The sequence below is a fragment of the Nelumbo lutea genome, chromosome 5, assembly GCF_056320005.1.
Source record: "Nelumbo lutea isolate HS-2025 chromosome 5, American lotus-T2T, whole genome shotgun sequence".
NCBI lineage: Eukaryota > Viridiplantae > Streptophyta > Magnoliopsida > Proteales > Nelumbonaceae > Nelumbo > Nelumbo lutea.
Window position 1 is genome coordinate 16238823 of NC_142688.1, and position 64486 is coordinate 16303308.

The window sequence follows — 64486 nt, forward strand, 5'->3', positions numbered from 1 at the left end:
GTTTACATGGGCGATAATAGCACATGCAAAATAGTGGGAGTTGGAGACATTAGAATTACTGTGTTTGATGGCATCATTCGTATAATCTCTAGTGTACGGTATGTTCTTGAACTACAAAAGAGTCTTTTGTCATTGGGAAAGTTTGATGAAGATGAGTACAAGTTTTCTGGAGAAAAAAGCCAATTGAAGATCAGTAAAGGAGCTATGGTAATTGCAAAAGGCAAATTACAAGGGAAGTTATACCACTTGATCGGGGATACCATGGTTGGCGATGCCATCGTTGCAAATGTTGTGACCGATTCCGTCATGATTTGGCACAGACGTTTGGGTCATATGAGCAGGCAAGGACTTAAGGTACTTCTTGATCAAAATTTACTTCCTGGTTTAAAATCTATTGATTTGAATTTATGTGAAGATTGTTTATTTGGGAAACACCACAGAGCTAGTTTTCCCAAGTCTAAAGCTAGGAGTAGAGAGTATTAGATCTAATACACTATGATACATGAGAAGCTACTACGGAATCTCTTGGAGGTTCATTGTACTTTGTCTCTTTTATTGATGATTTCTCTAGGAAAGTATGGGTATATATGCTCCAACGGAAGAGTGATACTTTTTCCTATTTCAAGAAGTTCAAAGCTCTAGTTGAAAATCAGAAGGGGGAAAGAATTAAATGTCTGAGAATCGATAATGGGAAAGAATATACCTTGAAAGAATTTGAAGATTTTTGTAGTGAGCATGACATTTCGAGACAGTATACAGCTCCTCGAACTCCACAACGAAACTGAGTTGTTGAATGAATGAACTATACACTTATGGATCGAGCTAGAGGCATGTTGAGTGTAGCTGGGCTGGAGCAGTGCTTTTGGGCAGAAGCAGTTAATACGACATGTTACCTAGTAAATCGTTCTCCCACTATGACACTTGATTGCAAGATGTATAGTCAAGAAACCTTGTTGATTATTCTTTCCTACGTACCTTTGGTTGCGATGCTTATGCTTGGATTCCTAAGGAGTAGATGACCAAGCTAGAGGCAATGTCCAAAATGTGTATTTTTCTTACCTATGTAGAAGGTACAAAGGGATACCGATTGTGGGTTCCTACTGCCCACAAGATAGTTGTTAGCCGAGATGTTTTATTCAATGAAGATTCGATGCAGAAAGAATCAAGCTCTAAGACGGTAGAGAAAGTTGAAGTGAAATATTTTTAAAAGATTTAAAAGCAACAAATTGATACAATTGTTGATTTACTTGAAGAGCACATTGAAAATTTTGAAGGAGAGACTCATAGTGATCAAGGTCGATCGAAGAGAGCTACAAGGCCTCTTGTTTGGCTTCAGGATTATTTAACAACTTATACTTGCTTTACAAAAGAGCACGGGCCTTATTCATACCAAGAAGCATGCAAATGTCCAAATGCTTATCATTGGCAAATGGCGATAGAGGAAAAAATTGAAGCTCTGAAGAAAAGTAAAACTTTGGACTTAGTCAAATTACTTAAGAATCAAAAGGTCATTGGTTGTAGATGGGTGCACAAACTCAAAAAGGACACTAGTGGAAATATTGAAAGGTACAAAGCTTGACTAGTTGTAAAAGGGTATGCTCAGAAATCAGGCATCGACTTCAACGAAATATTTTCTTCTGTTGTTCGATTAAGTACTATTCATATTCTTTTGAGTATGGCTGCAGTACTTGACTTGTTGCTGGAACAGTTAGATGTTAAAACAACATTTTTGCATGGTAATCTTGAAGAAGAGATTTATATGACTCAACTTGAAGGCTTTGTCGAGGACAACAAAAATGATATTGTTTGTCAGTTGACTAAATCACTTTACGGTCTAAAATAGGCACCAAGGTGTTGGTATAGGCGATTTGATTCCTTCATTGTGAGCTTGGGCTTTAGCAAATGCGAAGCAGATCATTGTGCCTACACATACTTTGGTAATGATCACTTCATCATTTTGCTGTTATATATTGATGACATGATAGTTGCAGGTACTGATAAAGGAAGTATCTCAACACTGAAAGCTCGTTTAGCTAGGGAGTTTGGCATGAAGGATCTAGGGCGGTTAATCAGATTCTTGGGATGACGGTATATAGGGACAAAAAGAACAGAAAAGTCTGGGTAACTCAAAAGAGTTATGTTCAAAGGGTCTTGCGATGCTTCAACATGCAAGATTCCAAACCAGTCAGTATCCCACTTTCTGTTGGTTGCAAGTTGTTTGCAGAATAATCGCTTAGCATTGAAGCTGAGAAGATAGAGATGTCCCACATACCATATTCATCAATAGTAGGGAGCCTTATGTTTGCTATGGTGTGCACTAGATCAGACATTGCACAAGCAGTGGGAGCAGTCAATAAGTTTATGGCAAATCTAGGAAGAGATCATTGGACTGCGGTAAAGAGAATTCTTTGTTATTTGAAGGGTACTTCTAAAATCTTCATTTGTTATAGTGGCCAAAGCTTAAAACTAGTTGGTTATGTGGATGTAGACTATGCAGGAGATCGCGATAATAGAAAAATAAATACTGGTTATGTGTTTTCTTTAGCTAATGGTGCAGTGAACTGGGCATCAAAATTGCAATCGTAGTGGCATTATCTACAACAAAAGCAGAATATATGTCAATTACACAAGCATGCAAAAAAAGTATTTGGTTAAAGAGGTTGCTTGAAAAATTCTACATTAAGCGAGAAGTGGTGACTATTCACTGTGACAGTCAAAGCGCATTACACTTAGCAAGAAATCTTGTCTTTCACAAACAGACTAAACACATTGGTGTATAGCACCACTTTGTTCGTGAGGTAGTTGAAGATGGGTAGATCTCGTTGTAGAAGATCTACACTTACAACAACGTTGCTGATATGCTGACAAAGCCGGCGATGAGAGAGAAGTTTATCTGGTGCAGAACTTCTCTAGGACTTGAAGCTACATAGTAAGAGATGATCGACAATTATTCTCGAGAGGGTTTTTCACTATGAAAATTGTCTTCAAGTGGAAGAATATTGAAAAGCAAAAACGGTGGGCCAGTTGGTGGCTCCGAATTTGCTATCGGTGGCCCATCGAGCTAAGCCCACCATTTATTCAGTGGCACACCAATTATTCGATGGCACACCATTTGCAAACCACCGGTTATGGTTAAAGAGGTTGCTTCCCCCTTCTCTCTCTCTCTCAATGCTTAATTCCAATCCAATGTACAATATACAAGAATAGGATCTCTTTGGATTGGAACAAGTAATGGGATTTTCTTTCTTATTAGACGTCATTGGTTGACACTAGATAGAGTCAAATATTAATATTCGGATGGCAAAGCCGCTTCAAGGCACCGGCCAGTTCTTACAATCTAAATTTTGGAGCTGGAGAGCATGGGCTTATATCACATCGAAGGTGACGCACCAAATTTTGGTCCTAATTAAAAAAATATGTATAGCTATCATTCACATTGTGAAGAGATTTGTTGTGTGTGAATAAATTATCAATTGTGCACGTTTATTTTGGTGGGGGGTGAGAATTTGAGGTAGGTTTCACTTTTTCTGGCACTATTCTATTGAACCAATTGCATACATAGAAGAACAAATTTGAAAAGTAAAGTATCACTGACCTTCTATTTTTTCAGTTTTAATGGTTGGAAGAACTTGGCCTCAAAAGCTCATATGTCTTATTGATAAAGCAAATTTCATCCCGGATTAATCCCTTTTCCATGTTTTTCTGAACAAGCCATTTTTCTACAATTTCAAAAATAACGCCACTGCAAGTCGGAGTATGTGTCTAGCTAATTAAAATGTGCTCCCATGTTTTGGGTCCATCTCTCTGTAACTCAGTCTCAGTGGTCATGATTCATGAATATGATTGTTGTCATCAGCCCAAGGTACATAGGTCTTGCAAGAAACAACATTCCTCTCTATTTAACCCAACGCGCTAGCTAGGAAACCTTCCTTGTTGGTTCTTATTAATTAATTTCTTTACCCAAAAAAGAGTTCTTATCAATTAGCAATTAATTTAGCTAGCTGAGTCACGATCTGCTGCATTTTTCCTATTCTTGTGGGGTCTAATATCATGGTTGTTTACGCACGTTTATCATGACCCACCCTGTTTAATTGTTTATTATGCATATATGCCTTCCAAAAGTTTTATTATTATTATTATTTTTTTTTTGTGATAGATTTGAAAGTCAGTAACCAGGAAAAAGAAAACGAAGACTCTAAATAAATAAAAGACAACCATCATGTATTCTATATAAATAAGATACACTCTACATAAAAGCATCAATCCATCTTCTACAGAAAATTAGCCCATTCTCCAACTTTTACACTCTTCACGCTTTACGGTTCACACACCAACATCCTCAACATGCCTCGTCGCCTCCAAAACTACTATTATTTTTCTCCACCACCGCCATCCCAGCCACCACCACCAACTAACAATTCTCCCCATCCTTCATGCCCTCCAAATGTGCTATCGCCGCCGTCGCCGCCACCACCACCACATCAAACCTTCGCATCCCCACCCCCACCCCCTCCACCTCCACCTCCACCACCACCCAAGGAGCAAATATCTCCTCCAGGACCATCATCACCACCTTCCCCACTACCTCCCAATGGCCCAACGTCTCCTCCAGGGCCAACACCGCCTTCTGGTCCACCTAATTTGCCTCCAAAGGCACCACCTCCCAATGAGCAAATATCTCCTCCAGGACCAGCATCACCACCTTCCCCATCACTAACTCCCAGTGGGCCAACACCTTCTCGTCCACCTCTTGTGCCTCCAAAGGCACCACCTCCCAATGAGCAAATATCTCCTCCAGGACCAGCATCACCACCTTCCCCATCACTACCTCCCAGTGGGCCAACACCTTCTCGTCCACCTCTTGTGCCTCCAAAGGCACCACCTCCCAATGAGCAAATATCTCCTCCAGGACCAGCATCACCACCTTCCCCATCACTACCTCCCAGTGGGCCAACACCTTCTCGTCCACCTCTTGTGCCTCCAAAGGCACCACCTCCCAATGAGCAAATATCTCCTCCAGGACCAGTATCACCACCTTCCCCATCACTACCTCCCAGTGGGCCAACACCTTCTCGTCCACCTCTTGTGCCTCCAAAGGCATCACCTCCTGTGACGCCACCTTCTCCTTCATATTATCCGCCGCCAACTGGCCCCTTGACACCAACACCCAACACGTCATATTATCCACCACCACCACCACCGCTGACGTCGCAGCAGCCCCCACTTCCAATTGCACCTTCTCCTTTTCTTCCACCTTCACCGCCCACGAACGATCATACGGTTATCATTGCTGTCTGCGTTTCACTTGGTGGCCTCTTTTTTCTCGCATTCCTTGCACTTGGTCTTTTCTGCGTTCATAAGAAGAAGAAAAAGATAGTTGCAGGAGCAGCGGCATGCCCACCTGCTGAGGGACATTCGGATGAGGCTCACGAGGCTGCTGCATCAGGAACTACTCACTATGGATAAACTCAGCTGGGATATGGTATTGCGTCAATTTTCATTTGTTCGTTTATGCCTTAGAGGCTAGAGTATAGGAGATTAGGACTGTTGTTTGTTCTACTATACATTGCTGTACCACCCCAAAGGATTCTGTACAGTGCGAAGTGTGAATGATGTGATGCAATTGGATTTCTTTTCTGATCAGATTTGATGAAATTGGAATTATTTGTAGATGAGGATTGCTTTGTAACGTTGATTAGTTTCAGTTCAAGTAGCAGAAAGTCTGGGAAGTTTGTAGCTAAATCCCCACTTGAATCCATCTTGGGCATACTTGGTAAATACGGACGATATAAATACAATAGGGGAAATGTTCATTATAATTGGAAATTAAGAATAAAATATTTACATATTTGTGTTTAACACGTCTTAATTTAGAAGGTACGAATCAAAAACAAATTTGATATATTTTATATGTAAATATGTGTATAATATATATATATATATATATACATGTAAAATGTAAATAGATTTTTAAATTTTTACAAATATATATATATAATAAAATTTTCCAAAATTTTTAATTGATCCCATATTTTTTAAAATCCAAATTATTCACTTAATATATGTTATTCTTTTCTAATTATTCACGTATTTTACAATGTCCTTCAAAGAAAAATTGTAGTTGAGGAATCTTTCTTTTGTTTTCTAAAATATGCCTATACATGAATAACAAAAAGGCATTTATGAGATTGTGGGCAAGTGAGTTGGTCCATGCTATAAGGCTATAGCTAAGTGGGCCTGTAATTCTTAGTGAATTAGTAAGTGGCAATCCTTGAACCATATATATAGAACAGTCAAAAAAGAGGGCTGAGAGCCTAACTAACCACTGATAAAGCTTTTCCATTTAAAATTAAAATTATAAAGCAATTCAATTGATAATTGGTCAAAGCCCTTCAGGTAGCATGTCTTACGGGCAGCATGGTTTCTTCCTACAAATGAGCAGGCTGACAGCCGGACACTGACCTCTCCCTTCTTGACTATATGGCACATTGGCAGTTTGGCAGTCTTTTTCTGTCCCATTCCCGACTGGATCACACGTATGGGCTTGTTGTGTGGTAAGGCCCGATTTTAATTTTATAATAAATCGAACGTGGCATATATATAATTCATGTATAACTTTATATATGCACTATTAATATACTATTCCAAAAGGCTTATCTATGATTTTGAGCCCGACTCTATACACATATTTGTGCATCTATCCTATTCCTATATATACTTAGTAATATAGTAATATTCCAGTCTCTCAAGAACATTTCTGGACAAATTTATGGACCACAAGTAATTCTGGTCCATAAATTTAGACAAACTTCTTCTTATTTTAAGAATTTATCAAAAATTCATTTTTTTATAAAAACATTTTAACTGAAAAAAAAGGAGATAAATCTTTAAAATAAATAATGTCAAATACATCCTTAAACTCGAAATGAGAGTATTTATTACACGTTAACAGTACACTTAACGATTTGGAAAATTGCATCTGTTTATAAAAAACAATAAAATACAGAGAGAGTTGCATTGTTTTCCTCAAAAAAAGAGTGAGTTACATCTCAAGGCAATGAATGAAGTGGGCCAATTCGTTTGCTGAATTTGCGATGAGTCCATATCAGGGAGACAACTTGAAGATGAGAGGTCAAAAACTTTGAAATATGAATATGATATCTTCCACCAGGGGGAGGGGGGCTAGCGGATGAAAACCAATTCCACGGAATGAAGAGGTTGGCCTTGCTGCCAAGCACTGAACGTATTCTGAAAGTGAAAGGGGCACCGCCAGGCGCCAGATGCAGCATTTAATAATAGATCTCCAGCTTCTTACTTCTTATAACCATCCACACCAGTCCTTAATAATTCAGCTAGCTACAAACTCTTATAATTTCTCTACCACGTATCTTGTCATCAGCCTCATTCAGCTTTGTCTACGGCTTCGTCTCTTCTTTTAACAAAAGGGCACGACTACACCTAGCATTACTAAATTAACCCTAATCTATAAATGGAAAAACTATTGCTTATTAGTTATACATGTATGATAATAACAATTTGATTTTGCAATTTAGACTTGCATGTGATGGACAAGATCCCTCTGCCCTTACACCTCCATACAGCGTATGCCCGAGCTGATCGTTTCAAAACATTATTAAACTCAAAAGTAGGGGTAGAAACGAATCGAGTTTTTATGAGTTATTTGAATTTGATTTATCAAAAGATCGATTCGGTTTGGTTTAAATCGGTCTTGAGTTCGATATATAGGCTTATTTGTTTATTAAGCCGAGCTTGAATTTAATAAAATTTAGCTCATCAGGCTTGCAAATTTAATGCATGCATATATATATATAGTAATTTTTATTATATGCATAATAATATTATATATATATATGCTAATAAATTATTTTTATTTCTCGTAAAAGGATTGATTTACAATCGAGTTTGAGTAGAACCAAGTTTGAACTTATAAGGTTTTGAGCCGAATCGAATTCAAATTCTCTAAATTGAATCAAGGTTAAGCTTAATCCACCCCTACTCAAAGACAGAGTACTTTAATTTCATGCCATCATTATCCCCTCCATTGCCAATTGCGATGTTCCTCTTTGAACTACATTAACGCTATGCAAGATAGCCGGCGGTGATGACCAAGTACCAAAACGCCAAATTAATGTTGATTGGTTGAACCGGTATCAAAAGTAATACCAATACCATATAACATGATATTTTACACAACTTTATAGTTAAGCTATGGAGTTGAGACGATCAATAACCAATATCATTCATAAAGGACAAGTTTCGTATGTTTTACAATCCATTACACAACTGGACTTCCCATTTTATTCTCCTTTTTTTTTTGTTTTATCCAATTTACAAAGTAGTTTTTTTTTTTTATTATTTTATTCTCCCTTTTGGGAATCTCTCCATGAGTTTAATTAATGTACAAGAACGATAGATATTCCTAATATGTGGCAGAATGATGTATCATTAGAATATTCACATGGTTTTTGCTTTGGAGAGATCCAGACTCATATCAAACAAGGCAAAACGTATCAGACCTTCCTGTTTCATTTCAAACAGGAATCACACATGCATTATATTAAGAGTCGATAATTGACCATGAATCTGTCAGGTTCTATTCTAAGCCATGGAGATAGAGACCAAATAGGGACGGCAACAAGGTGCGTTGGATTTTGATAATCTTAACGCTCTTCACACATGAAAATGGAAAACCCTCCTTGACCCTACCCTCCTCACATTCAAGGGTAGGGTGGGTTGGGTTTAGAATCTGAATTTAATTTCCTATTATTTTTTGACATATATAAACGATAAATAAGTAAAATAATACAAACAAATAGCAAAATTTTCAATTATTTGATTATAACGTGTAAAAAACACATACACTATCAATTATCCTACATATAAAATTTAACATTTTATTAAATTAAACACTTAGGGGGTGTTCTTTTTTTGGATTTTGAGAGGGGGGAAAGTTGGTCAATGGGATTTTGGTTCCCATTGACTAAGAATCCCATGTTCTTTTTTTAGATTAATGTGGGGATCAGGAAAAGTTTATTTTCTTGGGTACTCCTAGGTGGGTAAATAACTTTCCCACTAGGGAGAAAAATTTTCAACACTTGAATGAGACACAAATGCCTCTTTTAATAATGGATTTTTATGGTTAAAATGGTGATTTCCCTTTTTACTTGGGAAATAAAAGAACATGGGTAAATACACTTACCTGTGTATGTGTTTCATAGGAAAAACTTACCCAGATAATTGCATTTACCTAGGTAAGTAACTTACCAAAAAGGCCGCCGGCTTAGATCTCTTTGGACCGCCGCCTTAGGTCCATCGAAACATTACGTTCGCTTTAGGTGGCGGTCTAGACTGCCGACTTAGATATCTTTGGTCCGTCGCCTTAGGTCCGTCGAAATATTGTCGGCTTTTAGATGGCAGTCTAGACCACCGGCTTAGATCGCTTTTATGTCTAAGGCGGCAGTTGCATGACCGCCGACTTTTTTTTTAAATTTTATACTTTTATATCAATTTGATTTCAACATTTTGTTTGTACCTATTTAATACAAATCTCATGGCAGATATCAATGCATATAAATCAATTTAAATAGAAAAATACAAATTGAAAATAAAAAAAAAATTAAATTTATTAATTATTATAATATCCAAAACAAATTGCTTAAATACAATATCTAATTAACATTAAAAAGTACAAGGCATTTAAAAAAACTTCTTGAATAATGTAAACATCTTCCAATGCAAATCCTCTCCATGACCCTAGTTATGTCTTCAGTACAAGGCATTTGCAGGAAAAAACTTCTGTCTTCAATGTTCTTAGACAATCTAAATTCTTAGCACTGAGTCCTATGTCACTTTATACTTGATGTTCATCTCCTTGTCGATTTGATCACGTTCCAACTCCAACTGAACCCGAGAAAAGAGAAACTAGGTATCACTTATAAATAAGTCATTGAGGCTTATTTTAAGCTTACAAAATGCTGAAAGTTGAATCTTGACAAAGGAATTAAAATTTAAACAAGATGGGTTGTTTCCTTTTGATGTTTCATGACCAAGGGACCATGCAGGTGGGATTAGGAAGATAGGTTTTTGTTACTTCATGAGGAAAATAAATCATCAGTATGAACACTTTCAAGCAAATTGGCTGAAACATTTTGTTACAAAATTATCTTTCATGATCTTTATATTTGTCAGATATATGTGAGATTCCATGGTTCTAACTTGGAACTTTTAGTAAGATGTATATTCTTTCCTAGAGTACCATCATCAACTCCATCAACTATTACAAAATTAAACAACATAAGAAAAGTCAGGATAAGCCTTACCATCCATAAACTGAGGATGTGAATACATAACGTAATTCTGACAAGCATACAGTCTATAGGATGGTTCTGGAGCACCATTTAAATGACTGATAGGCTTCCATGTATCTAGCATCAACATGTCAGCATGAGCACATAGGTTGAGGAGAAGTTTCTGTAATGGGCCCTTGTACAGGGGCTGAAAAAGCATATATGTATCAGAATGTCAATCATACACATATAATAAATATACATGCATAGAAGATAAACTTGACTAACCAAATAAATACCTGAACCACACGAAGCAGTCGAACCATTGCTCTTCAGGGGTTGTGGAGTCTTCTATAACCATAATAGGCATTCTGATGAGTTTTTCAGGACCAGTTGGGGGAAGAGACTTCCCTTGTAGCAGAGATTTTAGCCCATATGAAAGGTTTAAGATTAACCTGTTCTCTGTGTAAAGTGAAGTGCCTATGCCTAGAAGGAGATTGTCAATTACTTGGTGTAATGATAAAATCTTGGGCTGGCAAGCATGAGAACACAGGTTCAAGCCTATGTGTATAAGTAAAAATAACATCAAATCTATGTTCTCTGATTAGTTTAGTGCCTAGATTGACTGTTGTACTTTGAAATTTCTATTTATTTAAACGTCAAACTTTTTGTTCTTCAGTTATTTTCGTGGTCGGGAACAGTTTCAACAGAATTTTAGTGGTCGGGAACATCAAATCTATCAAAAAAAAAAAAAAAAACACTGAACAGATAAGTTTTCTTCCTACCAAACAGGTCGGCTTGTTCTTCAGCGGCAAACTATTAAAAGAAGAGTTAGAAGGTTACCTTCTCTCCTCTTGCTCGAACGAACAGAGGTCGGTGCTTGCTTGCATAGCGTCCAAAAATTTCCCCGTTCTCAAGCACAAAGGGAAATCCTAGCTCGAACTAACATAAGTCGTGCGCCTCTTCTCTTGCTCGAACGAACGTTACCTTCTCTTCTCTTCTCTTGCTCAAACAAATGACCAGAAAATCGCGCAAGGTTCTCTATGGACAGAGAACCTCCTGTCTTCTTCTCGCTTTTCGAACAGGAAGGGGGAATTCACGCGTGGGAGAAAGAAAGTTTTCCCTCCCTGCGCTTCTCCACATCATCGGTCCAAGGTTAAACCGGTTTAATTCCGGTTAAGAAAAAATCCGCCAAATGTACATTAATAACCGCCGCGCCAGTTTCTAAAACGAATGCCGGGTTAGATATCTCTATAGCGAGGTCACAAGGACCGCCGGCTCTAAACCGCCGCTTTTGGCTGTTTTTCTTGTAATGAAAAGGGGCCTAAATACATAAATTTTATATGCTTTTCAATAATATATAATATATGGGTTGGGAAGGATTAAATTTAATAAATACCTAGGTATAGGTACAGGTTGTAGAATCTCAAAACCTATCATTCAAACAAAAAAACCCACCCCGTCAACAAGGGTTGTGGAGGATATCTATCGAGTGGGGTAAAAATTGCTACCCTTAATATCAAAGAGATTAGCCGCCAATAGGCACTCTACACAAGGAAACAATGAACAAATCCCTGGAAAAAGGTCCCTCTTGCTAAATCGGGCCTTGCAGGCTTGGAGTGCTCCATTGCAACTTGCATTGAGTGGTCAGGGTTTAAATAGTAAGGGTAAGGTTGTGTCATTGTGTGTACGTTAGTCCCCCCCCAGGCCACACAATAGTGGAAGTCTGGTGCAATATTGGGCTACCCGGCCTTTTTTCTAGCCCTTGAAAACTGTGGTGGTCAATTGGCCATTAATAAGATGACTTTATTTCCTGCACGGCCGTAAATTTAAAAAAAAAATGGTTTTCTAGCTGGTGGAGACTGCAAGCTAGCTGAGTCCAATTATCAATGTTACATGAATTTCTTTATGACCAAGGGAGCAACCGCATTATGTGGGCTTGTACTTCAATTAAATTAAATAAACCAACTATTGAGAGTATTAATACTTTGAACATTGATAGTTATCACATTTTGGAAATATTTTACTTTTAATTTAAAATTATTGACATATATATATATACAAATGTATTTGTACATTAATACATTGATTCATATCTGTATATCTAAATACATGTGTTTTTAAGATTATGTATACGAATATGATTCAGGTTGGATTGGATTGGTCAAGGTCTCAAACCCAACCAATATTATACTTTTCAATAATCTGACTTTTTTCGGGTTCAGTTCGGGAAAAACCTGCCCAAATTGCATCCCTGCTGGGTCAAGAGAAAACAAGAGTATTAACATGGTTCTGGACTTTGGGGGATCCATAGCTTACCACCTATCCCATGTTTATCAGAAATTTGACCCTGAGCAAAATGATAAATGCGCCAAAAAAATACTATAATCAGATGACTAAAGATTGCACGCTTTGGCCTCTCACTTAATAGACCAAGCCTTGGTCATTTGTGCCTGACAAATGACAATACAAACCTTGAGAAACTTTCTTGGAGATAAATGGCAATACAAACCTTGCTATGGATATGGCCTTCAGAGCTGCTGCTTCTTGCTTGAACCGTTCCAAGAAAACCCTGGTCTTAAGAGCCCAAAAATCACCCAACAAATGAGTGTGTTGCAATGAGAGAATGAGGGTATTTCATTAACCCTTCTTTTCTTACTTTTGTCCTTTTGTCTCTTGTTAAAGTGAGTTGGCCCCACCTCATAAGGAGGGAACCCAACAGTTTGCAACTCTGAATCTGAGGTTAGCTGTTTTGGTGTCGGATATTCAACATCTAGTGTGCATGATGAAGTTGAAAACTCAACTAGCAACTGAAATCTGGTTTGTTCTACAAGACATTAGACAGGAGATACTGAAATTTGACCATGTTTCTTGGCTTCTTGCTAGCAAGGATTGTAACGACGGTAGGTGGTTTCCTTTTCTGTTCATAATTTGTAAAGAGTGGGCCTTGTACTCTTAACTCTTCTGGGATTATCCCTTTGAAGAACGAGTTCAAGTTTTGTGTTTACCAAAACAGAGTTTATGGATCAGATTGTTTCAGGGACGCTATGATATGGATTTGCATTTGCTGCGATTACCTCTTTTATTTGCATTGATTCTTATGACATGACTGTCCCGGTCATAAAAGTGATGTATCTATATATAAAGTTAATTCTGGTCTTAAAAGGATTACATCCCTGGTCCAATTTTGTGTAAAATGTTTCTGATTTCATATTCTTTGTGGTTTTCGTTGAAATTTTGAAAAATAACTAAGGGTAAAAAAGTATTTTAGTTTATTCTATCAAATTTAATAGTCACAAGGTATATGTAAGTCTTCTTAAAAAACTTAGGATATATTTAAGCCTTTTATCCTTGTTTTTACAGATGACATTGGCACCGAGGCATATTACTTCCTTTTCTTAATGTATATGAGATATACATACAGCCAAGAAAATTCAAAAGCTCTCATAATGCAAGGAATTACTGCATTGGAATAGCTTTTTCTTTTCAATTGTTTGTTGGTTTGTTTATATGAATTTGCATCAGCACCCCACAAAACGTGCCCTACAGTCCATCCCGATTGTATATTGAGAACATCTCCCTATGATAGTAGGGGAGATGTTTAGCAGTTACTTTTCTTGGAATTGGTTGGAATCGAATTTACATCTGTGCTCCACAGCACATCTCAACAGTGTATTGAGAATATCTTCCAATGACAACTTTGGTAGATATTCTCAATGCATATGGTGACATGTGCATCTGGAGCACAAATGTGAACTCAGTTGGAGTCGGTTACTCTTGCTCGAAGGTACTGTAATTTCTGCTCTATTCCAGTGACAGACACCTAGGTTTTCATCTTTCTATATACCACAAGTTCAAAGGTGAGAAGGGTAGCTTCCTCCCTCCTTTCTCTATGAGGTTCCACTTGTTATTTTTATGGTGAGATCAAAGGAAGCAAGAAAAATACTGGAATTCCACAACCAGATTTAGTGTAGGTTGTACGCGCGACCTTATGTTTATTTAATCTTGACCCATCAGTTCATCCAGCTTGTAACGCAGGATCCTTTGATGTCTGTGCGCATGGAATACATAGATGAGGTTGTTGTTTAATTGATATGGTAGAGATTGTTATAGGCAAGGATTAAATTAAGGTATTGATACGATATTCTCAATATGGGGCGTATTGTATTTGTATCTATGACTATGAATACAGGATATAAGACTGGATACGTATCTTATGAGTTGTGCGTACGGTATGATATGCCTCTGTATTGGGTCGTATTGCACCGTATCAATGGATACAGTCCGATACACATCGATATGGAGGTGTATCCATTTCTAGTTTGACAAAATTGTACATTGAGTACTTTTGGAATGTTTTTCATCCTTAATACAAGTTAAAAAATAGTATTATAAAAACTATAATAAATAATTTAAGATTTAACTTTTTCAAAAAAAAAAAAGAAAACTAAAAAATAGATGATTTATATATTTTATTGTACACATATTATATATTAAAAATAAAAACATAGTTATTATTGAAAAAATAGAGTTATTATATAAAAATGCAAAATAAATAAATTTTCCCAACAAAATTATAATTATAAAAAATTGAAACAAATAATTTAAGATTTAATTTTTTCCAAAAATTTTAATAAAAACTAGAAGTTAAATATAATTTATTTTATCTACCTTAAATGATTTATTTGTTTTAGCTTGCAATTATGTGTAAAATAAAAAATATATATATGTTAAAAATAAAAATATATTTATTATTTAAAAAATAGTTGTTATTTAAATAAAATACTAAATTAATAAATATTCCCAAAAATTAATAAAAATTGAAAATTATAATTATAAAATTGGAAGAGTGATGATTATTGTACAATGTTTGAATGTTCTAGAGTCCCGGTATTGTTTATTGTAATATTTCTCTTCATATAACCTATTGAAGTATGCATTTCTTATGTGTTTATATCTTATTCATAGATAATTCAGCTTTTGGGTTAATATGATTAATGTATTTATGTGATTTGTATGTATTTCACTAGCGTATCTAAGGTTGAATTTGGAAGGAGTATAAATGCAAATGTGTAGAGTGCAAAACCTTATATTTTGTATGTAGTTACGATGTATATATTTATATTTGTACTCTTTTCAAACTGAACCTAAACCTTTCTATATCTTTCGTTTGTATCTATGTATTTTCAAAGTATATTCATATCCATACCCGATTTGTCCAATATTATAGGAGATGTTCCTTAATTTGTTTTATTTTGAGATTTAAAGGTGATGTAATGAAGAAAGATACATAAACAAGCTAGTAATGCTTGTGATATAAGGGCCGGTAGGGATTTATATATGCTACAACCAGTGCAGTGCAGTGGATGAACTCGGGTGTGCACCTACTGCTATCTTTAATTCCATACAAATAGATTAATGGAATTAACCTTCGTATAACCCCTCATGCTCATTGCATGGTCTCTTCTCTGTGTGAATGTTTTTGCAATTACAACAATCCGCCGTGTTTTATCAGCAGGCGATTGCAAGAAGCAGGTGTGACGTGACCTCATCTTTGTGCACTCCGATGTAGGAATCTTTTATTTGGGAGTTGAAAGTTGGGATTGGGATTGAGATAAGGACCCGGTTTGAGACAACTATATATATATTTATATACATCCTTTTCTTTTGTGTCCTTTCGAAAACAGTAGTGCATCAATACTCAGTCGATGCCCCGAAAGATGACGAACCGTCCTTGTAAGGATAAAAAAAGTGTGGTACAGAGGTAGATCCCGAATATGACCAAATGAAATATCAAACTAACTAGGTGAAACGTATCAGACCTTCCGATTTCATTTCAGACAGGTATCGTACACGCGCCAACCCAAAAATCATACATGAATTCCATTATGGTCGAGCTCTCATAGTCCATGAATCTATCTACTACCTCATCACCTCTGTCCGTCTTTCTTTTCTAGCTAGTAGCTAATTAGCTAAACCATATGGAGGTGGAGAGGCAAGAGACTAGCCGCCACAACCAGGCGCTCAATACGGAGGAGACAATGAACAAATCCCTGAATTTGAAGAGGTCCCTCCTCTTGCTAAATTGTGCCCTGTTGGCCCTTGGAAACTGCGGTGGCCCGCTATTAATCCGACTCTACTTCCTGCACGGGGGTAAAAGAATTTGGTTTTCTAGCTGGTTGGGGACCGCAGGCTGGCCGATCCTTCTATTACCTCTCTTGTTTTCATACTCGTACCGCCGTAGTCAGGATCAGGGAGAGGAACGAGGTTCGACGAGGCTCTTCCTCATCAAGCCTCGTCTCTTCGCCGCTAGTGCAATTCTGGGCATCATCACCGGCTTGGATGATTACCTTTATGCCTACGGACCTTCTCGTCTACCCGTATCTACCTCTGCTCTCATTGCTTCTACTCAACTTATCTTCACTGCAATTTTTGCTTTTTTCCTAGTTAGACAAACCTTTACATCTTATTCCATCAACTCTATTGTTATGTTGACAATCGGAGCGTTAGTGATGGCCCTTCATACAGGCAGTGACCGCCCCTCTAATGAGTCCAACACTCAATATTACATGGGTTTCTTTATGACCATCGGAGCATCCGCACTATATGGGCTTGTGCTACCCTTGGTGGAGCTTACATACAAGAAATCCAATCAGCTCATAACTTACTCTCTCTTTCTCTCTCATTCGTTATTTTCAAAAATATCTATTCTTTGTACTGATTCCAAACTGGCCCATGTGTATTAAAGAGTGTCATGGTAGGAGTGCAAATCAGGCTGGGTTAACTCGGGTTGAGGTCAATCGTAACCCCAACTAAGCCCAACCCCTAACCAAAATCAATGTTCCCCGGTGGGGTTTGAATTGAATTGACCTGGCTTCTCTAAGCTCAATTTCCTTTTGTCATATGATCTTATTTCTTAGACTGAAGGGTTTGGGCCAATTCAGTTCTAGATTATTTTTATAAGAACATGGCAATTTCCATGATGCCGGAAGGGTACGATACCTGAAGAATTTTATCCAATCAGATCCCTCCTACCAGCTGATTGGATATCATGCATTTTCAATATTATAGTTGGAACTTGTTAGGATATAGCTACCATGCCTAGAAAATTTGGTTTTAATTTTTAAATTCAAAATATTTTTATGCATACATGTATATATACATGTATACATTTACGCCATGTTTGATTTGGAGAAAAAGAAAAAAATAGAAAAAACCTATACAAAATATCTTGTATGGGTTTTTACACACTTCTTTCCTTTCTCTAACTTTTCTTTCAAACCAAACACTACCTTATAGATCTTCTTTGTCATCACCATCACCATAATCATCATCTAACCCTTATACCTTTCAGCCCTTTTAACTTGCAACAGATTGTCTCTTCTTAATGATACTAAATTGTCTTGTATGAATATGAATAAATTATCTTAGATTACTTCTTCTTATTTTATTATTTTATCACCTATTGAAATACATATATTTATTGATAGACGATTGCACATTTATATACATGCATACAACCATATATACATCATACACTAAGCCCGATTTTCAATCCAATCCAATCCGATCTGACTTTTGGGATTGGGTTCGGTCCCAAGCTCCAGCTCTAATACTGGGTCAAGAAAAGATAAAAGATGGTTCTAGATTTTTGAGGAGCTATAGTCTGCCACCTGTCCCATGTTTCAAATATGGGGACCTACAATCGGATGCATGTGAACCGAACAAATTAGGATGCATCAAAAATAGTATAATCAGATTATTTTTTTAACATACAACTGAATCGGATCAGATAAAAAATAGGTAGATCTAAATTTGATTTGTTTATATTCTAATTTGAATTAGATGGTATCCATTTGATATTTTAATGGATTCGAATCGAATTTGGATTATGATCACATATTAAATTATATAAATTAATTAGGTTAAAAATAATTAGTATTATATTTTATTAATAAAATACATTAAAATTGACTTTTTTTTAGTGTTTTACTAAAAATGACTTTAATATTGTATTTTATGAATAAAATGAATTAAAAGTTACTTGCACGAAACTTGAACCTATGAAAATTTAATGAAAATGCAGCATTCGTACCAACTTTACTGATAGTTATATATAATATAAATTTTAAGTATATATATATATATATATATATATATATATATATATATATATATATATATATAATCTATTTGGGTTATATTAAATATAATATTTTATTCAATTATACATTGATCGAATTTGGATCACCCTTAATAGGATCATTACCATTTGCAGAGGTACAATTAAAGCACAAATCTAATCAAGATAGGCCAACATAACATGGCAAGCCCAGCGTGGCCCAAGTTGGACTGACTATATATGGGCAACCGTATCACCGAGCCGTCATCTAGAATAAGAGGCTTGTAGAAAGAATATGCATGTAACTATGTAACTATTAGTTGATGACTTGACGAAACTATTATGATTTAGTAAAAAAAAAAAAAATTATTTTACCAAAAAAAAAGGAAAATAAGGAGAGTTCATTGCAGGTCTCCCTTGTGGGCTGGGCTGGGCTGCGCATTGTGAGTGTAGATGCCCCTAAATGTGAGTCATCTTTTATTATAGGGTAAAATGCTGAAATCTCTCCCAAAGTTTTTGGTTGTTGTCAAAATCTTTCCTGAAGTTTGATAATTGCAATTACTTCTCCTGAGCTTTGTGATTATTACAAGTATGTTAAAATCCTCTAAAAAGAGGTTTTAAAATGTCCAAATTATACATTCAGTTACCTTTCACCAAAATGTTTATCATTTATATTTTCTCTTTATATGAATTGTTAGTCCAAACCCTTCCAACCTCTTTTCTAAAATTGATTTATATTTTAAATTTGTTTTTCATATCAATAAATTATCTTTTTTTGTTATTATTGTTTTTGTATAGAAACTAACTTCAATATTAACTATATGAGTACTTTAGACATAATTATGTCTCTTATTATTGGGATATTATAACAAAGAGGGTCTACTTGCAACTGTGTTAAAAAAGTCAAGAAAAGTGATTGTAATTACTAATTCATGGGAAGTTTTAGCAATTTACCCTTTATTAATTATTATATAATGCCGATGCTTGCTTTGGCTTACTTTTGGTACCAAAACTGTGAGGCCGTCTATGGTGCCGTGAGTGAGAGAGGTGTCAAAATTCAAAAGAGATCTTGGCCGGTGGAGTGCGATCCTTTGGCAATTGTTTTTCTTGGGATTGGTTGGGGTTATCTTTTGTGGCTCCTCAATGCTCGGTGGTATTATAATTGCTGCTGTAATCCCGGTGACAGAGATCTTGGCCGTCATCTTCTGCCGCGAGAAGTTCAAAGCTGAGAAGGGAATTTCCCTCGCCCTGTGTCTATGGGGTTTCACCTCATACTTTTATGGTGAGATCAAAGGACCAACCAAGAAAAATTCTGAGACTCCACAACCAGATACGACACCTTATGTTTGATCTTGGTCCGTCAGTTCGTCCAGCTTACAACGAAGGATCCTTTGATTTTTTTTTTTTTTTTTTTTATATATAGATCAATTTCTTGTTTGCTTGATATGAGCGATTGGTTGAGAAGATTATTGTTGGAGTTTATCCTTTGTTTCCTTTTCAAACACTTCTCCATTTTTTATGATTCCATAAAATATCTCATGGAGGAACTGGAATTCAGAACAAAATATTTCATTCAGTTTATCAGAATGAGATGTGAGTATGTGATCAAACCCCCTGTGCTTTCTAAGGTTGTGTTCGATACCCTTCCCTTTTCTACCTGCAGACACATCCTGCTTTTGATAAACTGAGTCGTCAATCCCTTGATAAACAAAGGGGTGCAAACCCATGAAAAGATTTTCTGCAAGCAAAAATTCTGTGAATCCGGATGAGTTGGAGACAATATCATACACACCCTTACACACCCTGCTGAACTACCTATCACCCTTGAACACATCAGTGCTCACTGTGAGACTCATCTGGGACCCAGCTGTACTGAATACTGGCATGTTTAACCGTGGTAGATAGTTCAATCGGGTGTATATGTTATTGTCTCTGACTAATCCGCTCCAAATTATGTACACACTGTCAGAGCATGGGATTTAATCATAAATTAAAAATATCACTCCATGAATTTAACACACATTCCATGCCAAAGTTTTTGCTTTGAGAGATCCGAGCTCTGCAAACCCAATTTACATACAAACAACTTTTTCTATAACGTAGAACAAGAAAATTAAAGCCTTCAATGAATTATTGAGGCCATACTTTGAATTAAATGAACTAATTGTAGCGTGGCTATAGAAAGATATTAAAGGCCAATATTCACAATTTTAGCCCTGCGCTAAAACCATGTCCAAGAAAAGGTGAGCTCATTTCAATCATGTCTACGCCTTAGTCATGGTTCTTTCAAAGGCTGTGTCTTAGGTATAATTGCTGTTTCTATCTGAAATGTTTCTGGATTGATCGATTCAAATTGATGAGATATATGTGTTGTTATATCATATGTGATGTATGACTAGATTTCAACCCTCAACTCCCAAGCAAGAAAGATCAAATTGATGTTTCTATAAACAACTTTCACATATGCATTCTTAATAATATATACTTGTTCCAACCACAAACAGTAACAATCTATATAGGTGTTTGGCATTGGTGTTGGGTATGTATGAATTGTAAACACTTAATCAATTTGGATGGATTGGACAGACCGACAAGACATATTAGACTGGACCAATTCAGTCTAAAATATTTATTAGATGGGGTTGGACCTAGTCCATCCATAACAAATTTATATTGGATTGGATTAAGTCAATATCTGGTTCATTAATATAAGATTCGAATATATGTGTCAATGGACCGGGTTTGGGTTGAAACCAATCTAAATCAAAGTAAATTAGGACAGAATGGACAGTCTAGACATTGAATTGGACCGGTCCAAATTGGTCCAAAATGTTCATTAGATTGGATTGGATTGGACCTGGTCCATTTATAATGGATTCATGTTGGACTGGAACGGATTGGACCAAATCCAATCCAATTGACTCCCCTAGGAACCAGTGCTGTAGAACTGTTTTCAGCACTGGTCATATTATCCAACCTTTAAAATGATGTCACATCATTGCACCACTAGTAGCAACGAGTTGTTTTCTGAAAAACATTGAGTTTGGTGTTGTTTTAGTCTGAAGCACCACTTTTTTTTTTCTGATGTAGTGATTGTATAATGCCATTTTCTCAAAAAATGGCATTGATGCCAAACACCCACCAAGTATGTGTTTGGTTTTTTTCATTTAATGTTTGCACTTTATTTGTTGGTAAAACTGAGAAAGTTAATAATTACAACTGCTTATGACAATTAGAACAGTGTAACAGTGAAAAAACGCCTAACCCTTTGTAAAAGCTTTGAAAAATAACTTCTGTTATTCCCAATGCATACAAAAGAGTATGGAAGAAAAATTGCTGAAATGACACCTATGTGACAGCATTTATTAAATAAACACCCATAAAACCAAATACCCTCAAAATTATTGGCATCCCTTATTAAATTAACACAAAACGCAACACCATATAATTAAGCATCATTATAGATATCGACGGAGTCATAGTCATCAAATGAAAGTTATATTAATAATGCTATTATACCTTTAAATAATCCAATTCGGGGAACCACCTGGCAGTGCCAGGGACCAGGACTTGGGGACCATTTTGGGGGCCAGAAAATGAAATAACTTGACAAAGCATTAAGATAGCATAGGATTGGATTCTCCTTCTTCTTACTTTATAATCCCACAAATGCGTCTTACATCACCCATCTGGAACATTTGTATGGGCTTCACCCGTAATATTGATAGTTGGAGAATCCATTGAAATGATACAATAATTAATGTCCAATGTTCCAGGTGAACAGTGAAGGAAATATGAAGAATGCTTCGCACGTCAGAATCCCAAACACGTACCCCACCTAGTTACCTACAACACTAAGAATTATTTTATTTGGACAAAAGCAAGAAAGAGTGCAAAGATAACCAAAATTGTACGTGGAGCTGGACAAATAAGGCAAGGCTCGGTGCGTTTGTGAGTCAGTGAAGCCCAATTATCACCAAGGGGATGGGTCCTATTCCTACACTCGTATATATTGGATACATAAAGCCAATCACAGGGTCAGTGCAGTGGATTGATTGATCAAATCACAGTGCCGCACTCTGCCCACTGTTGAGCAGCGTACCCAATAATAATATTCGACAAAGATTCCTTCTTTTGCCGCGCAAAGGCAAAACACAAGCACCGACAAGCACTACGTACCACCACCATCATGACCAACGTGTCCCTCATCCATGTTTGATGATGAAAAGAAATGGGCGATTGGGACCACGGTCAAGTACGATATAACAATATATATCATTGAAACAGCGGAAAGAAACTAAACGTCTGAATCGTGAATCGTCTGATCGATTCCATGGAAGGAGGATTCCGCAATCGGCAATCGGCATGCATATTATTATTCAAGCATCAATAGCCGTTTCAGTATTTATATATAATTAGGACTAGCTTGCAACCCATTAATTATCTACACAAGCTAGCGCAGATGGAGATGCATCAGTCCCGGGATCCGGAAGACAACCTCCAATTCGAAAAGATAGTCGATCCAAGGGAGAAGATGAGCAAAGCCTTGAAGAGGTGTCTTCTCCTACTCAATTTGGCTTTGATGGTGCTGGGCGAGTCCGGTGGTCCGCTGCTGATGCGACTCTACTTCAACCGAGGCGGTAATAGAATTTGGTTATCTAGCTGGTTGGAGACCGGCGGTTGGCCAATTTTTCTATTTCCTCTATTGTTTTCATACTTGCACCGGCGTAGCAAGCTGGGTGAACAAGGTGCCAGGCTCTTCTTCATGAAGCCTCGTCTCTTTGTTGCTTCTGCTTGCCTTGGCCTCCTCACCGGTTTGGTTGACTACTTGTATGCCTATGGCATGTCTCGTCTGCCCGTCTCCACCATTTCTCTCATAAATTCCAGCCAACTGGCCTTCAATGCACTTTTCTCTTTTCTTCTAGTTAGGCAAAGGTTTACACCTTTTTCTATTAACTCTGTCGTTCTGCTGACCATTGGGGCCATAGTTCTCGGCCTTCATTCAAGCAGCGACCGACCAAAGGATGAGGCCAAAGATCAGTATTATATGGGTTTCTTTGTCTCTATTGGAGCGGCAGTATTGTATGGCCTGTTGCTACCCATGGTTGAGTTCACATACAAAAGAGCCAAGCAGGCCATTACTTACCCTTTGGTTATGGAGATCCAGATGGTGATGTCCATCTTTGCTACTGCTTTCTGTACCGTAGGGATGCTAGTGAACAAGGACTTCAAGGTATTCTCTCTCTCTCTCTCTCTCTATAGCTAGGCTCCTTCAAATTAAAAAGAGGGCTTTCACCAAATGAAAAATAAAATCACCTTTTTAATTTATTTTGGTTTAATCATTTTAATCGTGGAATATTTTCTTAGTTTAATGTAGAACTCTTCACATCGATCCTTCAAATATATACAGACAAATTAATACCTAGTTTCTATTGGGCATGAAGCCAGAATTTGGGCCAATAAATATTCATGATGGGACTCATTGAGCAGTGGGTGCCATTAGTATATATTCTCCTCTCCTAATATAGTAATATGAGCTCAAATCGTCCGAAGTTCCGTTCCTAATAATAATATACTGGGCCCATACGATACCGACGTCAGCTGCGTCCAGTATTCTCCACTTCCCCTAGTCCTAGTCCGTAGAGGAGTTGTGTTTCTTTGGATGGAGAGTAGGTGTGTTATTATGTTTGGTGTACGAAAGCTCTCCGGAATCTTCCTACTCTGTTTAACCACGCACATGAATTTTGTTTTCTCTGTTTCTTCTTTTATTTATTGCGCCGTGACGTGTGATCCAATGATCTTCAACAAAAGTTGTATCAATGTGCTTCCACTCTAACTCGATCGATTTAGAAATTTGACAAACAAACATCCCATCCCATGCGGTAATATTGCAGAAGACTATTAAATCATGAATTCCTTAATTGGTATGTAGCAAATATGAAAATTAAAGCTCTCACAGTGCAAAAGTAGTTTATTGGTATTCATAATTTTCGTTCTATATTTATAATATATTGGCTAATCAAGCTATATTAAACCCCAACTCCCAAGCAGTTATTTCGGTCAGCTTATTTAATGTTTTATTGATCACCATAATATATATATATATATATATATATATATATATATATATAATTTGTTCGTTTGCCATTAATTTGTAGGCCATTGGAAGTGAGGCAAGAGAGCATGAGCTTGGGGTGGTAAAGTATTACGTAGTGCTGGTGTGCAGTGCAATCTTTTGGCAGTTCTTTTACCTGGGAGCTGTTGGTGTCATCTTCTATGCTTCGTCTCTGGTCGCAGGTATTACAAGTGCAACGTTACTCCCCATATTGGAGATACTGGCTGTTATCTTCTACAAAGAGAAATTCAAAGGTGAAAAGGGAATCTCCCTTACCTTAGCTTTATGGGGTTTCACCTCTTACTTCTATGGAGAGTTCAAAGGAAACAACCAACAGGATCAAAAACCAGAGTCAGAGCCTCATCAGTGTCCTAATTCATCATCTCAAATCTAGTGAAGCAATTGTATGCATGAATTTAAAGAATAAGTCTTTTGTATTTATTCTCAACATATATATATATATATATGCATGCTTTTCATTAAGTTTTGTTTGATTAATTAAATCAATTATTTGTTTATGTGTGTGGCTGCATGGCTGCATGGAATCAGTATCGCTTGCTATTATGTTTGTCTTCTATGGGATGGGATCCATTGTCTTTCCCAAGGATGGATTGCTGGCATCCAGCAGGATTTTTTTAAGGTAGAATTGGTATAAACTATAACAATAATAATAATAATAATAAAAAAACATGATTTCATTATTTTTTTATTATTTTTGGTTATTTTCCATATTAGTAATAAGAGTTTGGACGCTTTCCTCCCCTTCCACCAAACATCCAAATGCTTGATGATATATAGAGAATCAAGAAACACAAAGGTTTCTGATCTGGACCATATTTTGAATGGTGATGTGCAGTGAGTTCACATCAGCTCCCTATAATGCCCCACAGCACACCTCAGTCATATTGGAAATATTTTCCGATGATGTCTCATTATTTTTATATTATCAATCTATCACCAGAAGATGTTTTCAATATAAGGCTGAGATGTGGATGCCCTCTTGTGGGTAGGGATGCAACTTTTTTGAATTAAATTGGGATTTTATTAAATTTTCAATAAATTCAAACCTGAAACAGTATTAACTGTTAACTTGGGCCAACCCTACTTATACCCCTACTTGTAGGGGCTGATGTGAACTCATATGCAGCCGAGTACTGTGGAATACCGGATCCCCTCTCCACAAAATCTCTGCATCCACTCTGAAATCACTGGCATCCACCCCCTACGTACATTGAAAATATCTTCCCATAAATTTAGTAAACATGTAGAGAAGAAATTCCCATGCGTGGGCGGCTGTCAATGCTTACAGGGTGCATGCAAGAGTTTTGTGGAGAGAATCCGGGCTCCTCAATTTAGCCTCTTGGGCAAGCTTGTGAATGACCCGGCAAACTCCAACCTATTAGGTACAAGTCGAGATCAATTTTTCCCGTGCCGTTGTATATTTCAATTTGGATTTTCTCTTCAAAAAGTGTGGTTGCAGGCATGCAATGGAAACACATAAACTATCAATTATCCTTCACGTAAAATTTAAAATATTATTAAATTCAATACTTAGTACATAAAGCTTATGTACTTTCCAACAATATGCGGGTCGGGAAGGATCGAATTTAACCTCATACCGTACCTTATTCATACTCGTACGGGTTGTAAAATCCCAAAACCCATCCTCGCCCCAAAACCCATCTTTCAAGCAAAAAAATAATAATAATAATGCACTGTCCAATAGGGGCAAGTATCCAACGGGTAAGGTAGAAATGGCCATACCTACTTTCTATAAATGACAAAATCAAATATGGGAGATATTCTCAACGCATTGTTTAAACTTTAAAGTGCTGTGAGGTTAGTGTGAGGTATGATATACGAGAAGCAAATCTGAATTCTGTATATTTGGCTCATATGACAAAGATAAATTCAATTTTATATATTTATCTCATTGTTTTCCTGTAATAACTTTGTATAAAAGATGTGTAGAGCCTAGATTTGTTAATTTATGAGATATTTATGTTGAGAAAAAAAAAACAAAGAGATAGAATCAAGCAGGTCTTTCATCAAGGCAATCAGGTTAAAACAGTGTGGAGTACGTAAAAGCTAATAGTTAGGGTTGGTTCTTCATCTATTAAATAAAAGTCTTAAACAGTGTGGTTCGCCAATACAACACCTCCATGTGTTCTGTGTGGGGATCATATTGAGACTATACAACACCTACTCTTTCAGTGCAATGTGGCTACAACAGATTTGTCAGATTATTCTTGGAGGGGATGCTCAATTTGTCATCAACACTCTATTGGATTGACTGTTCGTAGGACTCTCACTTAGGCCTATTGTCCCTTGATTCTTGTTTTCTGTATGTATCTAGGGGTGGTAAATGTACGGATTGGGTTGTGTTGGGTGAGGGTTGAGTACCCACATGTTAGTGGGTCACAACTCATTTTGACCTTAACCCACCCATTTGACCCTCTAAGATGTTTTTTCTTAAATTTTCTACATCCTAATCGTATAAAATATAGAATTATCTATATATATATATATATATATATATATATATATATATATATTAAAATTGGATGGTCCATGTCAACATATCTCTCCTTTGAGAGAAGCTATTTATCTATTTTTCTCATTTTTTTCATTTTATCTTATTTTCATTTGTTCTAAAATATAAAACATTAATCATTATTTATCTTGATTAGATTAATAAAGTTGCACACTATTAGAGTGAGACCTTTGGGTTTTCAATGGCCTCTTATTTTAATGATGTTATTATTACATTTAAAAAAGATATTTAAGAGAGAGACATTTGGGCTTTCAAAGACTTCTTATTTTAATACATGTTATTATGACATTTAAGAGAGAGAGAGAGAGAGAGTAGTAATAATATAAAGTAAGATTTTTAAAGTTGAACTATATGACGAATTGGTCAGAGGTTCGGCTCTCAAGTTGAACGGTCTGACCATTCAAACCAAACGGATGGTCCGCTTTGACAAAAAATATAAAAATATATAAAAAATGGCCAAAACTGTTGGATGGTTCAAATGGTTTGACCGTTCGGGTCAACGGTTTACTGACCAAATCAATGGTTTTTGGCAAAATAACGATTTTGGGGTAAAACGGAACCAATCACCTGACATGTTCCCAATTTTTTGATCCGGTCCGATTTTGAAAACATGATATAAATCAAATAATATAAATAGGTTGAGGTTAAACAATCAAAAAATTATTAATTTAAAAATCCACTAAACATTCACTTAAAATAAATACTAACAAAACTTAGTAAATATTAAAAATGTGTTTCGATTCCACTTAAAAATCCAACTTAATAAATGCTAATAAAAATAAGAAATTTAAATATAAAAATACTAATTGATAGTTTTAATAATATTATTAGATAACTTATGAATTGAGACCTTAATAAATGCTAATAAGAAATATTAATTGATAGTTTTAAAATACCAAAAATTAACTAAAAGTCCCAAAAAAAATTGAAAAACCTAAACATAATTAAAATACTAAAAATAATTAAAAATATTTAAAATTAACAATATTTTATATTAATAAGGGTATTTACTAAAAATAATTAAAAAGTATATTTAATAGTATTTTATTATTAAAAAAATACCCAAGCCAGAAATTATTGAAAAATATTGAAATTAGTTATATTTATATTTTTATTAACCAGGGTATTTATTTAGTGACTAATATGCAAAAAAAGATGATGAAAATACTGAAAATTATTGAAAAATACTCATATGCAAAAATTACTAAATGGTAATGGAAAAACACAAAAAAATAATTAAAAATCCAAAAATTATGAAAAACCTAAAGCTTAATTAAAATACTAAAATAATTAAAATTTTAAATTAATTGTATTTTATTGCAAAAAGTACTGAATAATAATGAAAAAAATGTATTTTAATTATGAATAGTAATATAATTAACAATAATTATTTTTAAAATGTAATTAACAGTAATTATAGTTTAAGCTATAAATAGTATAAAATTACATTTAATTACCAGAAAATAACATTTAATTAGTTTTTGTAAAGAAATTAGCAATATTTCAGAAAATATGATAATTTCCAGAAGCTATTGTATTTTAGATAAATACAGTAATTTAATAATTATAATATTTTAATAGCTACCAATATGTTAATAATTAATAATAAAAAGTAACAAATTGTTTATAACTTAACCTAATCCGATTAGATCTATAATTTTGTAGGTTCAAGCAACTATTTTCTTTTGAGTTACATCTAGCTGAGATATGCACCATGCCCACACATTATTAGGTATAATCAGATCTGAAGTCTAATTGGGCATCGAACTTTTAGAGTCCAATGATGACTTTAGCGGATAGGGCCCAAGCTAAACAACCCCTAAGAAGCTCAACTTGGAAGTTATATGCATATATGATTAATATTGTTATATAATATTTAAATAACAAATTATATATACATATATATATATATATATATATATAACATATATGTTATATATTTTTTATACTAGACTAGAATTAAATAAAAATTTTAATTTATAAAAAATCATAATTTTATAATTAACACAAGCCTCTTTATCAATAGAAAATGTGCAAGCCCGAGCCCGAGCCTGGCCTGACCATTGGGCCTAGATCTTGAGCCTAAGCACAACCCTTATATAAAGCCCAAAGCCCAATTTATACACAAAATGTATTATGTTTCAATATACTTTTATAAACTAATATTATATTAATTTAATAATAATTTAATAAGTTAATAAACTAATTTATATTTCTTATTAGTAAATTGATATTTATTAATAATTTAAGAAGCATATATATATAACATAAGTACTTTTTTTATATATGTAATAGTATCGGGCAGGGCTTATTTGAGAAAGCCTGAGCTCAAGCCCATGAGCCTAAAATTTTGTCCAAGCCTGAAAAGTAATGGGTCAGGTCGAGCCAAGTCGTCAGGCTACCTGGCCCATGAATATGTCTAATTGTATATATAAACAATTATGTACATAAAAAATCATATGAAATAAAAATTTAAACATCTTTTTCAATTTTTAAAAAATGGACCTCTCACCTGGCCTGGCCCAAGGCTTAGCCTAGTACAACCCGATTTACATCTCTACTTGAACCCACCCAATAATGTGGATGGGGTGGGGAAATTCAATGATTCCCCATCCTTGATGAGGAGTGGGGGTGCCTTGCCCCTGAACTCCCCCAACATTGAGGAGTGGTTGCCTTGCCTTGAACCTGCCTAACACTAGGGACAAGGCAAGGATGGGGTAGAGTGTCTTAACTATGGGGCAGGGCTTATTTGACAAAATGGGAAGGGAAACGAGAAAGAGAGAGAGAGAGAGAGAGAGAGAGAGAGAGAGAGAGAGAGTTAAGGAGGAAGGGAGTTTGGAAAAAGGAGAGGGTAGTTGATATATATATCAAAATATATTTAAGATATTAGTTATATTTTAATTATTCATTATTTTAAGTAAATTTATTTTCCAAAAAATACTTTTAATTAAAAAAAAACTTTTATGGTTCGGGTCCCCACAGGAAACCCGTCTTTGTTAGGGATCAGGGATGAAGGGTATCTTTTACCCCCACAAGTGGTCAGAGTCGGGGATGAGGATTTGTTTCAAAATCAGGGTTGGGGATGTGGAATATGGTATGTGCCGCATAAACAATAATTTACTTATTTTACTATTAACTAACAATATTTATTTAAATTTAATTACAAATTAATAATAATTTATTAACAATAATTTTAGTTTAATTAACCCTAAATTAACAGTAATTATGCATTTATTATTTTATTGTGAATTACTTTCCTTCGGTCTTATTATTTGGTTTTCAAAATTTACCGTGCATTGCATGGGGCCTCACTAGTATATTACAACTGAAAACATAAAAAGTTCATTTTTTAAATAAAAAATAAAAAATTCATAAAAACACATAAAATGTCAAAAACATATATATTTCATGCGAAACAAAAATTGCAAAAAAATACAGAAAATTGTAATAAATTCCAGAAAATTCAATGAATAGATTTAAACTAAACACAATCTTATTGATTTACTTCCTTCGACAATGGTTAATAAAATTTAATGTGACCGCCACCCCACTTAGAGTAAATTTAGAGGTCTTAAAATAGATGATCCTTGTTATATCTTCATCTATTTACAATTGGATCGATCCACTCCAATCTGATTAGCCAATAATTATTTTTTCAGAAAAGGTTAATTAATATTTAACTATATGCTTGGATCTATGATAAAAGTGTCACTCAATTAAAAGTATGTATCTTCGTACCCAAAAAAAATGTTAATATGTATATACTAATAAGTTGGTTTGAAGGTACCAAATAGCTTTGTTGGTAAAGTCTCTGGCTTGATTTTATTTTATTTTATTTTATTGTTCTTTTGATAGGTAGTGATTAAAACAAGATTACACTATGTGGGGATTCCTCGCCAACACAATCACTTGGGCCATGTTTGGTTTGAAGGAAAAAGTAGGGGAAAAAAAAAGGAAAAGTAAGGAAACCTTTATAATTTCTTACCTTTTCCTTCAAATCAACCATAACTTTAAATAAATGTAGCCAAAGTCTTCATTGCGAAAATGGGCACTTGCTACCAGTGCACTGTTTTAATAGTCAGATCAGATTAAAAACCAGATTGCTCTCCGGGTCCCGTTTTACTGGTTTACCAGGTGTTATGCCCATCCAATCCACCAAAACCATTGCTATATGACCTGAAAAGCTGGTTTTAAAGCATTGCTATATGACCAAATTTAATTGGTAGCTAGCCAGTTTTATTTATTAATGTCATTCATGCCATATAAGGGTCTATTTGGTTTGTAGTAATAGAGGTTCGGAATCGGAATCGGAATGATCAAATGTTTGATTTGGTAGAATCAGAATCCCATTCTCATTCTAGGCAGAATGGGAATCCCTCGTACGGAGAATGGTCATTCCCGATTCCTCCCCAAGGAATGTGATTCCCATTGCGGATATGAATATCATTTTTATTTTTTGGACAAAAATGCCCTTCTCATTTTCAATCCAATTAAGAGATTGGGAGAGCCGAACATGGAGAATTCCATCGCTATCTTCCATTGGGAGAGCCGAACAGAGAGCAGAGAACTCCATCGCCGAACAGAGGGCCGAGCCAACCTCCGGCGAGGTAAGACCACTGCTAAACCATTATCCTCCTCTTCCTCTTCCTCCTCCTCCTCTTCCTTCTTCTTCTTCGAAATCAACGGCCCACTGATTGAATCTTCTTCTTCCTCTCCTCCTCTTCCCCATTCTTTCTTTTTTTTTTTCACTAACTGACTGGTTTTATTTTTTTCAGATCTGCTCCTACTCACTTTTGGGATCGATCTAGTTCACTGCTACCATTATTGGTTTATCACACCAGATCCTGGCAATCGGTGAGAATAATTCATGTTTGCAAAATATTCATACACCGATGGATCTGCTCCTAATTTTTTTGTGCGATTCATGGGTGTCTCCATTTCTGGGATTATATAAGGCCCTGAGTCTTTTATATTCAACAACTCAGTTTTGATTCATATTCTCTCTGTATATCCGTACATATTTGTTTTATAATCAGTAGATTCATTGCAACCTTTCTTCTCTAAAGTACTATGGATGATGCACCGAAAAAACTAGAGAAGAGGGAAGAGAAATGAATTTGGGATAGTTTGTTTTCTTCATGTATTTAAGATTTATTGTATCGTAACGTGTGATCAAATTAGTTTGTTGTGTTTGCTTTCCCTTGGGAATTTGGATTTGGATTTCTTTGTTGCTCTGCTTGAATTTGGATACTGGTTGAATTCTATTTCGAAGTTGATTATTCTTCTTCTTTCTCATATCAGTTGTCCAACATGTTCTCTATGTTGAGAAATGCTCCATATTTCTATCTTGTATAATGTTTGAGTGAGAGCAGGGAGTTTATGTGTACAGGTGTATTCCTGGGTTCATTTAAGTTCTCGTCTTTGATTTTTTTCTTATGATTTGCAGTTTAAGGGAGTACAATCAGGGGTATACTGGTTGTTTTCAATTATTTTTAAAAGGAGTTTATATAATGGAAAGGGACTGTACGCTCATCTTTTTTTTTTTTTCAGATCTGTTTTCTTCAGCTTTATACTTTCTCTCTTCTATTTTTCCCTCAATTTTCTCATTTCTTTCTAACTAGATTACTGACCAAATCATGTAAAATATTTAGGATGTATAATATATGATTATATACATAGAAAAGACAGCAATATTTTCTTTAAAATTATTTGCATAGAAATGACCTATAAAGGTGAAGAAAACATTATTATATATGAATTCCATATTCGTTCTTTGAGAGTGGAAAATTATTTGGATAGAAATGATCTATCCAAGTATGATAAAGATCAAAATTTGGATCTTACTACATCTGATTTGATTTGACCTATCTCCATAACCAGGGAGCTGGGGTATCTCATCCCCCAACCCCATAATACCCAACAGCCAACCAATAGGGGTGCAAACGAATCGGTTTTGATCCAATTTGAATTCGTATCTGGTCCAATTATTGCTGGATTTGGATATCCATCTATATGTTAACGAAATGGGATGTGATCGTGTAATTATTGGATCAAATTCGGATAAGGTCAATTCAATTCGTTAAGATCCGATCCGATTGTTCACAAATACACATTTGTATATTTTATTTGAGGTAGATTTATAGGACACGTATATCCCTATAATTCTTTGTAAATTGTATCGAGTGTACTGCAATTTTAGCTTTTAAGGAGATTTATAACAAAATTTGTGTAGAAAGATGTTTTGAAATTTTAAAAAATTATAAAGGGTAAAGCACTTTTCCTTTCTCTTCTTCTAAACTTTCAAGTTCAGCTGTATCTCCTCAGTTTTTTATTTTGGGGTTTTTACTGTTAAATCTACCCCAAAAATCTTAGCTCCACCATATAATTGGGGTAGGTGCCACAGTGCCATCAGCTTGAAATTGATGTTAATTTACAGGTGGGTATGGGCGTTATAGGTGGAGGTGTTTATAATTTTGAACTGTTATAAGTCTATAATTGAATTCAGAATTCTGAGATGAAGTACAGTAAATTTATCCCTTAATTTTACCATGAAAGGATAAAATTGATTTAAAAAATTATATAATTCACATGTATCACAGGCAAAATTATAAAACAGATGATGAGTGCCTTAACGGCTGGGGAGTAATTAGTCAATTATAAAAATAAAAAATTAGGGTCCTTCAATGATTTTACAAATGGGGAAGTTTTAATGCATTTCAAAACTTAGGGTAGTTTAATGAAGCGAAAAAATAAAACTTAGGGTAGTTTAAGAAATTTGGCTAGTTATCAAAAAAAAAAAAAGAAATTCCCATTTTTTTTTTAAATGATGTATTGGTAGGTCTTCATTCGATCAGTTCAGTTCGGAAATAGATTTGAAACCAAACTAAATTAAATTCAGTTTTGTTCGGTTTTAATTCAGTTAATTTGGTTAATTAAAATATAAATGTATTTTATATTTATATTAATAATTATTATTAAAATATATTAACATTTATAATTAAAAATATATAATATAATACAAATAGTAATGTTAATATTAATATGAATATTTATAATTAAAATTTGAATAAATGTATTGTGTTTTGATTAATTCAATTTCCGGTTTAGTTCGATTGAATTTTTTCTCAAATCTAACCAAAAATAATAAATCGAAAATTTTAATATCCTAAAACCGAACCGAATCAAAATCGAATTAACCAAACCGAAATGGCTTGTTCGATTCGGTTTGATAACCGAATTTGAATACCCCTAGTTTTTGGTATAACAACGAGAATGAATTTGGCAGTATCTATGATGCCCGAAAGGCGTGCTTACACAGAAACACGGAAGAAGATTTCAGTAGACAGAAATACAATCAAACTGGGCAATGGCGATGCGCTCGTTCATCGCCGGTCTCAGACGGTAAGTGCTGCTTCGAATCTCTCTCTCTCTCTCTCTCTCTCTCTCTCTCTCTCTCTCTCTCTTGTGTATGCGTTTAATTTCTCTAATTATGAGCACTTTGGAAACCCTAGGAAATGCGGACATAGTCCTCCGTCTCAGATGCTCTTATTGGAGGAAACAAGGCTCTCGAGGTCGCTCTCCTCGGGTCCATTGAGAAGTGAACCGCTCGAAGAATCTCCATCTCCAGTAGAAGATCTGAAGGGCAGGATCTTCAGACTCAGACTTCCAAAAAGGAGCGCGACGACCGCGATTCAGAAATGGGTCAGCGAAGGCAACACAATTACCCTTTCCGAGCTTAGACAGATTTCCAGAGAGCTCAGGAAATCTCAGCGGTATAAGCACGCTCTCGAGGTTAGGATTTCTCTCCTTCTTTACTCTTGCTGGAATTGCTAAATTCTTAATGTGCCATTCTAATTATTTCGAAGCATGCGTATCAAATGTAGTTTAAATCGAAGACATCAATTATCCTCCCCTTCTTTAGAGTTGAGTTCCCTAAAGTAGCTTTTGTGCTTAAATTCTTTATCTCAGTAGCTAAACATTCTACTAGCGCTCGCTGCCGAATTAAAAGTTGCTAATGTTCCACTTTTGATGTGGACTCAAGCCTAGTATAGTAGCATTTGTTGCGAGTTTTCCTCCTTAGAAACTGTTTCGCGTCTCCATTGATAACTTCATTTTTCACGTTTGTATATGGGACCTGCCTACTATCAATTGAATTAGGAAAACTAATGTGGACCTTTTCATACATGGTCTTTTATCTAATCCAGTGATTTTTTTTTTTTTTTTTATCATAGAAAAAAGGAAAACGCAAAAGCAAAGAGGGAAACTTATAAGTGCTATCTTTTCTAACAAGAGGCCATATTTGGTGAAAAATCACTTTCATGTTGTCCTTAGAACTTCTATGCGAGGCTTCTTTATTTGCTCAGGGGGTAATCCTTTTAATTCTTAGAGCAAATTCCTGGAAAGTTTAAAACATCAGTATTATTTTATAAGAATTATATGCAGCTTAATAGTATCTCACTCTGATGATGTTTCTAGAGCTTAAAAACTTCTAAAATATTTTCCTCTAACCTTTTTCTTATTGCTGGTGCTTTCTTTTGCCAAACTACTGCAAACCTCCTTAAATTAATGTATTCACGGCTCCGGAGCTTCTTGAACCACCTCTCAGGTCACAAGTGGAATGTTGAAACTTGAATTTGCATGGCATGTAAAAACTTAGGCCCCGTTTAGTTCACAGGAATAGGGGTCTGGATCAGAACCGAAATGGGCTATTCCAATTCCAGTTGTTTGGTTGGGTAGAATCGGAATCCCATTCTCATTCCTGTTGGAATGGCATTCCTTCATTCGAGGGAATGGCCATTCCCTGCCCCTCCTTTGTAAGGGTTTCAATGGACTGGTTTTGGATTGGACCCCGTCCAGTCCGAAATCAGTTTGGACGGATTGGATTGACCAACAAGACATATTGGATTGGACCAATTCAGTCCAAAATATTTATTAGATTGGATTGGATCTGGTCTGTCTGTAATAAATTTATATAGGATTGGGTTGGATTAAGCCAATATCTGGTCCATTGATATAAGATAAGAATATAGGTGTCAATGGACCAGGTTTTGAAACCATTAAATCAAAATGAATTTGAACAGATTGGATGGTCCAGACATTGAATTGGACCAGTCCAAAATATTCATTGGACTGGATTGGACCTGGTCCATTTATAATGGACTCAGACTGGACTGGATTGGATTGGATCAAAGCCAGTCCAATTGACAACCCTACTCCCTTGGGAATGAAATCCCATTCCCATTCCTGTCTGAACCAAACAGACTATGGGAATAGGCCATTCCAATTCCGATTCTGAAGGATTTCAATTCTGACTGCGAACCAACCGGACCCTTAAATTGTTCTTTTTGACCCAAGAATGCAATAGATCTGCTGGTTGTGATCATTTTCCCAGTTTGGTTTTTGAGCTATGTAATCTTTAAGAGCATAGGCTTGCACAAGGCCACAAATCACAATTAACCATCAGAGGACATGTGAAATGAGAAATTTGGCTATTGGAAACCTGCAAAATGACAGCCGCAAATAAGTGAATGTGTTCAAGACATGTGTGTGAGGCTGGGAAAGGCGCATAACTGTGTACCGATCATTGCATGATATTGTCAAAAATAAATAAAGCACATGAGACATAACTAATCAATTGTGTCAGATAGATATTTTTGTAACAAATGTCAGACAAGTATCTGTATAACAAACACTTTTATTGTGATTCCCAAGAAAAGATAATCAGGTTAATTCTGCAAGAAGACAGGTCCAAAAACTTCCAAGAGTGGCTATAAATACCCGCCTGCATCCCTAAAACAGATAATTGGTCACATAACCACCAATTATCAGGTCCAGGTACCAGAAAAAAGAGGGAATATCAGTCTCAGAACCGTAACGGAGGGATTTTCCTATCAAATCCAGTCTCAGTATATTTCTCCATTACTGAGGGAGCTCCAGCTTCCTCTCTCTCTTGCATGTAGTATTTTTTTTTTCCACTCTCTCACCCCTCACAGACCCCCAGATCATCAAATCTGAGAGGACCTCAGATTCCTATCCACTTTTCTCCCAACCTTCAAGGTTTCAGACCACCTTACACCATATAATATTGTTACTGAGATGCATGTATTTCAGTTAATCCATGAAATAAAGCCACATTTTGTAGTTGTACTTCCAAGCGGTTTCTAGTTACTTCTTTGTGTTATTTGAATTATTAGTTCACTCTCAAATGCAAGATGAAGTGTCATGCTGTATACATTTATTTTCACTTTACTTTTCATTGTTCTAATTGGAATTGTTGTTGAAACCTGTTTAAAAAAATTGATACAAGCTTGCAGATATCAGAGTGGATGGTTACTCATCAAGAATTCGAGTTATCAGACTCTGATTATGCAGTTCGAATTGACTTGATGACCAAAGTTTTCGGTATTGATGCTGCTGAGCGCTACTTTGAAGGGCTCCTTCCAAATGTAAAGACTGGTGAAACCTACACTTCTCTCCTCCACTCCTATGCTGCGGTAAAACTAACTGAAAGGGCGGAGAAGCTCTTTGAGAGAATTAAGGAATTAAACCTTGCCTTGAGTGCCCTCACATATAATGAGATGATGACGTTGTATATGTCTGTAGGGCAATTGGAGAAAGTCTCTTTGGTCATTGAAGAGCTGAAACGGCAGAAGGTTCCACCAGATCTCTTTACTTACAATCTCTGGATAAGTGCATGTGCTGCCACCCAGGACATGGATGGAGTTAGAAGGATTCTTGATAAAATGATGCATGATTCCAATTCTAATGAAGACTGGGCAGCATACATGAAACTTACCAACATATATATTACTGCAGGCAACCTTGGAAATCTGGAGTCTAATTCCCTAGTTGAGGTTGAGAAAAAGATTACTCAGAGAGAATGGATAACCTATGACTTTCTCATAATTCTTTATACCGGTCTCAAAAATAAAGAGAGAATTGATAATATATGGAAATCTTTGAGAATGACATCACAGAAAATGACAAGCAGAAATTATATATGTATTCTTTCTTCATACCTGATGCTTGGGCAGTTGAAAGAAGCAGGAGAAGTCCTTGAACAGTGGAAGCAATCTGCCCCTACAAATTTTGATTTATCAGCATGTAATAGGCTTTTGGATGCATTTGTGGGGGCTGAGTTGGTTGAAGAAGCAACTTTGCTTCGTAACCTGGTTGAAAAGAACTGCAATCCCATAGGTAGCTCACAGTAGGAGCAATGTTAGTTTCTTATTTTGAGTGATGTAATGCCTTCCCAAGCAGTTTTATGCAGTTTAGGGAGAGGAGAGCAATGTACTTCAGTTTTTCCATCACTGAAATTTATTTTTCCCATCTTTGCAGTCTACAACTTACTAAAGTCCTGTTTATTTGTTATGTAAATGGGAAATTTATTTTTCCCATTTTAGCTGTTTCTGATGCAATCCTGTTTATTTGTTATGTAATGGATGAAACCATTCTGCTTATTGAAGATTTCTTTATTCAGGTAAAAAATTATGGAATATCAGAAAGCAAAACTTGTCTTCAAGTTTCTTATTGGTTCTGATTTTATTATTATTTGTACTGGTTATGCACAGAAATATTTGCAGTGAGTTTTATGGTTCTCTGATCAGAAAATCTTTTTCTGCTGCGTGTTCCATTCTTGATAGCATCTAGGCTCTCTTGCAGATTGAAACCTGCCTACTTCAAATTGATTTTCACAAGAAGTGGTTTGATTGGCAGGCTGTTATTGAAAGCATGAGCCAAAATCCCTATCACTGGTTTTAATTATAGCATCCCTTTATATTATGCAGATACTTACATGGATGGGAGCTGAGGACATTTTCCAGATGTCAGGAACTGATCATGCACTCAGATTGGAGTTGACCATCAAAGTCCATGGTGTAGCAGAGGCTGAGGAGTATTTTGAGAATATACTTAACACTAACTCAAAGAAGGCTGCATGTTTCTCCCTTCTTCATTGTTACGTAAAAGAAAGAGCTACCAAGAAAGCTGAGGCTCTTATGTTGAAAATACAAGAGTTAGGATTGGCTGTGAACCCTCATTTATTCAATGAAATGATGAAGCTTTATATGGCTACTCGTCTGTTTGAGAATGTACCATCCGTGATCCAACAGATGAAAGAAAATAAATTACCACTAAATGTTCTCTCGTACAACCTTTGGATGAATGCATGTGCCCAGCTATCAGGCGTTACATCTGCAGAGATGGTGTACAAGGAAATGATGAATGACAAGAATGTGGAAGTGGGTTGGAGTAGTCACTGTACGTTAGCCAACATATATATAAGATCGGGCCTTGTTGACAATGCCATTGTGGCACTCAGAGCTGCTGAACAGAAGCTCTCAACCCAAAAGCGGCTTGGTTATTTCTTCCTAATTACACAGTATTCTGCTTTGAACAACAAAGAAGAAGTACTTCGGCTCTGGGAAGCCAGCAAATCAGTGGCAGGGAAAATTACTTGTGCAAACTATATGTGCATATTACTGTGTCTGGTGAAAGTTGGTGGTATTGAAGAAGCTGAGAAAGTCTTTAGGGTTTGGGAATCTCAGTGTGTGAAGTATGATATTAGAGTCTCAAATGTCCTCCTAGGTGCTTACATGAGGAATGGATGGATGGACAAAGCTGAGTCGTTACATCTCCATACCTTGAAGAAAGGTGGGTATCCAAATTACAAGACTTGGGAGATTCTCATGGAGGGATGGTTGAAAAGCCAGGAGATGGATAAAGCCGTGGAAGCCATGAAGAAAGGTTTTGCTATGTTGAAACACTGTGACTGGCGGCCATCACCTAAAATTATAATGTCCATCTCTGAGTACTTTGAGTGGCATGGGGACTTTGAGAATGCAAAGAAATATGTTAAGGTCATCCGTCAATTAGGTCTCATGAGTCTGCCATTGTACAAATCATTGCTCAGGATGCACATTCATGCTGGGAGACCACCTCTAGACATCCTAAAAATGATGGAGAAAGATAAAATCGACATGGATGAGGAAGTTTATTCACTGGTTGAGTGTGTAAGCAAGTAGGTTGCTGTTGAAATCTAAAGAGACTAGGGGGAAATGGTTACTGCAATTTAATAGACCTAGAAAGCAAGTTTCAAATTTCTCTTATTCTGAATTAGATGTTTGGTTAGGGAACCAACAGTGACAGGGTTTCTGATAAGCCTCAAGTTGTTGACATCAGAGATTGTCTGTTGGATTCCAAATCTGCATCCATGACGATATCCAGTTGGCGTACTGAAAATAACATTAGATGAAGGGTACTATGTTCATGTATTGCCCAATGCATGTGCCATAAATATGAATGGTTTAACAGCTGAATCATATACTTGATCAGCAATTGTCACCAGCTTGAGTGACTGACCTGCCCTTTAACCATCAAATGCCAGCTTTTGGATTGGACTATTTAAGGCCCTTGCGTTTCTATTATGAGTAGTCTCAGTGAATAAAGAAAGATTGTGCATGAGCTCTACCAACCATGTTGTAGAAAGGGCCATTGGCTCAGCAATCCATCCAGACCGTGTTGTGCGCTAACTCTTCAAACCTATCATGCACAAGCACTGCACAGCTCTGAATGCTTTACACTGAGGTCTGAGAGCTCGACTTGTATTCTGTGTGTTATTGTCCTTCCACCGTGGCATTTCAGTAAGGGCTTGGAATCCCATCATACGGTCTCATGAGTCATGGCTATGGACGGAAGCAAAGGGTAGTTGATGAATATTCGAATATGCCAAGAAGAAAAACCCTTTGTCCTCTATTTTAGGGTAAGACTAAACATACCCTGGGTTTTCAAGGGGACTTGAACATACCTTTTGTCTCTTTTGCCCTCCATTTCCCTTCAAATTTTCAAAAGGAACTAAACAAAAGACACCTCATGTGTTCACTATTTTATTTTCCTTGATAATCCAAAAGAGTGAAAACTTGCAACTCATCCCAAAAGACCAATCTGACAAATGATATTTAAAGATGATAATATACGGCTGTGTCAAAATACAATTGCTGCTGATAGGCAAATCAAAGTAAATCAGTAGTAGCCTCTCCTTGGTTCTGTAGGAATGTCTTTGATCCACCTAATATTCAAGCTTCCCATCCCAAAGCAATTAAGCATAAATGCTGAGCCAAAATGCATTGCCTTTGGAACCGTCTTAATTAATTTTATGCATTATAATCCCAAGAAAATTGGGTGAGACATGTGAAACAACAATTAGCAACTAAGTGGAAATAATATCAACTCTAACTCAAACACCTCTTTTTTCTGACAATCCAACGATGAATATCGAAAATTAAAAGAAAAAACAAAAAACTTGGTGAACAAATCTAAGTTCGGACCAAAATGCACCATGTGACTTCTGTCTTGCCACAAAGTGGTGCAAATTCTGGTCAGGTTTTGTACTGAGGAAAAACTCATCACCATTACCTTTACTCGACAAACAATTGCTTTGGTGGTGGATTTGGTGATTGATTTGCCTTGCATTTTGTTCTTTGGCCGGGGATTACTCTGAATATTGTCTGAGCTGAAGAAAGCAGAAAGACAATTCCTTTTCGTAAGAACTCGTGTGTATATTTTAACAGTGAATTTGGAATCACCATGATAGCTGAAAACTAAGAGGGCAAAATAGGACTATACAATTTTTTATGAGTGCACATGTGCTCATGTCACGTTTTAAGTATGTTTAAGTCTTATGGGTCAGCTCACAACGTATATTTAAGTCTACTAAATACTTCCTTTTTCTTGAGAAAAAGCAAAATTCATTAATTGAAACAAAATAAAAAATAGGAACTCATCCAATGTGGTGTGGTGTACATGTACATAACCCATTGTTAGACAGTTTTGTATGCCCTTAGCTTGAATCAAAATGATGTACTTTATGAGTTTATTGTAAATGAATAAAAGTGCATATTTGATTCATGTTCCCTTGGTATATTTCTATGTAATACCCTTAAACTCGACACTTAATGAGACTCATGTTAGTTTAGAATGTTCACAGCCAATGGGTCGGTCTAGGGAGACCTATCCAAACAAGTCTGACACTGTGGTGCCACTAAATCGGTTGGGGTGGCTTGTCTCACTTACCAGGGTGAGACCCTAGGCACATACAGTGTATGATTAATTGAATATTTGAACTGGACCAGATTTCTAGTATTGCCCTGGACCTTGGAGATTGATGGGCAAAATTGGAAAGTTACACCCGACCCCTAGACTCGATTATGATACTACACAAGGTGTCGAATTGGGCTGTCTTTGATGTACCAATCAGTGAGATCCTTAGCGGGGCTCAAAACCTGAGTATGTTGGGACAGTCTGAGAATTCATCCGAGTGGGTGATCATAGTGACAAGATCAGCCCCTTTGTCGGACAAAGGTAATGATCGGGGTTGCACTCTCACTGATGGAAACCAAGACTACCGACAACCGATTTCAATCGTTGACATTTGTTTTGCAAAATATATTTTATATGAGATATAAAAGTATATATATTATGGTTTCGAAATGTTTACAAATAGGTTTTAATTCCCGTGATCCATACAAGAGAAAGTGCAACACTGTTCCTTGCAGCCGAGGGAGAGGTCCTCTCTTGTCAGGCAGTGTATGATCATTATGGGCTGAGAGGTTAAGTGTAAGACCATTGAGGATAATACCTAATGGGCTAATCTTGCATCTGCCCACAGTCCTTGAGTGTTACAAGGTGGCTTGGCCCAGAGACCACTTAGGGTAAGTGTTGGGCCCATAGAGCCCATTTGATGGGTTTCAGGGGGTGCACTGTCCATAACAGTGTATTCGGCCAGGCCTTGTAACAAAGACTGGGCTGAACCCATGTGGCTGATGTGTAGATCAACGTTTGGGTCCCACGCCATACAAGGAAGCCCAACTGAGCAGTAGTTTGGAAGGCTAAATGAATACATAACCTTAAATGGGCCTTAAGCCCATTTCGAACTGGGCTAATTTGATTAGTCACTTAAGAGGCGGATTCTGAGATGGATCAGCTGATAGGATTGGGCTCACACCCTACCCACTTACCAAGATCTAAATGAGATTTAGATCTGGAAACTTCCTAATTAGATTAGGAGATGGCTGATCTAATCTACAAATAAGATAAGGGTTATCCCTTATCTTAAAGGGACTTCTAATCCAGATATGATTTGGGTTAGCAACTCCTAATGGGATTAGGAGCTGATCACTTTAACTCTATAAAAGGAAGAGGGGGTGGCAACCTTTAGACAACATCACAAACAAGCAACAGATAGTCTTGTCTTTAGAGCTGAAATCACAGAAGAGAGAATCTGCACCCTGCAAATACTCTCTTGCCGCTTCCTTCCTGCAACCGCCACCTACAGCAGTTTGATCTCCAGTTCTTGGGAGAAATCAAGATTGGATCTTGATTCCAATCTTTTGGAGAAAAGATTGGTGGGAGTTGTATTCACAAGCCGTCCAAGTGATTCTTGAGAATGATCAAGTTCTTTTGGAAGAACACTGCTGATTTTGCTCCACCCTGCACTGCGCCATCTTTAGTGGGAGCAGATTTTGGATCCTTCCTTGGGCGTGAACACCTCCATTGAGAGATATCATTTCTCTGTATCAGGTATTATATCTTCCTACTCCTTTTGGTTCAGATCTGGTTCAGTTTGTGGTTCAAGAATGATCCTTGAAAATGTGATTTTCTAAATGGGGAATTCGATTCCCAGTTGAAGGGAGAAAAAAAATTTTGAAATTCGCCCCCTTATTCCGCAATCTTTGGGCATCCATGTGATGGATTTCCTATCCCTTCAGTGGTATTAGAGCCATGGTTCAAATTTTGAACCATTCTGTTTCAGATCTGAACCTGCGCAAATAGAGAGAAGGCGTTCTACCCAATTTGCGCAGATATGGGTTTTGGGAAATTTGTTCCCAAAATTGATGGGCAAATAATCTGAAATTAATTTTATATAAATCTGATTATTATTTAGAATAGTTCTATATGATTTTCTTGAGTTATGGGCTGTTCGTACAAGAGGAGATCAAATTCTTGGTTTGCGCAGGGAGAACTGCAAGAATTGCAGTTTCTTGAATTTATTTATTACATTTGGTCTGTAAATAATTTTTTTATTTTAGACTCAATGTATAGGCATTCGATCTGATGTAATTATTAATAGAAATAGGATTTCTATTTATTTTTTATTTTGGATCGAAGATGGTGGTGCAGTGAAGGAGATTTCGCAAATGGGAAACTTAGAATCTGCGATTTGCAGTTTGTGAAACTACAATCTGTGATCTAACCTCTGTTTTGCAAGATGGAGTGTGCGAACAGCCCTGATTAACTGATTCTTGTCTTTCTTTTATCAGGTATTTAATTTCAGATTATTTTCTTGAATTAAGGATTTAATTAAAGATCAAACCCTAGACCCATTCGAACCAAGATTGGTTCAAACTGTTTGGACCAAATCTAGGGTTTAATCAAGGCTGAAAGTCAGCCCTATTTTTTCCACTAATGGGCCTGAGGATTGATATTTAATTAAATGGTTAATTCAGCCCAACCTGTAAAGGCCCGATTTTAAATAGTTAAAACTGCCAAAAAGTCCACCTCAAAGGATAAAGCTATATGGGCCGAACTGGGTAACCCTAATTTAGCCCATATACCTAGATAATATTAATAGTTAATATTATGGATTTTCAACGGGCTTCCAATGGGCCTTATAGATAATTAATTGATTTGATCAATTTATCCCTGCATGAGATGTTTGGATGTGTGATGTGTTGCGTACATGGACCATAAGTGCTTGGCCCATGCTCATTCGACAGTGGCTCTTACGTACACCATGGCTGAATGCACATCATTGCCATGGTGTCCCTTTTGGTCATTGGATGACCTCCCTCAGTGGTGGGCCCCACACCTCATCATGAGGTTACGTGCGGAACCCTAGCCGATTTAAGGCCCACCGAAATCTGACTTTATGAAAGCCAATGGGAGCCACTTTGGTTTGACCTAAATCAAACTAGGGCGTAATTAATTGTTCCCTCCAACTAATATGAGTGCAAGTAATAAGGAGATTCATATGATGAACTCTCTAAAGGCCTTCCATCATTAGCATGAGGATGGGTCCTTCAGTAATGAGGAAACGCACCAGAAAATGGGCTATCCATTTGCTGTTGGGCTTGTCTGAGTGTTTCATAAGATGATAGGGGCATCATAGACCGATGTGGGAGGGGCTTCACCAGAAAATGGGAACTCTCTCACGGTACCTTGGCGTTCACGAATATGATGGGTAAGCACTCACTGGATAGAAAGGTTTATTCGAAAATGGCTCTGAACCTTGTCTGACAGAGGCCAAAGGGAAAACTCATATGATGAGTGTATATGATCCTTCACAGAAAGGTAGTGGGGTTATGCAGTTAAAACAGTTGGCTCCATGCACCCTATGTGATTTCCCACATTTCTAGAGACAACCCGTAGTCTCCGTCACTGAGAAAGGAGGTAAATCTCAGAGATGAATAAATGGAAATGGATCATAGATTAAAATCCATATCTATGAAATGAACATGAATCAAATTAGGTTGTGGACTGATGTTTGCTCTTTTATCAGAAAATGGCAAACGGATCTTTTGCAAAGCTTCTTGATGACAACAAGCTTAAGGGCACAAACTATGCCAACTGGTACAGGAACTTTATGCTGGTCCTAGCTTCTGAAAAGCTGGACAAAGTGGCAAAGAATCCTGCCCCGGAGCGTCCGGGTGACAGGGCTTCTGAGGCCCGAAGGAGAGACTATCAGGAATGGGAGGAGAAAAACTCCCTTGCCCGGTGTTACATCATTGCCTCCTTGGACAATCCAATACAGAGGTAGTTCGATCAGATTGAACTTGCCAAAGACATATTGGACAATCTAAGGACGATGTATGAAGAGTAGAATCGTTCTACTCGACAAAAGGTCTTGAAACAATTCATGACCACACAAATGTTCAATGGCCAACAAGTTCACGACCATTATCATCGGATGATGGGTTACATCAATGAACTGGAGGCTCTTGGACCCGGGCTGGACCTTGCAACCTAGATAGATGCTATCCTTAATTCTTTGCCTCATTTCTTTAATCCGTTCATCATGAACTATAACATGAACAAGCTGAATGTCAGCTTGCAAGAGCTCAGCAATATGTTGCAAAGAGCCGAAGAACTTATTAGAAAGGATGAGCCTGTAGCTATGCTAGTTGAAGCTAGCAAGACGGGCAAGAGAAAGAGGAAGGCGAAGAAGCCTTAGAAGAAAGCCACTAAGGGTAAGAAGTAGAAGAAAGACAAAGCATCGGATGCCTATCACTTCTGCAAGAAGACCGGCCACTAGAAAAGGAATTGTCCTGCCTATCTGGAATCCAAGAAAGGTAATTTCGAAACTTGTGTTATAGAAACCAATTTATTGGTAGCTTCTGCGTCCTGGTGTATTGACTATGGGGCTTCAACTCATGCGTGTAACTCACTGCAGGGGTTCAAGGTAAGCAGAAGGCTGAGTGAAGGAGAAGTCACTCTCTACTTAGGGACTATTGCAACTGTTGCAGCCGCGACAATAGGAATCGTGGAGTTAAGTTTTAGAGAAGGAAAAATTGTACTGAAAGATTGTCTTTATGTACAAAATTTAAGAAGAATTTTGATTTCTGTTTCAAAACTGTGTGCAGATAGTTATTTTGTCTTCTTTAGTAATACGATTACTATTAAAAGAAATAACATATTCATCGCATACGGGGAACTGGAGAACGGTCTCTATGTTCTACATCCTTCTCTAGAAACCAACATAACTGAAACTACGTCGGCTGAAATCCCCAAGAATAGAGCCCGTGATACAATTAATCCCACTTGTCTGTGGCATTACCGACTTGGCCACATTGGTGTTGATCGAATCACAAGGTTGGTAAAGGATGGTCCTTTGGATTTTCTAACTGTAGAAGATCTTCCCACCTGTGAGCCTTGCTTACAAGGCAAGATGACGAAACGGCCATTTAACGGTAAGCCTGAAAGATGTACAGACACATTTGACCTAATACATACTGATGTATGTGGTCCCCTGAGTGTTAGGACACGAAATCAACACGTGTATTTCATCACCTTCACAAATGATTTCTCACGATATAGTTATGTGTACCTAATGAGACACAAGTCTAAATCCTTTGAAAAGTTCAAAGAGTTTAGATAAGAGGTCGAGAAACAGTTGGGGAGAGAAATTAAAGCCCTTTGATCTGATCGAGGTGGCGAGTATTTCTCTGACGAATTCAGGGACTACTTAAAGGACAATGGGATAGTATCACAATTAGCTCCTCCTGCTACACCACAACTTAATGGTGTTTCAGAGATGAGGAATAGGACCTTATTGGATATGGTCCGGTCACTTCTCATACACTCAGAATTACCCACATCCTTTTGGGGTTACGCATTAGAGACTGCGATTTACGTGCTGAATCGGGTTCCAACCAAATCGGTTCCGAACACTCCATATGAACTTTGGATTGAAAAGAAACCGAGTGTCAGACACTTGAAGATTTGGGGTTGTCCAGCACACATTAAAAGAACGAGTGCAGACAAATTAGAATCCAAAACCAGTCGTTGCCTATTTGTAGGCTACCCAAAAGGCTCTATAGGTTACCTATTCTATGACCCAAGTGAGCAGAAAGTGTTCTACAGTCGAAATGCCCAATTCTTGGAGACCGATTACATCCTGGACACCCATCGTCAGGAAATTGTTCTTGATGAGGAGAGCTCAGGAGCAGTGGGAGATGTCCCACAAGTTCCAGGTAGTGATCAACCTAGAAGATCCACTCGGGTATCCAAGCCACCAGTCTGTTATGGTTATGACTAGGATAGTTACCTGGTGGAAACCTTGACTAGTGAGGAGGATCCCGTGACTTACGCGGAAGCTATGTTGGACATAGATTCCCAGAAGTGGGTGGAGGCCATGAGAGTAGAGATGGACTCAATGGAGACCAATGAAGTCTGGACTCTAGTAGATCCGCCCTCCGGGGTAAAAGCAATCGGTTGCAAATGGATTTACAAGAGGAAGAAGGACCCCGATGGTAGGGTTGAGACCTTCAAAGCTCGTCTGGTGGCGAAAGGGTACACTCAGAAAGAGGGCATCGATTATGAGGAAACCTTTTCACCTGTGGCCATACTTAAATCCATTAGGATCCTGATAGCTGTAGTAGCATACCATGATTATGAGATTTGGCAAATGGATGTCAAAACTACATTCCTGAATGGAGATCTTACTGAAGATATCTATATGCGGCAGCCGCAAGGCTTCATAGCTGCGGGTCAGGAAAACATAGTATGTAAACTCAATAGATCCATTTATGGACTTAAGCAAGCTTCTCGAAGTTGGAGCATCCATTTTGATTCTGCTGTCAAAATGTTTAACTTCGAGCAGAATCCGGATGAACCCTGTGTTTACAAGAAGTACAATGGAGATAAGGTTACCTTCTTGGTTCTGTATGTAGACGACATTCTACTCATTGGGAATGATGTAGAAATGTTGACTACGATGAAAGTATGGCTTTCACAGCAAATCTCCATGAAAGATCTTGGAGAAGCCTCCTATATACTAGGTCTTCGACTCTATAGAGATAGATCGAAGCGGATAATAGGATTATCCCAATCTGCCTACATTGACAAAATAGTCAAAAGATACAACATGGAAAACTCCAAGAAAGGAAAATTTTCTTTCAGGCACGGAGTCGCTCTCTCCAAGAAGATGTCTCCCAAGACATCTGAGGAGATTGATGGCATGAAAGACGTTCCCTATGCCTCTGCTGTAGGGAGCATCATGTATGCCATGCTGTACACTCGCCCTGACATTGCTCAAGCAGTGAGTGTAGTAAGCAGATTTTAGGCAACCCAGGGCAGGAGCACTGGACTGTTGTGAAAAACATGCTTAAGTACCTTCGAAGGACAAAAGAGTTTTGTCTAGTATTCGATGGTAATTCACTACAGATCCAAGGGTATACAGATGCCGATTTTCAGTCAGATCCAAATGATAGAAAGTCTACATCTAGATATGTTTTCATGATAGGATCGTGTGCTGTTTGCTGGAAAGCAGCAAACAGGGGTCCACTGCAGACTCCACGACCGAGGCCGAGTACATTGCCGCAAGTGAGGCTGCCAAAGAAGCCGTGTGGATGAAGAAGTTCGTTCATGAGTTGGGAATAGTTCCGTCCAGCACATCACCCATCCCATTGTTGTGTGACAACAATGGAGCTATTACTCAGGCTAAGAAGCCTCGAGCCCACTCGAAGTCGAAGCACATCGAGAGGAAGTACCATGTACTAAGGGAAATTGTTGGTTGAGGGGACGTCTTGATTCAGAAAGTAGCGTCAGCGGAAAATGTAGCAGACACATTAACAAAGCCACTATCACAGAAAGTGTTTGAGAAACACGTGGAAAGCATGGGACTCCGACTAATACCTGGTTGGACCTAAGTGCAAGTGGGAGCTGTTAGACAGTTTTGTATGCCCTTAGCTTGAATCAAAATGATGTACTTTATGAGTTTATTGTAAATGAATAAAAGTGTATATTTGATTCATGTTCCCTTGGTATGTTTCTGTGTAATACCCTTAAACTCGACACTTAATGAGACTCATGTTAGTTTAGAATGTTCACAGCCAATGGGTCGGTCTGGGGAGACCTATCCTAACAAGGCTGACACTATGGTGCCACCAAGTCGGTTGGGGTGGCTTGTCTCAGCTACCGGGGTGAGACCTTAGGCACATACAGTGTATGATTAATTGAATCTTTGAACTGGACCAGATTTCCAGTATTGCCCTGGACCTTGGAGATTGATGGGCAAAACTGGAAAGTTACACCCGACCCCTAGACTCGATTATGATACTACACAAGGTGTCGAATTGGGCTGTCTTTGATGTACCAATCAGTGAGATCCTTAGCGGGGCTCAAAACATGGGTATGTTGGGACAGTCTAAGAATTCGTTTGAGTGGGTGATCATAGTGACAGGATCAGCCCCTTTGTCGGACAAAGGTAATGATCGGGGATGCACTCTCACTGATGGAAACCAAGACTGCCGGTAGCCGATTTCAATCGTTGAGATTTGTTTTGCAAAATATATTTTATATGAGATATAAAAGTATATATATTATGGTTTCGAAATGTTTGCAAATATGTTTTAATTCTCGGGATCCATACAAGAGAGAGTGCAACAATGTTCCTTGCAGCCGAGGGAGAGGTCCTCTCTTGTCAGGCAGTGTATGATCATTATGAGCTGAGAGGTTAAGTGTAAAACCATTGAGGATAATACCTGTTGGGCCAATCTTGCATCTGCCCACAGTCCCTGAGTGCTACAAGGTGGCTTGGCCCAGAGACCACTTAGGGTAAGTGTTGGGCCCATAGAGCCCATCTGATGGGTTTCAAGGGGTGCACTGTCCATAACAGTGTATTCGGCCAGGCCTTGTTAAAAAGGTTGGGCTGAACCCATGTGGCTGATGTGTAAATCAATGTTTGGGTCCCACGCCATACAAGGAAGCCCAACTGAGCAGCAGTTTGGAAGGCTAAATGAATACATAACCTTAAATGGGCCTTAAGCCCATTTCGAACTGGGCTAATTTGATTAGTCACTTAAGGGGCGGATTCTGAGATGGATCAGTTGATAGGATTGGGCCCACACCCTATCCACTTACCAAGATCTAAATGAGATTTAGATCTAGAAACTTCCTAATTAGATTAGGAGATGGCTAATCTAATTTGCAGATAAGATAAGGGTTATCCCTTATTTTAAAGGGACTTCTAATCCATATATGATTTGGGTTAGCCACTCCTAATGGGATTAGGAGCTGATCCCTTTAACTCTATAAAAGGAAGAGGGGGCGGCAGCCTTTAGACAACATCACAAACAAGCAACAGATAGTCTTGTCTTTAGAGCTGAAATCACAGAAGAGAGAATCTACACCCTGCAAATACTCTTTTGCCGCCTCCTTCCTGCAGCCACCGCCTACAGCAATTCGATCTACAGTTCTTGGGAGAAATCAAGATTGGATGTTGATTCCATTTTTTTTGGAGAAAAGATTGGTGGGAGTTGTATTCACAAGCCGTCCAAGTGATTCTTGAGAAGGGTCAAGTTCTTTTGGAAGAACACTGCTGATTCTGCTCCACCCTGCACTGCGCCATCTTTAGTGGGAGCATATTTTGGATCCTTCCTTGGGCGTGAACACCTCCATTGAGAGATATTATTTCTCTATATCAAGTATTATCTCTTCCTACTCCTTTTGGTTCAGATCTGGTTCAGTTTGTGGTTCAAGAATGATCATTGAAAATGTGATTTTCTAAATGGGGAATTCGATTCACAGTTGAAGGGAGAAAAAAATTTTGAAATTCACCCCCTTATTCTGGAATCTTTGGGCATCCATGTGATGGATTTCCTATCCCTTCTCCCATGCCTTTATATTTAACTACTTTTTTTTGGTAGGTAAGTGAGTAATACATAGGAATGATTATGGGTTAGGCCAGGCTTAGCACTTATTTTAAGGGCAGTCCAGACTAATAGGGTTGTTTACGGGTCGGATTGGATCGATTTACTAGTGTTTTTTTGAACCAAGTTGATATGATTTGGTTACTTATAGATAAAGCCGAAACCGACCCTCTATTAAGTAAAACCGAGCTAGTTGGTTTGGGTCGGTTTGGATTTCAACCAACTCCAATCTTGCACGATGCAGATGAAGTCAAAGTGCTAATATTATATATAATATTTCAGAATATATTTTCTGGAAATATATATTTAAAACCAAAACATATGTACAAATATATCGAAATATATATTTTCTAATTTCTGAATATATATATTTCAGAAATATATATCTGATATATTTCAGAATATATATTTTTTCATATATATATATATATATATATATTTATTATTTAAAACTAAAATATCTATATTCAACCGATATTTTTAGAATATATAGTTTTTCAACCCAAAATTGACCGGTAATAAAGAAAAACCAGCCAACTCGGGTTGGGCCGGGCCGGGTCTGTCAATTTGGATTTATTTGTGAACAACCCTACAGACTAATTTAAAAGAGTTATTATTGGGGGTAGTGAGTGACACTTATGTCCCAGAACTTTGATTTTCCACAAGGAGTTACCCTTTAATTTTAGATTCCAATACTATGCTCCCACAATTAATATTCTATTAGTTTTGATTTTTTATTAGTCCATTTTTCTCTCTTTTATTGTATTTTCAAAACTCAAGTTCTGACCTTTTATGACAGATGCTCTACCATTTCGAACAAATAAAAGAAAAAAAGAAGAAGAAACATTTCGAACAAATAAAAGAAAAAAAAAAAGAAGAAGAAAGAAAATGATATAGGTAACTTGGGCTTTGGAGATGCAATAAAGGAGAGGGCACATGATCTTATAAAAGTTTAAAACTAACATAATGCTAACGGTGAGTTTGTATTTTACACTAAACTAGCAAGCTAGATAGCACCTTCTATTTAACTACTTTAGTGGCACATACAAATGCACAAAATAGATGAGAAAGGGAGGGAACGAAATGTGTAGAGTGGGCAAAGAGGAAAATGGAGACACAAAATCAAACCTATGTCAATGGACCTCACATGCAACTCACTTTGTCCTCACTTATGAGTAAGGGTACAAATTTGGCAGGTTGGGTTAAGTTGAGGGTCAACCCATGGCCATGCCCAACCTTAAAGATGCAAGCCTCAGGAGGCTTGAGATTGGTCAAACCCATGTCTATCAACCTAGGCCCAAACTAGAGCTTAACCCAACAATTTTTTAATTGGGCTTAGGTTCGGGTTGGATAGGACTGGGCTTTTAATAAAGCTTAGTGTAGGATGGTTGGGTTTGATTATGATTATACTTTTGTATAGTCATCTTTTATTAGACTTTATGGTCTAATTTAGAATTGAAATTGATTATGATTATACTTTATAGTCATCTTTTATTAGACTCGATTAGAAGAATTTATATTGCGTCAAGCCTAGGCCCATTGAAAATATGTAAAATTTACATCATGCGGGCTATGGTTGGGTTTGGGCTACACCCTAACCCAACTTTACACCAGACCCAAGACCCGAGTTTTATGGCCCAAGCCCGCATGTAGCTCAAAAGCTCATGTCCAACCTCATGCAAAAATTTAGTTGTGTTGGTTTGGGTCAAGGTTTTTAAAATTGAACCGGATAACGAATCATTCAGGGATCTAGTTTCTAGGTCAAATAGTCTGACTATTCAAACTGAATGGACAGCCCATTTTAACAAAAAAAAAATTAAAAAATAAAAAATAAAAAACAACGAAAAATTGTTGTTCGGGTCAATGGTTTAAACGATTCCACTGGCTGGGTCAATAGTTCGCTGACCAAATCAACAGTTTTTGGCTAAAAGATAGTTTTGGGGTGAGACGGTGATCGATTCCAGCTTTTTCGGTCTGACCATCTGGTCTAGTTTTGAAAGCATTGTGATGTAACCATTTCTGGTCACGTACCAATTTTTTGTGATGTATCAATTTTTTTGGCTAAGTACCTCGTCATTTGACCTAGTGGTGAAGTGCCTGGTGATGAACTGCCTAGTGGTGAGCTACTTGGTGGTGAGCTCCCTGGTAGAAAATTGCCTGGTGACGAGCTCCCTAGTGGAGAGCTACTTGGTGACGAACTCCCTGGTGATGAGCTACTTGGTGGCAAACTGCCTGATTACGAGCTCCCTGGTGGAGAGCTACTTGGTGGTGAACTCCCTGGTGGAGAATTGCCTGGTGACGAGCTCCTTGGTGGAGAACTGCCTGGTGACGAGCTCCCTGGTGGAGAGCTACCTGGTGGTGAGCTCCCTGATGGAGAACTGCTTGATGATGAGCTCCCTGGTGGAGAGCTACTTGGTGGCGAACTCCCTGGTGGAGAACTGCCTGGTGGTGAGCTCCCTGGTGGAGAACTACTTGGTGGCGAACTCCCTGGTGGAGAATTGCCTGGTGGCAAGCTCCCTAGTGGAGAACTGCCTGGTGGCGAACTCCCTGGTGGAGAACTGCCTGGTGGCGAGCTCCCTACTAGGCGGCCTGTGACTCAGAGAATGGTGGAGCTCCCTGGTGCAATGCAACCCGACTGCCCTCTACATGAGGTGATCTTCTTTCCTTTGTAGGCAGTGGGAGCTGAGGGACCTATGAGAACTCCATCTTTTCCTCCTCTTTGTAGGCAGCGGGAGCTGAGGGACCTACGAGAACTCCACCTTTTCCTCCTCTTTGTAGGCAGCGGGAGCTGAGGGACCTGCGAGAACTGAATCAGAGGACCCGGGGGTATTTTCCCACCGGGAACTCTACGACGCTTAAGTTAGCCCTCTGATTGTAGAGAGCTTTGAAGATGATATTGGAGAAACGAGAGAACTAGAGAGCAGGGATTACCTCCATTTTTTCCATCCTCTCCTTCCCCTTTGGGGGGTGAGGTCTTTATATATTGGAGTCCTCGCGGATTAGGTGGGTGAAAAGCTATCAAACGGTAAGACTTGTCACATCCCGTCAGAACCGAGGTACGATGGTGAACTCCTCGAGGTTGTCAGGCTGGTGCTTGTGTCAGGCGGCCAGGTCGCCGCCTGGGCCAGGTTGTCAAGTCGGTGCCTGTGTCAGTCGGCGGGTCGGTGTCTAGGCCAGGTTGTCAGGCAGGAGATCTTCCTGCGATACGCCAAACTACTCTTCTGTACCAAGCTACCCTACAAGTGGTGAGCTGCCCGGGGGAGCTATGCTGAGCTACTCGTGGCGAGCTTTGTCGAGCTGCCTGGCTCCTTTGCAAGCTCTTTGGTGAGCTACCGAGCTCCTTGGCGAGCTCCTTGGTGAGCTATCGAGCTCGTGGGGTATGGGCGTCTTATGGGCGGCTAGGTCGGCCAGGTCGGATCATGTGCCAGGCTGATCTAGGTCGTCTAGGTCGCGCAGGCCGCGCCAGGCAGCGCGCAAGCCGCGTGCAGGCCGCTCGTAGGCCACGTGCAGGCCGCGCCAGGCAGCGCGCAAGCCGCGTGCAGGCCGCTCGTAGGCCACGTGCAGGTCACGCCAGGCCGGCCAGACCGGTGCCCGGGTGGGACACCAACTTGGTAAATTGTTGCCTGGGTGTTTGCTTAGTTGTCACGAGGTGCCACGTGTTGCAATTTCACTAGAGGGCCAAATTTTCCCTCATCACATTGGTTTGGGAGCAAATTGGACCCGCCCAAGTTGTAGCCATCCCTATTTTGTAATACCAATGGGAAAAGGCATTGTTTTGAAAACCAAGCCAGATCGGATGGTCAAATCGGTTGACTCAGGAACCAGTCAGGCAACCGGTTCTGTTTCATCCTAAAACCGCTCCTGAGCCAAAAACTATTGGTTTGGTGAATGGCATGCTGACTCAAGCGGTTAAACCATCAATCTGAACTATGGTTTTATTTTAATTATTATTTTTTAAATCAGAATGGATTTGTCCATTCAAATCAGACTGTCAAACTATTTGACCTAAGAACCGGTCCCCAAAATGGTTCTATGTCTGGTTTGATTTTTAAAACCTTAGAAAAAAAAGGATAATAAGAAAATGAATGAATGGTAGGATGGAGAGAGAGAATATGATTTTGAAATTAATAATTATTGACATCCAAAAGTCACCAAAAAGTCTGATTACCTGGTGCACACTTGGACATGGATAGTGGCAGAGCCAGGAATTTTCTCTTAAGGGGCCAAGAGAATGAAGATGAGGAAGAATGGAGAATGGAGACCAGGAGAAAGTTCGGTTTAAAGTTTCTGTTAAGGTTAAAGTTAAAAAAAAAAAAAATATGAACCCTATTAAATTTTGGGCTGGGTTAAGATTGAGACATTGTTCAATCCGACCCCCTAAATAAGTCATTCTAGTTCAAGTCCAACCTGAAAAATTCAATTCAAACAAATTGAATTGACATAGAAAAAAAGAATAATGGATTTTGTTAAAGTTAGAATTAGGATTTCTAGAAATTAGATTGGGTCATTATTGAGATAAATCTTTATTAATATGATTCTACCCACCGAATAACATTTTTTTTTAAATGACTTGGGGGACCAAATGTTAGCCCAACCTAGTTATTGGTATATGGGATGGATTATCCCTAGTTAAAGGTATAGGGTAGGGAAAAGTTTTTGCGACAGAGGCATCGTGGTGATCTCCTAGGGTGAGGACTCTAAGCAATGAGTTAGATAAATCTAATGAGAGAAAGTAGAGGTGTAAAATAGGCTGGCCCACACGATAATTTGGGGGGTTGGCCCAGCATGACCCACACGATATGGGCCCGGGTTGAACGAGTTTTAGGCTGTGCCATTAGCTGGGCCTTGGGCGTGGGCCGAATCGAGCTAGTTTGTTTTTTTTTTGTTTTCTTTTTTTGATTTTTTATTTTTTTGCTAAGTAAAGCTAAAACATTTAACTTTCCTTTGAGAATTATTTGAAAAAATAAGAAATCTAACAAAGAAATAAAAAAAATACTTAACAAAATAAGAAGTCAAAGAGACAAAAGCTCAAAGTGAATAACAAATTGGAAGAAAAATAAGAATTTTATTTCATTTAAATTTGAATGATACAAAGCATACAATGGTTGGATGAATGAAATATGAAAATTGGAAAATGGAATAAATTAATAAAATAGAAAAATAGAAAATAAAAAATTACGTTACTAAAAATATAAAAAAACTAAATAAAATTATAAAAATTATAATAATTTGAAAAAAATTATACAATTATTAGTATACAAAAAATATTGACTTCACCATTTTTTCCTATTGTTCTTGACTTTGGTCATCTATTTCAAGTGAAACATCAAGTGTAGTGTCATGTCCTCCTTTGTTTTGTAATCTATTTTCAACATCTAGCCAATCTTTAAAATAGATGCACATCTCTAGACTTTATCATTCATACAACTTTTCTTGTCATCCCGCACCCTATTGCTTGCACTAAAACAAGACTTTGATGGAACTGTAGACACCGGAGGGGTTAGTAGATCATGTGCCATGGCGGCGAGAACTGGATATTTTTTTGCATGTTCACTTCATTGGGTTAAAATATCAAAATTATTTGTTCCTTCGAGGTGATAGAAGAATCACCTAAAGAAGAAAAATTTGCTTGTAAATAAAAATTAAGTTCAGTAAATGGACTTGTTGTCGAAGTAGTGAATTTATGCCTCTTACTTATTAAATAAAAAAATCTCTTCCACTAGTGGACTCAAGTTCAGAAGTGGAAGATGTATCTATACAAGTTGTAGAATTTTTATTATTCCATGTTACTTCATATTCATATAAACTATACTTTTCAAATAATAAACTATTAATTTCTTCTTTTTTATTTTCAATTTCAATATTCATACTTTCACAATATGTTTCAAGTAAAATATCTAAACTATCTTTCCTAATCCTATAAACTAATATTGTAGATAAGGAATAAAGAGGTGAAATGTTCTCCCAATATTTTTTTAATTTGTTTTCCATTATTTCAACAATACCTTTAAATTATGGATTCATTATTTGCATCATAAAAATGTTTTAAAAAAATCTCTTATACAAATTGTTATTTCCCAGTCTTCCTCAAATATAGTATCAATAGGCATTTTTGCATTATAAAAATCACCAAGAATTTGTTTATGAGAAATACAATTTTTTAACATAGCATAAGTAGAATTCCATCTATGTTTAACATCTAATATAAAATGTTTATATTTTAAACCATAATTTTGACATAAATATTTAAATTCTTGTTTTCTTGCTCTAGAACTTTTAATATATATAATACAATTTCCAATTTTAGAAATATGAGTAGAAATAATATGTAAAGCATCATGAATACAAAAATTTAAGATGTGACATGCACATCTGATAAGAAATAATTTACCATTTATACTACTAGCATTGTCAAAACTAATAGAAAATAATTTATTGTCATTTCCATAAGCATATAAAGTATTTAAAATACTTGCAGCAATAGCTGGGCTAGTATGTGGCCATTCAATCCCAGCAAAACTTAAAATTCTTTTATTTAAAAGCCAATTTTTATCAATAAAATGACAGGTAACACAAAAATAACTTCTGTTAAATTTAAAAGTCCAAATATCATAAGTAGTTGCAACTTTAGAATTAAGATTTGATAACATATAAGTTAAATTTTGTTTATATGAATAAAAAAAATTTAAAGCATATAGTCTAATAGTAATCCTAGAAACTTTTTTAAATTGTAAATTTACAAAATTAATAACCATTTTTCAAGTATAGTATATTTAACAAACAAAAATGGTTGTTCAACATGTACAATGTATTTTGCTAATTCTTGTCTCATTTTTTCTTGAAAATATTTAAAAGTTCTAAACTCCCCCACCCACTTTGTGTTTGTGTTGTGTCTCTCTCTCTCTTCTTCTTCTTCTTCTTCTTCTTCTTCTTTTCTCATAGGTGAACAAATGTTTGCCCAAATGGATAATACCACATTTTCTATAATAGTTAAAGTTTTTCCTACATTTTTGGCAAATAGATTTTTTTTCCCTTTTCTTGAACCTCCTCTACTTTAAATATTTTTCAAACTGGGTTAATCAACTTAGTGGCATTTTTTTTTTATTTTCCCTAGTATCAGTACTAGGGGTGGAAGTTCCATCAATATCAATAGTATCTATATTAGTGCTAATACTACTATGCTATGATTGAATATCGTTGAAATTGAACATATTAAGGAATTGGTTTTGAGAGGAACTGACCATTTTTTAAATTAAAAAAATAAAAATTAATTTAATTGCACTTACCTGGATTGTAAGCTTGAAATCCCAACTTAATTTCAACAGTTGAAGCCTTTCAACTTAACGAGTCCAAGCCTTCCCAAATTGCTAACTTGAGATACTTGAGACGTTGAACAAATCTTCTTTTTGTTGAAACTTCAATAAAATTGAGAATTAGAGAATCAGAGAATGTATGGGAGATTGAGAGATTGAGACTTGAGAGAGTATGAGAAATAGAGAAGACATCAAGAGGATTATTGAATTGGTGTGATGAGAATGGTGGAGGATAAGACTATTTATAGGAATTGAAAATAATTCAATTGCCCAAATTACTCTAAAAACTAGTCATCTTTTAGTTGTTGGAAGAGATATTTTAGTCATTATTTATCAGTTTATCCAAAATACCTACAAACTAGCGGCAATATAACTATTAGAGGGCATTTATTTCATTCTTTCTCATTCCAAAACCAAAATATATAAATACCTATTAGGAAACCCCAATTACTGGCCATTGAGCAGGCCGAGCATGGCCTGTTACGGACCCGCGGGCCATGCCGTGCCATGTCATGGACTTGGCCATGATAATACACGGACCGCGGGCGACACGACAGGCATAATCGTATAGTGCCGTGCCAGCCCGAACCATCGTATTGACCCAGGCATAGTCCGCTATCGTACTGGGTCAGGCCGTACCAGGCCATGGGCAACACGGCCAAATTTAAGAGTAAAGATGAGGCGGGTCAACTAATAAATGCATATCTTTATATCGGTAAATGGTAATGTCACTCACTCGTCAAAGACTCACTGGATTGATTAGCTTGTGACATGTGTTCGGGGTCTCGGGGCACTTGATTTATAATGTGGTTTCACGTCTGGCGAACGTGGTACAGTGCTAGGCCTTGAGCCCTTGATCTCAGTCTTTATTGGCCACGTGGGGGAATGATGTCACCAGGTGGTGTTCCTATGGCTGTCAATTTTTCTTCTCGGCTTGACGCCCTTTCCTCCGCTCGATGGAGCAAGGTGATATGGTCAGTACATAGCATGAGATGACCGATGTTGACGTGGTGTTCTGTTCGAGTAGAGGTGCTGAGAGTATGCATATGTTAGAAATGTGGATGCCAAATGTCAGGTGTTAATTGGTTCTTAGATCTGACTGTAATGATAATATAATTTAAAGAATAAAATAAACGGAAAAGTACACAACATGACCGCAGAATTCTGAATTCCACTGAAATTTTACACAATTCAAAATAACAAAATTCTACACAATTCCGAATTGGTGCTTAACCCTACTGCGGGGCTAAGAATTCTCAAGGTGTATGAAAAGTCATTCTCCCTAAAATAAAATGAGAAGAGATGATAATTAGTAAATTTTACTGCTGTATAGATCACATCTACACCTCACAACATGTTTCGAATTTGTCAATGGCAGATGTTTCAAATACATATATCATCGTGCATTGAAAACATTTCCCATATTTGTGATTATGGGAGATGTTCCTAATACACGGTAGCGCTGTATTGTGAAGCGCCGATGTATGATTGCAGTTTTGCAGCCCCCGGTGGCGGTGGTGTGCATGCATGCGCTCTGTTTTGTTGTTTATCGTCATAGATCTCCCACCAGAAAAGGAAACTCCGACACAAGGTTTGTGTTGCATACACTTGCACTTGCACATAGAACCTTTAAGCTAAAAGGTTTAGGGATCTCGTCCAAGTCAAAGTCAAAGTCTTGGTTCTTCAACAAATTCAGTTAAGCCAACACTCGGTGCATTTGACGTAAGTGTAGAACCTGGGTATCTGTACTCAGCTGAACTTAGCTGTCTCTGTATACAGTACAAGTAGTTCCCAGCACAAGCCATTGATTGCATCTTATGCTCAGCTTATGGGAAGCATCATTCCCCACTTTTATCTGCCGGTTGTCGGGTTGTCTCCTTCTGGGGAGTTGCCAAGGATGAAAATCCGGCGACTGAATATTTGCTGCTTCACAACTTTTCTTTCTCCTATGCTTATTCTTCAAACTTTAATCTAATGGCGAGTTTGTGAGATTAATAAGGGAAGAGCAATCATACCAGAGCGACAGTAATGACATCTTGATGTAACCGTTTTCAGTCACGTACCAATGTTTTGTGATATAAAATTTTTTGGCAAAGTACCTCGTTATTCGATCTGGTGGTGGCGTACCTTAGTGACGAGCTACTTGGTGGCGAACTGCCTGGTGGCGAACTGTCTGGTGGCGAACTCCCTGGTGGCGAACTACCTGGGGGCGAACTGCCTTGGTGGCGAACTGTCTGGGGGTGAACTGCCTTGGTGGCGAATTGCCTGGGGGCGAACTGCCTTGGTGGCGAACTGCCTGGGGGCGAACTGTCTAGTGGCGAACTCCCTGGTGGCGAACTGCCTAGGGGCGAACTGCCTGGTGACGAATTGCCTAGGGGCGAACTGCCTGGTGGCGAACTCCCTGGTGGCGAACTGCCTTGGGGCAAACTGCCTTGGTGGCGAACTGCCTGGGGGCGAGCTGCCTTGGGGCGAACTGCCTGGGGGCGAACCGCCTGGTGGCGAACTCCCTGGTGGTGAACTCCCTGGTGGCGAACTGCCTGGTGGCGAACTGCCTTGGAGGCCAACTCCCTGGTGGCGAACTGCCTGGGGGCGAACTGCCTTGGTGGCGAACTGCCTGGGGGCGAACTCCCTACTAGGCAGTCGATGCCTTAGAGAATGTTGGAGCTCCCTGGTGCGGCGCAATCCGACTGCCCTCAGCATGAGGCGGTCTTCTTTCCTTTGTAGGCTGCGGGAGATGAGGGACTTGCGAGAACTTCATCTTTTCCTCCTCTTTGTAGGTGGCGGGAGCTGAGAGACCTGCGAGAACTCCATCTTTTCCTCCTCTTTGTAGGTGGCGGGAGCTAAGGGACCTCCGAGAACTCCATCTTTTCCTCCTCCTTGTAGGTGGCGGGAGTTGAGGGACTTGCGAGAACTTCATCTTTTCCTCCTCTTTGTAGGTGGCGGGAGCTGAGAGACCTGCGAGAACTCCATCTTTTCCTCCTCTTTGTAGGTGGCGGGAGCTAAGGGACCTCCGAGAACTCCATCTTTTCCTCCTCTTTGTAGGTGGCGGGAGTTGAGGGACCTCCGAGAACTCCATCTCTTCCTCCTTGTAGGTGGGGGGAGCTGAGGGACTTCCGAGAACTGCATCTTTTCCTCCTCTTCGTAGGCGGCGGGAGCTGAAGGACCTGCGAGAACTGAATCAGAGGTCCCGGGGGTACTTTCTCTGTGGGGGCTCTCCGATGCTTAAGTTAGCACTCTTATCGTAGAGAGCTTTGAAGATAATATGAGAGAGCTAGAGAGCAGGGTTACTTCCCTTTCTTTTCCATCCCCCTCCCCTTTGGGGGGTGAGGTCTTTATATACCGGAGTCTTCGCGGGTTAGGTGGGTGAAAAGCCTCCAAACGGTAAGACTCGTCGCATCCGGTCAGAACCGAGGTACGGTGGTGAACTCCTCGAGGTCGTCAGGATGGTGCTTGTGTCAGGCGGCCAGGTCAGCGCTTGGGCCGGGTTGTCAGAGGGGTGCCTGCGTCAATCGGCGGGTCATTGTTTAGGCCAGGTTGTCAGGTCGGCGCCTGTGTCAGTCGGCGGGACAGTGCCTAGATTAGGTCGTCAAGCTGGCGCTTGTGTCAGTCAGCGGGTCAGTGTCTAGATCAGGTCGTCAAGCTGGCGCCTTGGCCGGATCATGCACTAGACTGGTCCAGGTCGGCCAGGTCGCACAGGCCGTGCACAGTTCGCGCAGGCCGTGCGCAGTTCGTGCAGGCCACGTGCGCGCCGTGCAGTTCGTGCGCGCCGCGCAGGCGCGCGCAGGTCGCGCCAGGGCGGCCAGACAAGTGCTCGGGTGGGTCACCAACTTCGGAAGTTTGTTGACTGGATATTTTCCTAGTTGTCATGAGGTGCCACGTGTCACAATTTTACTGGAGGGTCTATTTCTATTTCCACACAAATAAGTGAAATTTTCCCCTTTTTTTCTTTCTTTGCCCTTTCCTATTTTCCTTTTTAATTTCTCCCGTTTTATTTTGGTGAACGCGTGGTCTGGTCTCATATATGGGTCTGACCCGAGATGATGCTATAGTTTAATGGGTCAAATTACAAATTACATACCCATAAAAGAAAAAAAGCATGGTAAGATGTAACCACATTAGCATCAAAAGAAGAGTATAATCATGTAGTTTACTGTTTATAATTGGGTAGTCTCTAAAAGGGAAAAGCTTAAATCAGGTGATTAAAGTTAAAAGAAAAAAAGAGAAAATTGTAGATTATAGTCTTGTACATTGGGCTTAGTTTCACCCAGTATGTACCATTAATCAGCTGTTAAAATGGGATGTAAAAGAATACAAATGCTATTTGGGTATCACCTAATTTTCGTTATCACCTATCTAAATGCCTAAATGTCTAATAAGCTGATAGAGAAAAAAAAAAAAAAAGGCGAATCCTGTGTCCAAAACAAGCCCACCAATACTAAAGAAGAAAATTAATTTGTCCCCTAAATTCATACAAATGCAAACAGAAGAAATAAATGTTTTCGGGGAAAATTCATGCAAATCCAATTTCCTCTTTTACTTTAAGCATCCCTGAACAAGATCCTTAATCTTTTCCTCTGTTAAAGGCTCCCCCAAAATCTCCTCCCTCGACCTCGCATACTTCGGCCCTGAGTCCGCCGAGACTATACTAGTTTCACCCCTTTCTTATGTGGTGGCAACAACCGAAGTGAGTCAAACTCAGGCAGCTTCTTCTTGCTTGGAGGAAGCGGCTTTCTTCCAATCCAAGGCTGAGGCATTAATGTGCTTGGTCCAAACGGCACAAATGGTGGTTCACGCAATGCTAAGGGCTTCACCTTTGGTGTTTCAGTATAAATTTTACTGAAATTCAAATAACGCATTTGGGAATCTATACGAGGCTCTGTTTCCCCCAACATTGACACCAGTTTCAGCCTTTGGAGGAATCGTTGGAAGCTTAGAAACCTTTAAAATTCGATGGAACGCTGAGTATGAGAATTTGGAGGCCAAAATTAGGTTTTTTGGAGTATTTTGAAGCTTTTCCAGGGATTGGTGAGCGAGAAAGAGAGGAAGGCATTCCGATGGACTTAAGTTTTCATTGCTCGTGGTGGTAGTGATGATGGAGGTGTTGGTGGCCTCGTTATCATAATCATCGGCAATTCTCAAGGCTAAGTCGAAACATCGCTCCTGGTGGATTTCGTCTTCGATTTCTTTCTAGGCGCATTCATGGCGGAGGAACCTCTCAGTGTTGGTGTCGTTCCAGCGAGAGAAATGAACTTTGGTGGTTGGACGGTGAGAAGGAACTTGTGGTGCGAAAATCGGAAAAGGGAAGGTCATCTTTAGCAACATCTTTATTGGTTTTTTCTTGGAGTTTGGCCGGTTTTCCGATGGCGATGTTCAGTACTAGCTACCTTTGCTACCTGTTCTATTGGCCACTAGGTGAGAGTGAGCAAAGACACGGTTCATCGTCATTCTCATTCTGTTCAATCTTGAATTTTGAGAAAGTATGATAAATGGTGTTTTATTTTAAAGAATAATTTTGATATTTTAAAAAAATTTAAATTGTTTAATGGCAAAAAATAGAATTTTTCTATAAAGGGGTTTGCATTCCACTTATCGTTAAAATAATTTAAATTGTACATATCATGTGATTAACGAACTAAATTGGAATATTTTAAAA

General features: G+C 37.9%; 3 protein-coding genes and 1 long non-coding RNA gene across 6 annotated transcripts; 3 read left to right on the top strand and 1 right to left on the bottom strand.

Moving 5' to 3' along the window:
- Nucleotides 1-9809: 9809 nt before the first annotated feature.
- Nucleotides 9810-10789, bottom strand: LOC148850606 (uncharacterized). The gene is made up of 3 exons (XR_016099231.1): nucleotides 10607-10789; nucleotides 10341-10515; nucleotides 9810-9921 (listed from the first exon to the last, which is right to left on the bottom strand). It is a non-coding gene; the product is annotated as an uncharacterized LOC148850606 (long non-coding RNA).
- Nucleotides 10790-16131: 5342 nt separating this feature from the next.
- LOC148850607 (purine permease 3-like) lies at nucleotides 16132-20011 on the top strand. Its single transcript, XM_088946750.1, has 3 exons — nucleotides 16132-17044; nucleotides 18111-18129; nucleotides 19469-20011. Exons 1-3 carry the CDS (start codon nucleotides 16289-16291, stop codon nucleotides 19777-19779), a joined length of 1086 nt encoding a protein of 361 aa, XP_088802876.1. The 5' UTR covers nucleotides 16132-16288; the 3' UTR covers nucleotides 19780-20011.
- Nucleotides 20012-22405: 2394 nt separating this feature from the next.
- LOC148850608 (purine permease 3-like) lies at nucleotides 22406-25108 on the top strand. Its single transcript, XM_088942740.1, has 2 exons — nucleotides 22406-23662; nucleotides 24588-25108. The coding sequence occupies exons 1-2, from the start codon at nucleotides 22892-22894 to the stop codon at nucleotides 24936-24938; spliced, it is 1122 nt and encodes a 373-aa protein (XP_088798866.1). The 5' UTR covers nucleotides 22406-22891; the 3' UTR covers nucleotides 24939-25108.
- Nucleotides 25109-31571: 6463 nt separating this feature from the next.
- LOC148850609 (Tetratricopeptide repeat (TPR)-like superfamily protein) lies at nucleotides 31572-40438 on the top strand. Of its 3 annotated transcripts, XM_088945937.1 has the most exons (6): nucleotides 31577-31705; nucleotides 31874-31952; nucleotides 34384-34499; nucleotides 34610-34889; nucleotides 37412-37543; nucleotides 38885-40438. In XM_088945937.1, the coding sequence occupies exons 3-6, from the start codon at nucleotides 34465-34467 to the stop codon at nucleotides 40118-40120; spliced, it is 1683 nt and encodes a 560-aa protein (XP_088802063.1). In that variant the 5' UTR covers nucleotides 31577-31705; nucleotides 31874-31952; nucleotides 34384-34464; the 3' UTR covers nucleotides 40121-40438. The 3 variants fall into 3 exon arrangements, with proteins under 3 accessions (XP_088802065.1, XP_088802063.1, XP_088802064.1); XM_088945939.1 differs by lacking the exon at nucleotides 37412-37543 and having other exon boundaries at nucleotides 31572-31705; XM_088945938.1 differs by lacking the exon at nucleotides 31577-31705 and having other exon boundaries at nucleotides 31917-32056.
- Nucleotides 40439-64486: the final 24048 nt, after the last annotated feature.

Bases quoted from the DNA above. Each gene is read 5' to 3' on its own strand.
- LOC148850607 (XM_088946750.1), top strand. From the start codon at position 16,289: ATGGAGGTGGAGAGGCAAGAGACTAGCCGCCACAACCAGGCGCTCAAT.
- LOC148850608 (XM_088942740.1), top strand. From the start codon at position 22,892: ATGGAGATGCATCAGTCCCGGGATCCGGAAGACAACCTCCAATTCGAA. The intron at 23,663-24,587 runs GTATTCTCTCTC...ATTAATTTGTAG, and splicing joins TAGTGAACAAGGACTTCAAG to GCCATTGGAAGTGAGGCAAG.
- LOC148850609 (XM_088945937.1), top strand. From the start codon at position 34,465: ATGGCGATGCGCTCGTTCATCGCCGGTCTCAGACG. The intron at 34,500-34,609 runs GTAAGTGCTGCT...TGGAAACCCTAG, and splicing joins TTCATCGCCGGTCTCAGACG to GAAATGCGGACATAGTCCTC. The intron at 34,890-37,411 runs GTTAGGATTTCT...ACAAGCTTGCAG, and splicing joins GGTATAAGCACGCTCTCGAG to ATATCAGAGTGGATGGTTAC.